At 35.1% G+C, this 72,089-nt stretch overlaps 4 protein-coding genes across 7 annotated transcripts; 1 reads left to right on the top strand and 3 right to left on the bottom strand.

The window, feature by feature from the left end:
- Nucleotides 1–19,328: 19,328 nt before the first annotated feature.
- LOC131602057 (eIF-2-alpha kinase GCN2) lies at nucleotides 19,329–36,230 on the bottom strand. 3 transcript variants are annotated; one of them, XM_058874047.1, is made up of 29 exons: nucleotides 35,860–36,229; nucleotides 35,661–35,729; nucleotides 35,457–35,516; nucleotides 34,976–35,081; nucleotides 34,734–34,838; nucleotides 34,111–34,491; nucleotides 33,698–33,826; nucleotides 33,525–33,611; nucleotides 33,332–33,418; nucleotides 33,143–33,251; nucleotides 30,945–31,056; nucleotides 29,456–29,510; nucleotides 29,010–29,179; nucleotides 28,466–28,650; nucleotides 27,485–27,633; nucleotides 27,146–27,395; nucleotides 25,851–26,130; nucleotides 25,656–25,749; nucleotides 23,364–23,444; nucleotides 23,031–23,087; nucleotides 22,558–22,689; nucleotides 22,395–22,478; nucleotides 22,137–22,245; nucleotides 21,916–22,052; nucleotides 21,219–21,326; nucleotides 20,891–20,967; nucleotides 20,422–20,524; nucleotides 20,218–20,340; nucleotides 19,329–19,723 (listed from the first exon to the last, which is right to left on the bottom strand). In XM_058874047.1, the coding sequence occupies exons 1-29, from the start codon at nucleotides 35,991–35,993 to the stop codon at nucleotides 19,613–19,615; spliced, it is 3,684 nt and encodes a 1,227-aa protein (XP_058730030.1). In that variant the 5' UTR covers nucleotides 35,994–36,229; the 3' UTR covers nucleotides 19,329–19,612. The 3 variants fall into 3 exon arrangements, 2 of the variants coding, with proteins under 2 accessions (XP_058730030.1, XP_058730031.1); XM_058874048.1 differs by lacking the exon at nucleotides 33,332–33,418; XR_009283919.1 differs by lacking the exons at nucleotides 19,329–19,723; nucleotides 20,218–20,340; nucleotides 20,422–20,524 and having other exon boundaries at nucleotides 21,219–21,315; nucleotides 35,860–36,230.
- A 7,509-nt stretch (nucleotides 36,231–43,739) lies between these two features.
- LOC131602056 (tetrapyrrole-binding protein, chloroplastic) lies at nucleotides 43,740–44,864 on the top strand. Its single transcript, XM_058874046.1, has one exon. The coding sequence runs from the start codon at nucleotides 43,904–43,906 to the stop codon at nucleotides 44,684–44,686; it is 783 nt and encodes a 260-aa protein (XP_058730029.1). The 5' UTR covers nucleotides 43,740–43,903; the 3' UTR covers nucleotides 44,687–44,864.
- A 791-nt stretch (nucleotides 44,865–45,655) lies between these two features.
- Nucleotides 45,656–50,534, bottom strand: LOC131602055 (uncharacterized). 2 transcript variants are annotated; one of them, XM_058874045.1, is made up of 11 exons: nucleotides 50,256–50,534; nucleotides 50,087–50,162; nucleotides 49,916–49,988; nucleotides 49,782–49,833; nucleotides 49,190–49,251; nucleotides 47,828–47,891; nucleotides 47,398–47,455; nucleotides 47,213–47,299; nucleotides 46,756–46,849; nucleotides 46,382–46,487; nucleotides 45,656–46,079 (listed from the first exon to the last, which is right to left on the bottom strand). In XM_058874045.1, exons 1-10 carry the CDS (start codon nucleotides 50,437–50,439, stop codon nucleotides 46,395–46,397), a joined length of 843 nt encoding a protein of 280 aa, XP_058730028.1. In that variant the 5' UTR covers nucleotides 50,440–50,534; the 3' UTR covers nucleotides 45,656–46,079; nucleotides 46,382–46,394. The 2 variants fall into 2 exon arrangements, with proteins under 2 accessions (XP_058730028.1, XP_058730027.1); XM_058874044.1 differs by having other exon boundaries at nucleotides 45,656–46,055; nucleotides 50,256–50,533.
- A 9,794-nt stretch (nucleotides 50,535–60,328) lies between these two features.
- Nucleotides 60,329–63,340, bottom strand: LOC131605192 (uncharacterized). Its single transcript, XM_058877580.1, has 4 exons — nucleotides 62,911–63,340; nucleotides 62,616–62,712; nucleotides 62,441–62,501; nucleotides 60,329–62,308 (listed from the first exon to the last, which is right to left on the bottom strand). Exons 1-4 carry the CDS (start codon nucleotides 63,338–63,340, stop codon nucleotides 60,329–60,331), a joined length of 2,568 nt encoding a protein of 855 aa, XP_058733563.1.
- Between the last annotated feature and the right edge of the window lie 8,749 nt (nucleotides 63,341–72,089).

Here is a 72,089-nt window from a genome sequence, read left to right as displayed (position 1 = left end):
TTCCCACACCGGTGTGTGGATTTCCTATTTGCAAATAGAAAAGACAAACTATTAAAAACAACGTAAAATTCGTAGACAAAAAAAGCTTTAAGTTGTCCAAGACTGCTACAGGAAGAAAACACCCGGAACAACTGAAGCACGTGCAAAAGAAACATGTTGATATCTTCCGTTACATTAACTGACACTATTATGTGTAGGGAAAAAGGTAATAAAAAGTATTCATAGCACGAGGGACAAACCATCGCATTCAATCAAGACTTAGTCAGACTAACACCAATGATTTTGAGCATGATTAGTTGAACACTGTTTGGGATCAAAGCAAGCATCAATCAAATTATATAATGGTTAAAATGTTGTTGGAAAAATAACAAAAAAACAAATTTCTATGCTTGCGGAAACATACCTTTAAAAGAAGAAGAGAAGCAAAAAATTCTAAACTAAAATTCAAAATTATAATTCAACTTCAAATTTTTCAATGAGAAAATTAAAAACCTTCTCACATAATTACAATTTTAATGGAGAAAATTGCAAACGCTGAACGGAAAAATTGCAATACTTCTCTCAATTGCAATTTTTGGACGGAGAAACTGCAAACCCTTTCAACAAACTACTTTCGAACGAAAAATAGAAAACCCTCTCAACAAACTATTTTTAAACGAAAAATAGAATACCCTCTCAACAAACTATTTTTAAATGAAAAATAGAAAACCCTCTCCACAAACTATTTTACTCTCTCCTCTAGAAACACAACTACCCAATATGCCCAAGAGACTACATTTTTTTGTGTATCAAAAACTCAAACAAACTATCTCTATTTATATAATTAGTTAAATTCTCTTATCTTCCTATTACCCGATGTAGAACATGGACGAATATACTATTTATCCCAACAAAAATTACATCTAAATACGTAATTTAGAAAAGTCAAGAAGAGAACTCTTGGGACAAAAACTAGTATAGAATATACAAACCATGTTAATGGCAATCAAAAGAAATTAAATTGGAATACATAACCTACATAGTCAATGCTCCTCAGCTAGCAAGACACCCTCAGAGAGTGATCTAGGACTGTTCTCCAACCTTTAGTATACCTTTTACTTTTTACATTTATTTGTTTTTGAATGATATATTAACAGATAACAAATTTGGCACAGCTGGTAAGGAAACTGAGGTGCTACTATGAGGACTTGGGTTCGATCCCCAGGTTTTGCACATAATTTCTTCTATTTTTCTTGTAATGGTAATTAGGGTTTATATTCCTACCTGGGTTTTTGGCTATGTAATCCCCCACCCGAAGCCTTGTAATAGCTTAGTATTTACTTTTTCGCATTTTTTAATTTATGTACAATATAACGCGTGGTTAGTAATTTAGGGAGTGAAAACCATGAATTGAATTTAGAATCACTAATTGTACAAGATAAAAATATCCGAACTGAATCACTTGATTGTGGCACACACACACACCTTTAATGGTAACCCTTCTTATGCTGCCTGTTGCCTTTCGATTTAAAAAATAGTCAAGTCCCTCGAATACGAGGATACCTTAGCAATGTTGCCCTCAGTTCATTATCATCATCAAAGATCATAAGTCCCTTCGATGTTGCCTTCGGTTTATATGATCTTGTCCCTCGAGGTTGCCTGCGATAAAATGATGATTGTCCCTTCAAATGCTAAGGTATCCTCACTGGTTTCCTAAAAATGATTATTATATCCTTCTCTGAGATTATCTGCCCTCTTTATGGTAGGGACAGTCTCGTGGCGAACAATAATACTCGATGACCCTTTTCACATCCAATGAAAATACTACCTACCCTCCTTATGGTATGGATAGCCCTTTCAAACGAAAAACTTAAAGAACAAGAAAGACACTCTTAGGGTAGGTGCTCCTAGTTGCTTGCTCATAATCAAATCAAACTTTCAAATGCTTTACACACCTATTGTTCAAAACAATTTCCAAAAGGCTAGGCTTATTTTACAAGCTAAAGTCCTTATTCAAATCCTTTTTCTATTCACACACTACACTTCAAACATTTTGAAAATAAAAAGTGAGCTAAGCAATTAAGAGCCCATGGATACAAAGGGTGCTTACACCTTTCCTTTGTATAACCTACCCCGCGAACTCAAAAATATTTCAAAGGTCTTTCCTGTTCTTTTTGCCTTTCCAATTGGATAAAATAAAAGTCGGTGGAGACTCTTGCTATCCGCAACATTTTAAAAAGTCAGTTATCCCACCGTATTACAGAACTGGCGACTATGCTGGGGATTACTTAAAAGAGGGGTTACCTTAGAGCTAGGATCACTTTAATTGTTTGATTTGTCTTCTTTATATTTCAAGGTTTGTTTGGGTATATTGTTGTTGTGTGAAAGATCCTGCACTCGGATCTAGTGTACCTTAGGTATATGGCATGAGACCAAGGAGACTGTATGGCATATACCGCTATGGTTGATATGGTAGCCATCGTTAGTGTGACGCTTTGGTTTGTCTTGATGTTCCTTGGGATCCGACTTGAGGAAACAATTGGCTGCCGCGTGGTGTCATTAAGCACTAATTTATCCCTAGAACCCTAGTTGAACTTGACTTTGGCCATTAGAAAGTAGTGAGATAGCCGACTTTGGTTCCGACAGAAGATTGGTTGATACTCGATGCTACACTCATTGAGGTCGGACTCCTGGACGTTTTGGTTGGCGAAGCGATTGCCAAACTGAAATAGAGCCTTCGAGAAAGATCGGTGATATTGAGATTCCCTAGAACCCGGTCTTTATCTAGGACAGGTTGAACCAACTAAACTTCAGTGGGGAGGGTACTTACATATGGACTTCACGCAAGCCTTTAAACCTAAGGACACTTGTGTGACTTGCTTGTGTGTGATACTAACCTTTCGATTTCCTTGCAGGATTTGTTTGTGTGACTCACCCGTCCTTATTACACTTACGCTTTGCCTAAGGCATTGCATTTGGATAACATCATGACATCATGACATCATAACATTGCATGTTAAATAACCCTTTCAAGGATCTTAAAGGATGTATGGCGCACAATTTCAGGTGCTCTTATCAAGGACTAAATTCCTAATCAAAGGGCAAGAGGATTTATTTTCCTCTGGCCATTTGTCTTCCAATCCAGAGACCCAGTACCTATCAAGGGGCAAGAGGATTTATTTTCCTCTAGCCATATACCTTCAAATTCAGAGGTGTCTCGAATCAGAGGCTATGACCCGCTGGATATGGTGATCTTGATTCCCAAAAGAAGAACATCCAAGAATCAGAGTTCTTCAAACAAAGATGCGACCAAATCACAATCTAATGTTGCTAACTAAATTCCTTAAAGATCCTTGAAAACATTGTATTTGCATTCATAACATCGCAGAACAGGTTTCCTACCACGAGTTTCTCATCTTTACTCGCTGTTTATTTCAGCACAGATGGATCTCGTACAATCAGTCAAAGACCTTCAAACCCAGAATGCCCAGTTCCAAGCTTTGATTCTGAACTTGTCCAAGGGGCAAGACGAGCTGAAAACTCTTCTGACCAAGAAAGAGAAAAAGCCTAGAAGATCTGTGGGTGTCCTTAACATAGGAAGAAGATTCCGAGGACCATTCAAGAAAGCTGAAGAAGTCAAGGTTTCCAAAGAGGATGACGATGAACAAGAGGACAGCGCTTGTGTCAAAACTGATGCAAAAAACAACCATGAGGAGGAACACCCTGATGACAAATACAAGTTGCTAGAAAAGCGCATGAAAGCTATGGAAATTCAGAAAGTACCCGGTTTAGATTTTCAAGAATTGGGTCTTATCTCAAGGGTTGTCATCCCTCCGAAATTCAAGACTCTGACCTTTTCTAAGTACGATGGAGTCTTTTGTCCTAAACTGCACCTAAAGTCCTACGTGAGGAATATTCAGCCTCACACTGCTGACAAGATGCTATGGATCCACTTTTTTCAAGAGAGCCTATCTGGAACTAAACTCGAGTGGTACTATCAACTGGAAGGTGCCAAAATTCATACATGGGAAGACTTGGTTGTTGCTTTCTACAAGCAGTACCAATACAATGCTGACCTCGTGCCAACTCGCATGCAACTACAAGGCATGTCTATGGGGCCGAAAGAAAGTTTCAAGGAATATGCTCAGAAATGGAGAGACATGGATGGCAGAGTTCAACCCCCTTTGACGGACAGAGAATTGGTGGATATGTTCATGAGTACACTAACTGGTCCTTTCTACAGCCATCTAATTGGAAGCTCTTCATTTGGTTTTACCGACCTCATACTGACTGGGGAACATGTTGAAAGTGGAATCCGAAGTGGAAAGATTCTAATGACTTCAACTTCTAGTGTCACAAAAAAGCCATACAATGGGAGGAAAGAATCCGACACTGTTGGGGCAATCCTGGTCTCTAATCAAGCATCGATACAACAACAAGGCAACCAACGTAAACAAGGCACATCCAAAAGACAATTCACAAAGATCAACATGTCTTTGACTCAAGCGATGCAAACTTGTTGAAAGCAGAGCTACTTACACAGATAGCTCCTCATCCAAATCCCAACACTTCCTCCCCTCACTATAATCCCAACGTGAGGTGTGCATATCACTCCAATAGTCCTGGACATGACACTCACAATTGCTGGACATTGAAGAATAAGATTCAAGACATGATCGATGCTGAGGATATCAAGTTCGACCCTTTTGCAACCCCTAACGTGATCACTGCTCCCATGCCCAATCACAACAAGATTGCTAATGTTGTGAATGGCTAGACGGACGAACTTTTAGATCATTAGATGTACTTTCATTTGCAATTTCTATTCTGTTTGTTTAAACATTCAACTTATGATAGACATTATCTGTTTTAATCATCATCATTAGTGCATTGCATATGTTTTTCTTAAATAAATTATTTCTCTATCACTCATTCAAGCTGTGTCTTTACTTTGGTTATGTTTTGTGATACTCAACTCCTGCTAAGCTGTAAGCCTTTTGAGGGAGGATGACGAAAATGATACCGCAACCTCATACAGTAATGCTTTTGAACGGATTATGCTGACGATGTACAGGCATTGTTTCAATTACTAAACAGTGGAGATATAAGGATGTTAATCCCCCGTCAACCCCTTTTAGTCTAAGAAGTAGAAGTTTTCTTTCTCGTACAGATTAAAACCCTTGATCATAACCTGGGGGAGGTTAGTTACTCAATTAACTCAATTATACTAGCCGTTGTTTACACAAATAATGATGGGTTCCTGCAACCATTAAGTCAGGCAGTCAATATCCACCAAAAAGAAAAAGTTGTTAAGTCAAAACCTATGAAGGAGACTTATCAAAAATAAAAACATCCCGCTGACTGTAATCTCAAAATAAACAGTTCAGGCAAAAGTTAGGGATAACAAAGTCAAAAAAGGAGGTCACTACAAATCCTCGACAAAAGAAAACATTACAAAAAGGATGACTGTCTGTCCAAATAAGCTTCCGGTGCTTTAACCATCATCAAATGTCAATGTTACGACTTCAAACTCTGCTAAGACCTAAACGCAAAGTTAACTGAGCATAGGATCGAAGAACATCATGAAGATTGGGATGGGTACAAATAAACTTTGAGCCATTATCCTTTGTTTCTTAAACTGTGAACCAAGCCACGTCACAACCCTTGAAAGTCCTAACTGAAGCATGGTTAGTTCGAAAGCATATTGTCACCAAAAAGGGTATCCTGACTCCTTAAGGTTTGCCATAAACGCTGAGTTGATATCACGTTTTTACAAATGTCACGCTTTTACACCTTTCTTTTAATGTTTTTCAAAAACTCAAGACAGACATATGCATTGCATCTCATGAATTCATTATTAAACATATTCTGCTACATAATTTCAAGTGTTAGCATCAAGAAGAATTTGCACAGGGTACAACTAATGACCAAAAGTTATCTCGACAGACAAAATTATTTTAGAAGCAACATCTCCTACAAGGGGTATGACATGTTTGTCCAATCAATCTGGGGCAATCAGGACAAGATTCCAAGAATCTATCAAGAATGCCAAACAATCAGGGGCATGCATCCAAGTGGGTTTGAAGCTACTTCCCAATCAACATGGGGCATTGTCCTAAGTCCATGATTACTAGGGGCATGTTACACATAGTACAAATCTCATAAGGTCCTCACGAGGCGAATCTCTTCAAATTCCCACTAGCAGGGGTAAAGCTATGCAAGCCAGTTTGACACTTCGATCAATACTCATCGGTGTGTTCCAATCAATACAAGTCCAGGAATGACAGTTACTATAACTACTGGGGGCAATGTTCAAGGTATCCATGTCTTCCCACAGAGCCAGTGTCACGGGATCATATCCCCACAAAGTAATCTTCAAGTAGCTATCTTCAATCCCTCCTCCAACAGGGTCTATTCATCTCTCTTATCCCCAGTCAGGGTGCATCAAGGATCAATCATTTAAATGGCTCTCATCCCCAAGCAGAAATCATAAATCCCCAGCTGAGCATCTTCAAAACAAGATCAGACATCAAAATCACAATGATATAGAGATTTATTTTCCTAATCAAGAAAAATCACTAATATACTCCAGATAGCATAAATCATGTGCATACATCATATATCACAAACATATTCATACATTGCATACAGTACCTCATAATAAATTCATACACAACATGCAAGTTTCTCATTTATTTTGAGAGACTCATCACATAATACATGCATCATGACATTGCATAAAAACTTACTTTGCCTTTCAGGTCGACCAACCGGTCAGACAAATACGATCAACAAATCAATCTCTATCAGATATATACTCTAGAAAGTATATCCCTCCGTACATTTTGAAGACACCTTATCAGATATACATTCCGGAAGCTCGAACCCCGGATATTCTGAAAGTTCCAATCAGATGAACATTCTGGAAGCTTGACCCCCAAACTTCTGAAACATTCCAATCAGATATACATTCCGGAAGCTCGAACCTCGGACATTCTGAAAATTCCAATCAGATGAACATTCTGGAAGCTTGACCCCCAGACTTCTGAAACATTCTTATCAGATATACATTCCGGAAGCTCGAATCCCGGACATTCTGAAAATTCCAATCAGATGCACATTCTGGAAGCTTGACCCCCAGACTTCTGAAACATTCCAATCAGATATACATTCTGGAAGCTCGAACCTCAGACATTCTGAAAATTCCAATCAGGTGAACATTCTGGAAGCTTGACCCGCAGACTTCTGAAACATTCTTATCAGATATACATTCCGGAAGCTCGAACCCCGGACATTCTGAAAATTCCAATCAGATGCACATTCTGGAAGCTTGACCCCCAGACTTCTGAAACATTCTTATCAGATATACATTCCAGAAGCTCGAACCCCGGACATTCTGAAAACTCCTATCAGGTGCATATTTTGAAAGCATCACCCTCTAGACTTCTGACAATTATCTCTTTTAGATGGCATCTTTAAGCCCATCTCCAACAAGCACTTCTCAATACTTCAAGCTTGGATACAATCTAATGTACGACTCATTCTGACTTTCATATTATCAAAACCAGATGGCATCTTTAATCCCATCTCCGGCAAAAGTCCTTATCTCAGCAAGGGCAAATTTTTTGGTATTCTAGTGTTCAATTTTCTTCCACCTTCAGATTCTGATTGGCACAGAAGCCAATCTACATCTTCAGGTTCAAGAAAATTGAACAGGGGCAGCTGTCATACACCAAAATTTGCCCATCATATTTTGGCTCACATAACTTTCAACTGCTCAAGACTATACAAGATTTGGGCACACTTACCTGTCTCCTAAGCAACAAGCCTCAACTAAGGTTTAGTTTCTCTCCAAGTAAAATCAACTTCTGATACTTCAAGTGAACTTCATGGCCTCTCATATGCTTCATAGTATCCCCATGCCAAATTTCAAGCTCTGATTCATAAGATTGCTCAGTCAACAGTTCAAATGGTCAACAGTCGACCAGTTTGACCTAATAGTCAACTATGGTCAAATCACAGTCAAAACTCCTGATTTTTGGTCAACATCAATATTTTGAAGTCAAACTCATCATTTGATCAAGTATTGATCATGATTCATCAAGGAAAGCTTCAAAATCAACAAAAGTACAAGTTGCTAAATTAGGGTTTTAGACTAAACGTCAACCCAACTTTGACTGACCATAAGTCTCTCATAATTTATCAGAAATTCCTCAACCAAATCTCTTTATTAAGGAAATTCAATTCTCTACAACTTTGAAGTTGGGTCCAAAGTCAAGAAATGCACCATTTAAGAAATATGAGCCAAAACATTACAGGTCCTTCTAGAAGCTCACAAAAAGCTATTTTTTGTCAGGAGCAATATCATCAAGATAAAAGCTCCAAATGGAAAATATGTTCCAAAGTGGCTTTTAGAGACATCTTGGGCTTTCCATAAAGTACAAGAACATATTTATAGGGTTAAAATTGAGAGAGTTATGGCTTGGTAAAGTTGAGTAATTTTGGAAAGGTGCACAAAAGCCAATGTGAACAAATTGGATTTGTTGAATCAATGGGCTTAAGATATAGATTCCCAACGTGACTATGGCCCATATAAGGACTCTTAAACCTTTTATTTTATTTTTAGGATATTTATTTTTATTTATTTGAATTTTTATTCATTTAAACATTAATAAATCATATAAAAATGTGAAATAAATGGTTTCAAATCAAAGATTACTTCTTCCAATCAGATTCAATCATTAATTAAGCCATATAATTGAGTGAATTTCGTGGTCTTCAAGTTTGCAAAGATTGAGATTATATTTGGCTAAAAAAGAAAGAATTACATGATTTTTCAATCAAAATTTTCTCTCTCCAAATACAAAGTTTCCAAGCCCATTTTTTAACCTAATACTCTCACACACACACACACACACACACACACACACACACACACACACACACACACACACACATATATATATATATATATATATATATATATATATATATATATTCAACATCATCATTATAGAGGAAAATGAAAATCTGAGTCTCCACAACCCTTATTCCAACTTCACAAAACCAACAAAACTAGGGCAAAAGAGATCTTCTCCTACAGCCATCCTCAAAGCAAACCAATTATCCTATGCTCTCCCTAAGGTGTCAAAGAAGAGGTATGAATGGTAAGGCAGGATTTAAACATCCTCAAACGCATACTTTTCATCATTCGTGTTCATATGCATGTGATTTTCGTTTTTCATATTCTCTTGTGTGTTGACTCTAACTAACGATTAATGTGAGTTACTAATGAGTATTAGAACAGGTTTGGTGCATAGTTTATGAGTTTTTGTACAGGTTGTGACTTCTGCCATTGTTAGGGCTTCACCATGCATAGTTTTGGTGTCCCTTCTATGAGCAGTTTCAGGTCACGAAACAAGGCTCATTGGATTTGAAAGGCTGAGATTAGTTGATCTGGGCAGGTTCCGTTCTTCGTTAATGTTGGTTTTGCAGGTTTCAAATCGTGGCAATGAAGAGGACGAATTTGCGGAAAATTCGCAGGAAAAGTTGTAGCGGATTTCGTAGGTAATTCCGCAGGTACGCAAGAGGAAGAAGATGAATAGTGCATGAGGAAGCTTTGACCGGTTACATGGCATCAGGCGCATTCGTTATTGGCTGGTCAACGATCTTGGTTTCTCTTTCTGTTTGTGATTGGTCGTGCGCAGATTGAAGGGGCCCCCACGTTTGACTTGTTCCATTAACCTTTTACTTTTTATATTTATTTGTTTTTGAACGATATATTAACAGATAACAAATTTGGCACAGCTGGCAAGGAAACCGAGGTGCTACTATGAGGACTTGGGTTCGATCCCCAGGTCTTGCACATAATTTCTTCTATTTTTTGATAACGTGCTACTATGTTTGTTTACAACAGATCCAGCGCACCTACTCTCTGGCTGGCCTACGGTGCAACTTCGCATCTCCACCACAAGATTTCTATCCATACAGATCCAAGGGCCTTGAACGTGCTTCTCCACCATAGACTCTCAGGGCATTCATGTACCGGATCCTATCCCTTCAGCGGGTTTCTTTTATTATTTATTTTCTTCCTATTGTTTTTTTTTCTTTCTCTTCTTCTACTATTATTCCTTAATTAATTTGAATTAACCTCTAGAACTAATCCATTGACTTAGTAATTAAGATTAGGTTTTTAAACTAATATTTTTTCACATTATTAATTTACTTAATTAATTTAGTTTAGATTAATTTGTTTATTAATTTAATTTAACTTCTTTAATTTTTAACCATTAGAATTAGGATTTCCTGATTAACTCGATTTCACTTAGGCTAATTAGATTTATTTGGTAAATTAGTTGTTCAGTTATTTTAATTTAATGCAGTTAGGCTTAGTAACTACCCTCAATTTCACAAACCATAGGTAAACCTTATCAATAAAGTAAGAGTTGTCTATTAACTGTAGGTTTTTTAACCCTTAGGTTTTAACCTTTTGGTTTGTCTAGGTTTTTTAGCCATGAGGTTTTTTAACATTGATTTTTCTTAAAATATATTTATTCGCGATTTCTCTTCTCATCCCATACTTTGTGTATGTCGCATGCCTTTAATTATTATTTTCCGCCATTTCAATTCTAGAAATTATGTATAGGTCGTAATAAGTTTTCTTGTAATAGTAATTAGGGTTTATATTCCTGCCTTTAATTTCTGAATTTTTATTTCCGCCCTTTATTTTTCTGTCCACGGGTTTTTGGCTATGTAATCCCCCACCCGAAGCCTTGTAATAGCTTAGTATTTACTTTTTTGCATTTTTTAATTTCTGTACAATATAAATGCGTGGTTAGTAATTTAGGGAGTGAAAACCATGAATTGAATTTAGAATCACTAATTGTACAAGATAAAAATATCCGAACTGAATCACTTGATTGTGGCATACACACACCTTTAATGGTATCCCTTCTTCTGCTGCTTGTTGCCTTTCAATTTAAAAAATAGTCAAGTCCCTCAAATACGAGGATACCTTAGCAATGTTGCCCTCAGTTCATTATCATTATCAAAGATCATAAGTCCCTTTGATGTTGCCTTCGGTTTATATGATCTTGTCCCTCAAGGTTTCCTGAGATAAAATGATGATTGTCCCTTCGAATGCTAAGGTATCCTCACTGGTTGCCTAAAAATGACTATTATATCCTTCCCTGAGATTACCTGCCCTCTTTATGGTAGGGACTGTCTCGTGGCGAACAATAATCCTCGATGACCCTTTTCACATCCAATGAAAAGACTATCTACCCTCCTTATGGTATGGATAGCCCTTTCAAACGAAAAACTTAAAGAACAAGAAAGACACTCTTAGGGTAGGTGCTCCTAGTTGCTTGCTCATAATCAAATCAAACTTTCAAATGCTTTTCACACCTCTTGTTCAAAATAATTTCCAAAAGGTTACGCTTATTTTATAAGCTAAAGTCCTTATTCAAATCCTTTTTCTATTCACACACTACACTTCAAACATTTTGAAATTAAAAAGTGAGCTAAGGAATTAAGAGCCCATGGATAACCATCGATACAAATGGTGCTTACACCTTCCCTTTGTATAACCTACCCCCCGAACTCAAAAATCTTTCAAAGGTCTTTCCTGTTCTTTTTGCCTTTCCAATTGGATAAAATAAAAGTCGGTGGCGACTCTTGCTATCCGCAACATTTTAAAAAGTCAGTTCTCCCACCGTATTACATAAGGGTGGGATTCTTTCATGATAAAGGGTTGTATGATGATGTTTAGGGTGGGTTAGATGATGCATGTAGTAACCTTGAATTGTATGTTGAAGAAACTTAGGGTTTATGATGTATTTCCATGAATTTGTGATTGAAATCATGTTTTTATTGATGATTGATGATGAATGATGTTAGATGTTGTGACTATATGTGTTTAATTGCTGATTGGGACGCGTTTTGGGAGATGGATAAGTGATTGCGCAGATCTGTCACAGAGATAATGTTTCTACATAATCGCGCGTCTACTAAGCGGCCCCTGGCTCGCTAAGCGGATGCTGAGTGGAAATTCATAAATGTGCGAGCCCGCTAAGTGGAGAACTGAAAGTTTCTGGATTTAGTTGGGGGGGGAAGCGCGCTTCAAGATGGCTTGTGGAAAATTGAACTTCGTTAAGCGCGCTGGAGGGTCGTAAGCGGACCCTGCTATGTAAAACTTTTTGTAACTTTGAATTGATGTATCTTTTGATCCGTAACTCCTTTTTAAGTGTCGTTTGAACCTCCGTGAAGCTATAATTGATGTATTTCTAATGAGAATGACTTGAAAACCTTTAGATATCTTTTTGAAACCTTTCCTTGACTTCTATGTTGCCGATTAATGATGTTTGGTGAAGTAGTATGTGATGTATGCTTGTATGCCGTAATGACGTGATTGAGTTGTGGTAAACTGCTATGATGGTAATGATACGGTTATTTCCATACAAACTTGGCATTGAGTTGGTGTTGTTTTAGACGATATATGACGTGTTGTTTATGTTGTGTTTTTGGATGTGCATCATGTGAGTCGTATCCATTGCATTGTTTGAGACGGCCTTAATGGCAAATGTTTGAGACAGCCTTAATGGAAAATGTTTGAGACGGACTTAATGGCAAATGTTTGAGACGGGCCAATGGCAACTGTTTGAGACGGGAGTTTTACTCCAATGGTACCACATGCATATGCATAAAGTCAAGTCACATATTGAGTTGCATTTTGAATGTTTGTGATTATGACGTGAATGTTGTGATATGTTGATGACTTAGTTGTGCTATTGAATATTTTATATGTTATTGCAATTAAATAATAACATTGTTGTTTGTGATGCAAGTTGTTGTGAGATGTTATGTGCTGAGAAGTGGTGAACTATGTATGATCTTTCTTTGCTTTGAATATTATCATATTTTTCTTTACACTGTTTGATATCTCACCCCTTCTGTTTGAATGTTACCCTTTGTTGGTAACATGCAGGTAACAACATGGAGTAGCCGTTTACCTTATAGCTCAAGTTGGTGTGTCTATGCTCTGATACGTAGCACTCGGGGGACATTTATTTGTTTTGATTGTGTCGTTATGCCTTGCTGGATTTTGTTGTTGTTCTCTTTGTTTTGAGACAGGTTGGATATTATTGCCATGTTGGAAAAGAGGATATAAGATTTGAATTTATGTTGTTTTCGAATTCCAATGCGATATTATGAAGTTGTTTAAAGTTGATGAGATTGAATGATTATTGAGTTATGAATTCCTCCATTATTAAGTGTTATGTATCAATATAGATATGAGCTTGTATGTTGCTTTGCTTAAGTTGAAAATGTGATGCCTCAAATGTGTTGCTTGTTTTGAGATTTTGTACTCTGATTTACCTTGATAATTATAGGGTAGATCTGGGGTGTTACATTAGTGGTACCAGAGCAGGTCGGTCTGTCCGACCATGTGTCGTGTCGTAGTGTAGTCTAACAATACTCATATTTTTATTTTGTGCTGATTGCTTTTGTGTTGTGGGGAAGAGTTGAGATGGATGGAAGGAATGATACTGCGATTCATCATCTCTACCCCCTCTCTAGTAGCTCAATTGGTAGTGGGAATGGAATGAACATGTACTCGAACCCCAGGGTACAGGGTTCGATTCCCACGAAAGGAAAAAACTCTACTAGAGAGGGGGTAGAGAAGATCATGAGGTGACAGTGCCGGGAGCGTAGAAGGCCCGGGCTGTTACATAAAAAATGTAACACCCCAAATCTACCTGATAAATTATACGGAAAATCAGAGTATAAATTCCAAACACGTTCATTTGAGGTATCACATATTCGTCATTTCAAAAACATTTACGGCTTACTTGCCTTCATATAGATACATATCACAGGAATTTAAAACGATAATCAAATCATTACTAAAAATCACTTTGTTCAAATTCAATAATTAACTCGCAGCGGAATCAACGAACTTCAAGAATATTCAAATAATGTCGTAGCATCTTTGCACGGTAACTTCAAGTTACAAATTAAACCAAAACCAAATAAAATTCAGCAATAAAAACAATTGTTTTATCCCCCCGAGTGCTACGTATCAGAGCGACAACCGATTCAACTCACGGCGGCTAAATCTCCATTCACTAGTGTCACCTTCATGTTACCAATATAAAGGCAACAGCGAAAACAAGCAAAGGGTGAGATATCAAACAATATAAATAAAGTCATGATAAAAAGTATATTACGGTTCAAGTCATAATATATATCTCAAATTTCAATTCCAATCAACCAATTCAAAATCAAAATCACATAATCACGCACAACGTCGCAATAAAACAAATGGATGAGACACGACTAATGCATCATGCATGTGGTACCCAGGGCTTTAGCCCCCATCGCCAATTGCCAATAAATAAATGCATCAAAACAGGCATAAGCCTTCGTCGCTGTTTTGCCATTCCAGGCCGTCGCTACAACATGCAATTCATGAGACACTATGAAATGCAACGAATCACAATCAATCACAACAATATCATAAAATGCATTCGCCTACGTCGCCAAAATATATCAATCATCATTGATAGTTACTCATCACTTTAATTTCCTGCAACACCACAAAATTCACAATATCTCAAAATATGCAACAAGTCAAAACATCGTCAATTTACGTATACCAAATCAATTCCAGACTCGCCTAAATTATACTACTCGGTTGATTAATTTTCGAGTCGGTTATTAATTTTAACTCGGTTGAATTATACCCGAAGTTGGTTCTGCTACTGCTACAAAGAATTACTATTGTTACTATCAATATTATTATGTATATTAATACTAACTATCATTATCAAGAAAGATACTATACTAATAATATTTACTAATATTATCAGTATCAAGAAAATATATATTAGTAATTGAAAATGTAGATGTTTTCATATTGGCTACATTTTATGGTAAAACATTCTTGTGTGTTATGATGCATTGACTAATGTCATGACATGCTATGTGTAGTGTTATGCATGTTTTGTATGTTGAGCTAACACAGGATTTAGTTGGATGTCATGCTCGATGTCATGACATCAGTAATTGACAGCAGTGGCTGTTATGTTTTGTTGTTATGTTTTCTTATTTATCTCAGGCTATAATTTAGGAAACTATATATTTAGTGTTGTATGGTTTACGCTAAAAGATCTCGTCTATAGCATATGAGTTAACACCCTGATGATGTGGAAATTAGGTTAACTTGGTTAACCCTAATTTATGGTTTGAAGGCCCAAGGCCCAAGTAATGCCTATAAGAAGATTGCTAATCCTACTTGCATTGCAGAGATTTTTGATTGTGAAGAACATGCTTGCTGCGCCCTGTGTGTTTGTTCTTAGTGTTTCTTGTGAGCCAAACAATTGTCACTTTGATAATTGTATTGGAGTAGGGTGTTTTTGAGTTGTAATTTGTTGTGCCACTCTAAGCTTTTAAGCACGAGTGTTGTGTATCTTGATTGAAGCTTTTAAGCAAGATCAAGATTTGTTTGAAGTGTGTCTTCACTCTGAATTTTCTTTTGTCTGTTTGTTATCACTGTTGTGATTGAGGGGGAGTGAGTAAGAACTCAGATCTAGTGTTAGATTGAAATTGCATTGGGTAGGTCTTAAGTGAGGGGTGTAAACTGGTAGTTTAGCTCTAAATTAATACTGCTTATAGTGGATTTCCTCGCTGGCTTGGTAGCCCCCAGAATAGGTGTTGTTGTACACCGAACTGGGTAAACAATCTTTGTGTTCTTTACTGTTATTGTTTACCTATGCAAAGGTTTTAATATTTATGTCTCAGTGGATGTCATAACATTCGATAAGACATTTACTGACTAGTACTAGGATTTTCAGAAAACATGGTTTGTATGGTGACCCCGTCTCCAATATGTTAATTAAAAAAATGCTATTGTCACTAACCAATTAATTCTAAGTTGCTATATATATTATCATTGAGACCCTCATATCCAAATGTTATTCATTTAGACCCCCATCTCCAAATGTATTTTCATTGAGACCCTCATCTCCAAATGTATAGCTCACGTCTCAAAATGGTGTGCCTAGTATTATATTTTCATTGTTCCTCGAAGATGATGTCACAATTATACTACTATTCAACTAAAACCTTATTAATCTACTAGTTATAAGTAAGTGGTTGGCCTTAGATTCCTAAATTAATTCAATCTATCATTGATTTAAAGTTGTGAGGAGATGGTTACTAGCAATTGAACTAAAATAAATAAATATATTTGGGAGGTTAGAGATGCCCGTCCCACCATCATCACAACCGTCCCACTATGGGATTGCTAAAGCAAAGGGACGCCCGTCCCCGTGTTAGAGACCCCCGCCTCCTACGATTTCTTCCCGCTCAATTTTCCAGTTTCAGTGTTAATTTTCAAGCACAATTTCCACCGCTTCATCCAGACAAATTTCATCCCTGTCACATAATTAATTCCAGCATCATCATCGATCACAATTTTAATCCAACTAAACAGTCACAGAGATGCAAATCAAATAATAGCATTAACCAACAGGTTCACAAACAAGTTTCAACAACAAGTTTCAACACAGTAGTTGCACAATCGTTCATATATGACAGAAAAATTTGATCGACACAACAGAGACAATAAAATTTCCCCAAACCCACACACAATCTATCATGTCCCTATTTATAAAGCAAGAACCTCACCCTTACCTTTGGATCGAAGGTTGCTCTAAACCATCCTGATCGAAAATCCCCAAAATCTCTTTCTCACGTGTGCACTGCTACTCTCCTATTTTCTTCCTCTTCTGCTACTTGTTCTTCTAATTGGTGTTGTGACTCAATGTTTTTAAACCTAGTATAATATCTCTCTAATATTCAATTCGGGCCACCTCTCTCATAACACACTTGCATAACACCCAGCCCAACTACTTATTTTATTAAAACTCCCAATTTACTTGTTAACTCTTATTTTACGGTCTAATTTTATTTGCTTCAAAAATTCCCAAAATTTCAAATATTATTCCAATAATATTTTTAATACTAAAAATATTAAAAATCTCGATTAATTATCGATCCTTTATCCCGAACTAATATCGACTCCAAAATACGAAAATTTCACTAAACACTCCAAACGTCTAAATTAAGCGAATAATTGAATTTTCGGGCGTTACATGCATTGAGGTGTTTCCTCCTATTCTTGGTTGGCACGTCCATGTTTGTGGACCAAATTGAAACCTACATAAATGTGGCATACCTTAAGTATTTCACCGATTTGAGGCCATTCACGAATGGAACTAGGGGGCCACATGCTTGGTATAACTGCACTCCAAGTTGAGCAAAGGTTCTCTTTTGACGACAAAGCAAATGATAGGATCCTAAACCCTACTGCAGATAATTTCCATAGTCACTATTAATTTAAAAACAACTTTTTATACATTTGTTACTATTATTTTTTTCTTATTCATTTTCAAGGATGGATCCTTTCACCACATACACAGGTTTGATCGTGTACTAGGGTATATTGAGGATTACCCACATGTTTGCATGTATTGCCCACATAGAGTGAATGATGTTGTGCAACCATTTTGTGTGTATATTGATATGACTCAGCATGATGACACCGATTGGACACGATACGCCACTCACTAGGACACTATTATCTTCGACCCCATTTCATATTACTTCTGATGGCTGACATGTGGGAGTAGGGGTGTACATGGGCCGGTATGGATTGGGTTTGGCCAAACCCAAGACCCAATCCATATTAGACACTCAGGTTGGGGTGATGTAAATTAACCACCCATTACATCAATGGGTCGGTTTGAATAAACTCACTAATTTTCTGGTTGGATAGTGGGTTGTCCAAATAATTTATTTGTTTATTAACATTAAAGGACTAAATGATGAGTCATCATATTTTTTTCATAAAAGTTACTAAAAATATGTATCTTCTTAGAAAGAAGTAATCTATTTTTACTATCTTTTAGCATTATATAATAATAAATGATAATATCAACTAATAAAAATTATCATAAAATACTAGCAACAAACTAAAGTTGCATGACATAAAATTGTATTAGCATTAAAATAACCAAAAAGTGAAACATTCAAAATTAATTAATGTCATGGTTCATTAAAATAGTAAATGTTCATAGACTAAAATTACAACTTCTAAGTTAATATTCATCAAAATTATGAAAATTGTAATAATAAATATTTGATTAATGGGTCAATGGGTCTTTTGAGTTTGGGTTGGGTTTTACCCGAAACCCAATTTTTTTATGAGTTTTTTGTTTTGAAACTCATATCCACCCAATTACCCAATCCAATCCTCTTTTGTGAATTTTTTGGTGGATTTGGCCGATTTTTTTGGGTTGACCCAACCCATGTACACCCCTATGTGAGAGTCATTTGACGTACAGGTTTCTGCCAGAGTGATGCATTCATCAGTTTGGATTTGTGCAGATCAGTATGAGATCCCCCTTCGTGGCTGCTCCTATCAGCATTGTCTGCAAAGATCTTGATGGCATTTTGGCGAATTACGAGAGTCATCTAGTACTAATGGAGTATCGGAGTATGCTAGCCACAACTCAATGGCATTATTTTGAAGGTTACATGACTTGGTTTCATTATGTGTCACACTCTGTCATGACAACGGACGCTCCTGGACATTTACCCAGGTCTGCTCGTGAGGAGATTTTGGAGAATGAGCAAGCTAGGATGACCATATTGTTGATGTGTTATCAATCTGTTAGAATATTAAGCAAATTATGAGAGAGAGAGAGAGAGAGAGAGAGAGAGAGAGAGAGAGAGAGAGAGAGAGAGAGAGAGAGAGAGAGAGAGAGAGAGAGAGAGAGAGAGCATAGAGTCTGGATTGTTTGAGCAAAGCAGCGATGATGCGGTTTCTCTAACATGTTCCATTCTTATTGAGGCACTGAATGCCTTGGGTTACCAGCGAGGGTTAATTAAGCATATGTAGTAGGTTCTGCTTTTTTTCTGTATTTTTGAATGTTTTACTAATATTTTCAAATTATGAATTATGACACTGTTAGTCAAATTAAAATGACTTCGGATTCAAAAAAGTACAAACTTAGACAGTATTTTTGCCCACAATACATGCAGGTTTTCTGATAAGCTTTTCCAAAATAAGAGTTTCCGAAGATACATCTCTGAATTCACCTCAGAAATTTTTGCAGATGCGTCTCCAAACTAAATGTGTTAGGAGATGCATCTCCAAAAAAAATCTTAAGGCATTTTTGACAGAGGTGTGATTCACACTAAAAAATGAAAAAGAAATGGCCAAAATGTAAATACTCAAATTCAACATACAAAATCGACGTATAAAAGTGAGCGAAGGAAAAATCTCGTCTAAGAGCCACTTTGTTCGACTAAATGAATCAAAATAATTCATAAGCAATATATACATATTTACAGCATGGCATTAATGTACAAAAAAATCATTAAAAATAAGAGGCGGGGAATCAAATAACGTTGCAACTAAAGCTGCAACATTGATGTACATAATTTTGTTTCTGTTCTATCTCTTTGAAGGGATTGGAGACCATCCTGTTGATATAATTCTTTTTTGCCAAAATCATGTAGACAAATCGGTCTAGCCATCTATTCATGTTTGAAGGAAAAACAACGATCAAACCCATATGGAGGGGTTTCTAAATTGTGTTGCCATTGCATCTGATAGAAACTTGACTAGGTTCTCTCTCTCAACATTTTTCTCCTTCTTAAGTTCAAGATGTCGAACCTGGAGGCAATTTAAACCAGTTGATGTAATATTATCTTAGAATCAGACTGCATCGTGCTGCCATGAAGGCCGTGTGTACCACTTTTAATAAGAATCAATGCGTGACATTTATACAAGTTTAAGATACAAAAAAAAGGACTATAATTTCTACAAAAATAGCACAACTCTAATAACTAGATCGGCATTGATAAAGTTATGTATATAGAGCATAATAGAATAATCAGGACACTTTTAGTATTAATATGGAATTGATTACAACCTAACCCAAACATGATTTTAGTGAAATACATGTTTAAGATAGAGTTGATTTTCCCTAGAAACCTCGGCTCAGTAAAAGTAATAAAAAAGTAGTTTTAGCTTTAGGTTGAAAGGTTTAATTAGGTTTAATATCAAACTTGTGTTTAGAGTACAAGAATCCAAACATAAACCTCTCCACTTTAAACTCAATCTTATGTCTTAACCAGACAATAAAATTATAGAAAATATAGTATTACCTTAACTGAATCAGTCAGGGAGAAACCTGCATCCGTAATAATAACGAGGCATTTGATATCATGTTCATTAGCGTACTCATATTGCTCTGTAAGACTTGGATCAGGGACAGGGACATATTCGGCCTGATGACAAGAAAAATGAATCGAAGAACTTTAGATTATAATTCTAAATTATACAAATCAAAATTGTTTAGAAATCTCAACCTTAAACTTCTCCCGCCATAATTCAGAAACTAGTTCCATGCGCTCCACCAACAGACCACCTCCTCCTCTTGAGCACACAAGAATCTTGATGCTTGCTTCATTTCTGAAACAATTGAGAAAGTCATGTGTATATGTACCCATCAGAAACCAAGTCTGCTCCTATTAAGTATTTCTGCTATTTGGTCGCATGTGAGCACGCAAACATTCATAGGCACTATTGTATAATTTTATTTTATTTTGAAATCTTGGTATCCGGCCTTGCGACCAATTAAACCATGGGAACCAATCTCGCCGTTCACATGTGGGGCCCCGTTTAAAGCCAGAGAAGACTCTGTATGGACTGGCCCAAATTGTTTGCACCTAGCGGGCACTATTGTATAATTGAAAAAGCCAATAACCTTAATACTAAGGAGTTTAAAGTGTAAAAATAACAAAACCAAAAAAAATGTACGAGATTACGGATACTAACCGATTAGGTACCGAACAATTCTGAATTATCGTCTCTAAGGCAAGGCTAGTCCCTACACCAGTGGGAAGATTTCCTTTCTGCATAACAGAAAACGCTATTAAAAACAAAATAAAATTCCTAGACAAAAGAAGCTTTAAGTTAGAAACAACATAAAATTTCTAGACAAAAGAAGCTTTAAGTTGTCTTAGACAAAGCAAGCAACAATTTTACATAGAAATACGTAATTTTGAATTGTCTGGAAGAGAACTGCAGAGAGAAAAACTAGTATAGAAGATACAAGCCATGTAAATGGTAATATGAAAAAATTAAATTTAAATGCATAACCTACATAGTCACTGCTCCTAAACTGATGAAGCAAATAGTCATATCGACCACCAACAGCTAGCAAGACACCCTCAGAGGGTGATCCAGGACTATTCTCCTTCCTTGAATATACCTTCCAAGAAAAGTTCAACTTCATTAGAATCATCAAAAAAATTCAAAACATAAATATTTCTAGTCCTTCTGTTTCCTTGACACAATTCAAAGAGCCATTAGTTGTGTGAGTTTCTGGTGGTTATTACTTTGTCTATTGACCCAAAAAAAAAGTGTCTACAAGCATATTGACCATGCCAAGATTGATATAATTCAATATCAATCTTTTTCAGCCACCTTTTTTATATCCCATTGAAAAACATCCGCAAAAAAGAGCTTGGAATAATAACAGATGAACAAATACAGACAACAGAAGATGTTTTAGTATTTGAACAAACCATGTGCAAGAGATTCGTGTGTATTGTATGATTCAATCTTTCATCATTGTGAAATGTCAACGAAAACACAACATATAAATGGTTGCTAGTGAGTGATTCATATAATAATAATAATAATATATAGCACTCCTACTCCAAGTTTCAAATAGTTAAATTTACAAAAAGACAAATCATAAATAAGGAGTGAGCAGTGTTTTTTACAAAGTAAAGGTATGGAAGCCATACCACAACAGTATGATAATTTTTAGAATACAAATCACATATTTATGGTACCTGAAAAAACAAATCTCTATGATAACTTTCATTTGGCGGCATTAATGCATCTATATATACATTTTTGTCAATCCTCCAAATTCTCAAGAGACGGACAAGCTCAGACAATTCATCAAGTGCCTTTAAGGTTCGCTTATCTGCATTGGTTTACTATTTTCCAATAAGTGCAAATTTCCTTCTAACATTTACATGTATATATGAATCTAACCACAAAAATGTACCAGATGGTAGAGCTCCCCTTAGTCTAGGAAGAGCCTGGTCTGCAGATCCACAAAATCTCAAACCTACCGTTTGTAACCTATTCACCATAGCTTCAACTAAACCCAGTTCCTAGAAAAGCATTAAAATTGCAAATAAATTAATGTTGATTGAGAATCGATTTCTTTGAACATGGTAATTACAAAAAAACCAAGACATATTCCACAATAACAATAGTTATTGTAGCCAAACACACTAGGTTCCTCAATAATTTTTCTCACCTGCAAAAGTTGTCGCCTTATCACTACCCATTTTGATTTCCTTTCTGGGGATTGAGGACGCAAAGAATTCATCATTGAAAGAAGCTTACAAAAATCAAAGATTAGTCATACATACTCTAACAAACTTAATAGTGTGCGCTTCTAGATTACCCAACTAATATACCTCTGCTACTTTAAATCTGTGTTCTACCCTGATTCCAGTCCATGACCAAATTGCATCCAGTAGGTCAGCATGGTTTAGATGAATGTCACATGAATTTTCATGGAAAAAACAAATGACTATGTCCTTCGTGACCTATTATGCAATTGGTAAATATGATATGTTTAGTATTACCAAGTGATCAACATTATTATTTTTAATATTATATATGAAATCTAAAAGATTTTAGAGACACAATGAACAAAATCCAGGTTGAATAGTAAATACTCAGTCAGCTATAATTTATTTTGAAAAAAATATAAATAAGAAAAGTACAGATTTATTGACCATGTTCCTTTTATGGCAGTGGTTTTACAACTGTCAAGCCACATAATACTATCACAGATAACTATCTATATTATTAAGAACTTAATAAAAAGATAAAATAAAGCGAAAAGAAACTATAAAATCTATCAGAATACAGTTGAAAATTTCACCTTTATGACCTCTGCCTCTGTCAATACTGAAGTGCCACCAATAATGTCAAAATCTCCCTGTGAAAAAATGGTTTTGTATCAAAGAGTTTGAATAACCAATAAGTTTTGCTTGAAAGTTTTACGTAAAGCATCACAAACCATTACAGAAACCTTAAAGGCCAAACACATCATTCATGGAATGCAAGAGAAAATGCCAGAAATATTTATATTTTTCTTTAACCAAAATCAACTAACAAAAACCAAAAAACAAAGAAATGTCGATTATCTATGCAGTTCCTCAAATTGAGTCAAAAAAAAACACGGGAAAATTTGAAAGAAATAATAGAATGGTACCTGAAGGTAGCAGTTTGGTGATGAATGCCCAATTGCTCTTCTGTAAACGTATGATATCTCATATCGTTTGAATGAAGATTTCTGCACATAATTTGTTTTAGATTTTTCAAGCCTTTCGGAAAGCCAACTAAAATAATAGAGAAGCAGTACAAAAATTGCCAAGGACATTTTCTTTCCTATCGGATACAGTTCAAAATTCAAATATAAACATCTGTCCCCCTTCTACATTTTATATTTTTTGTTAGACAGGCTAAAGATCTTATTGTGAGTTTTGAGTTCTTGGTTTTGGAAGTCAATATCAAAACCAAAACCTATTTGGATAAAACGGGGATGAGTTGGTTTTTAACATTCTAAACATCCTAATGATAATTGTTGCCTAAGTTATTACAATGACAGATAAAAAAGATGAACGGGAAGGAGAGGAGGCGGCACTTGATTTTTTATCCCAAAAGCATTTTCTTTGCTCATTTTTTTATTTTGCAAATTGGCACACATTTAAAAATCCAAAATTAATTATACAAAGGGAATAGAAAATGAAGGGTAAAATTGAAATGGAGTTTTTTTATTACTTTTGTAAGAAATGTCATTTAAAAATATAATATTTGGTAAATATATACTTTTTGGTAAATAGATATTTAAAATTATTTTTGATTAATATACATATATGTTATAAAAAATACTTTTTAGGTAAATACACTTTTGTTAATATTTTTTATATTGGATATTCAAGTGCGGTAAATAGAGTGACTTGATTCAAAAATAAAATTTGAAAACTAACATCGAAACTGAAACTCGAAACAGAGATTTAAAACTCAGCCAAAAAACTAGTTATAGTTTTTGAGATTTTCAAAACAAAAAAATCCACACCGAGTGGGACCTTAGGTCTTAATTTAGATCTTTCCTTTATCATTAGTTTAGATATTGTAAAAACTTACAGGCTAAACCATTAATAAATATTGAGAGTTAAATCATCTATCATTGGTCCTAAATTCTAATATGTGAGCAAGACAATATGTCATGGTTTGATCCTTGTAGTTGATTCCACTTCGTGGAAAAAAGCTTTGATGGTTTTTATTCAAACACAATTTGATTTGTAACTCAAATCACATTTTTTTACATTCCAAACACCATATGAACAATGAGTTTGTTTTGTTAACCGAGTCTTAAATGATCTCCATTTAAGCAAGAAATCACTTAACTTTTGGAGGACCACCAACCCCAACATAGTCATTGTCACTATGAAACAATGTTATCGATAGCGGATGGCGGACCATGGCAGAAAGCCTAAAGTCCGACATATGACACTGCCATCCTTCACAAATTGGCAATGACGGCTTTCAAAAAATCCATCACCACAATCTGCCATGACACATTGCTATGCAAGAACAAAGGTACATTATATAAATAAGACCAAGCATGATTCTTTAGGTATTATGTGTTCTATAATTCCACTGATCAAGCAAGACCCTCTAATCTACTATGAATTTTCAACAAACGATATTATGATGCAAACTTACTTAGTAGATTTTGAAGCATTTTGTAATACTATCGGTTTTCCAAACAAAATGTATGTTGTTACTTGTTACCCAGACACAAGATTTGATTTATAAATCAACTGAAAACACGTGTTTTTATCCAAACACCCTTGTAAGAACAACAAGATTGTTTTGTTAACTCTGTGTCTTAACTTATTTCCATTTATGTAAAAAACACATAGTAATTCCCATCGGAGGATCAACACCAACATAGTCATTGTTACTATACAAGAACAACGGCACATCAACCAAGCATGATTTTATAGGCATTATGTTTTTTAATAACCTTGCGGACTAAGTAATGCTGGCTAAATCTCATCTACTATGAGTAGTTCTGTTAGAGAGTCATGCATTAGATGAGAGATGGCTTGATGATGAAGTGTTAATTAACCAAAACCCAAATTTTAAGATGGTATTAGAATGTTATTTTGCTAGCCATATTCTAAATGTTCAAAAAATAATTTTATAATGAATCTTAACGAATGTTATAATACTAATTTTGTTTGAAGAGCGTTATTTATATCCATAAATCCAATATTACAAAGCACGCCTTTTTGTTCTCTACGTATTAAGAACGTTATTATAAAACTTATAATACAAACAATACAACTAAAGAGAGCTAATAACCAATGTATCTCTTAGATCAATAATATATCAATTATTGCAATACTTATCATATTATATTCAAATTTTAAAGTAATTAAATAAATTTAAAGAAAAACTGGAAAAAAGATAAATCAGTCTAGTATGTTTGTACCTGGTTAGATATAATCCAATTCACAAAAGGCAAACGCAGCTCATGGGAAAGTTCAAGCATGTCTCCTCCAAGGGTTAGAAGTTTAACTGCATTTCTACTCCATGAAAATCAAACTCATCAATCTTTTATCTAGGATGTCAAGTCAATAAAGAACTAAATTACAAACTAGTAGAAAACTTAAATGAAGATATTGACCTATTAAACTGCGGACAATCATCCAATAAACGAATCGGTAATAATTTTAGATGTTCAGCACAATGTTGTCTGAAAATATCCTTGCTGACATCTACAACGTAATCTCGAACTTGGGTTACAAAATCCGTGTGTTGAATGGACGAATTGTTATCTCCAACTGACCCTAATCTACCAACTTGCTGAATGTGCTTTGAGCTTAACATTTCTTCATCAAAGATAGCATTTAAAACTTTATCGTAAATGCTTCTATCTTCTGATTTCAGCATTGTTCGCAACATATCTGAACATAGAGAACTGATATCACTAAGGGTCATGGAAAAAAGTTTACAAAAACGTTTTTAAAAAATTAAATAAGGACTTAAGATTCTTAATGTCAAAAGTATGTACTACAATGCATATTTCACAATGAAATATCAGTTTGCATTATTAAGTAAATGTACTTATAAAGATCATCTGATTGTTTCTATTTTAATTACTCCTTAGGAGTGGCCACTCATTAAAAAAGTTTCATATTCATAGAAATTAAACATTCAAGAGAGCAAAATATGCACTATTGATATATTACTTAAATATTAAAAACATATAATTCAGTAGCTACAACAAATTATAGAGGTATTTAGCACGAAAAGAAAAAACTATCAATATCATGAGCCAATTACAAAAAAACTTAATGTGTTTGACGATCAGGAATGTTTTTATATATCTAGTATACACTCCCACACCCAAGATTTGTCCTTATCAAATGTTGACCACTTGGTCAAAGACTTCATTATAATGTCATGAACTAATTCTCCTAACATGTTGACCACTTGGTGAAGATTTATGTATGATTTTTATATCTAACATAGCATGCACATACATTGAATTCAGCCGAGCACGTTAACACTCACACACATCAAGTATATACTTAGAAACACATGCAATTCTCAACATATCAGAAACCAAAACCTCTAAAGTAAATTTAATCGTACTCTAGTATGTGCATAATGACATTAAATTTCATAAACGACCAAACCACCTTTCAACACAAATTGATGGGGATGCATTGTATTCAAACATTGCAAAACGTGCGGAAAACAATTTATGGTTTTTGCCCAAGACTCAGGCGTGATTGATCTACTATTTTCCATTTATTTTCTTTTGATTGATAGTCCAACGGCATTGATATTATTTGGCTCATGTAACTGACCCATAAGATGGTGAATTCTTTTGGTGGATAACTTTTACTATGTAGGTTCATTGCAATAAAAAGTAGCAGAATGAAAAGAAAGAAAAAAAAAGTCATAATCACTTGCCATCGAAAATTTCAGACTCCATTCGTGGAGGAAATGCGTTCTTCAGAAGTTCATTGGCAGATGGGCGATCAGAGGGACCTAGAGACATTAGCTTCCGTAGCAAGGATTCCTGTTCTGGAAACTCAGCAACCCAAGCAGGTGGAAGCCCAGCTTTTTGTTTCAGATCGGATAAAATCACGTGTCTCTCCATTGCTGTCCCAAATGGATGCCAAAGCTCAAAAAATATCACTCCTAAGCTGTACATGTCAGCCTGCAAATTAAGTAAATCCAAGAATTACATAATTTTGCTTGAAGCAAAGATTAGATAGCTAAAAAAGGATAATGTTGAATGCTTTACACCTTTTCATCAATCTTAGGCCATCCTTGCTCAATTTCAGGAGCTGTATAGAAATATGTCCCTACTTGTCCAGTGCCATCAATGGAAACTCCAATTGTATCAGCAAGATGGGCTGAATCTTGATCCACCTGCTCCAACTTCAAGAACTTGGCTGAAAGAAAAGAAAAAGAACTAAAGAAAATTTGATATTTCATTCACAGCCACTACTCACTCCAGTGTAGAAAGCTCACACATTAACATGACATTGTTTAATATGAATTTTTAGACCAAATCAAAAACAGGGAAACATTGCACCACGGGGTAATAATGTTACTGCTCACATAGGAAAATGTGTATATGTGCAGGCATTTGTCACTAACCTTGGTTGTATTATAAAGATACATCATATTGATAAATGAAAATTGCACATGCAAATCAGAATGCAATATGAAACATTGTGTTAGATCTTAAGAATTACTAGGAATCAAAACGGAATGTGGTTGTTCTATTCTGTCAAGTATCAGTTACATTTACAGGCATAGGAGCAGCCTTATTAAATGTTACTTATAGCGGTCACAAAGTCTAAGAGCAACTACTGGTATTATTAGAGTAACAATTATTATTATTAGAAACTGTTACAATACTTAGACAGAATAAGGGAAACAGAACCATGTTCAGGGCATGCTGAAAATTAGAAAGAGGTGATATTTGAGAGGGAGAGACCAAGCTCTCGAATTCTTGGAAGGGAGAGAACCAAGACTCTCGAATTTCTTGGAAACTCCTTGTAATTACTATTAAATTTTATTGTTTGATATCAGTTTCTATCACCTTGCCAGCCTATATAGATTACTAGGCCTATCATACATTTTAATAATTTCATGATCACTATTCACACATAATGAAGTATTGAAGTTGTTCGTTGTAGCAATAAGCTAGATAAAGAAAATATTGGAAACAAATATGAAGAAAACGAAAATAAACAACTAAAGGATTCAAGATCTTACCAAGACCAAAGTCACCGATTTTAATATCATTGCGAGCATCAAAGAATATGTTACTTGGTGTTAAATCCCGATGAATTATTCCTTGCCCATGTATGTGTGCCAAACCTTCTACTATTTGGCGAAACAAATGCCATGCCAGTTCTTTGTCTAAATGACTATATGATTCAAACATCTGGCGAAGAGTCCTTTGAACCCAATAATGACAATTAGCGAGTACAGCATAATGAACAATAATGAGTGAACTTGTAAAATTTTGTTTAGATGAGACGAGAACAAAAAGAAACAAAAGACGTAAGGAATCAATAGACATATGATGTCAGAATTTCACACGAATTAAAAATTGTAATTAATTTTATGTGGAAAAGAGAAATTATGTGTGAGATAGAGAGAGATGTCAAAGGAAAAAAGCTAAAGCTAGACTTTCTAAATGATCTGTGTTGAAAAATATAGTAATCCTAAATATAAAATCGTTTAGTTCATGGTAGTATTCATGATCCCACAAATAACTTTGCACATAAAAAACTTAGCTCACTGAAAATCTTACATGGGACAGTACTCCATTTGTATATAAAGATACGTTGATTCAAGTTGATTCTCACGCCCAATAGTATCAGCGGAGCTTGTACCTTTGTAACTGAAAGTAGAACTCGCTGGAGTTCTTGAATCTCCAGTTAGATCACCATAAGAATCAGTTACGCCAGTTTCAAACCATGCCTGAAAGTTTTACAGCTATTAAGAATTTAAAAAGCATCATATAAACATATTATGGTCAAAACATTTTATTTGCTTTTCGAAAAGTGACTCCCTCACTCCCGCAATGAATATAATCAAATTAGTTTTCAGAGTTACAAATACAAAAGACCATACGGGATGGTCAACGCAATAGAGAGGACAAAGTTAATGAGAAACATAAGGAAATAAAAATCTAATACAAGACACATGAATTACGATAGTACAAAAATTTGTGCAAAAAATAATAGACATTTGTACCTGATAATATCGAACAACATGTTGATGTTGTAAACGAGAAAGTGTAGCTACTTCCCTGATTTTTTTACCATAGATAGATAATAAACAAGTAAGTTATTGCAATTCAAAAAAGAGTATACAATTACATGTAAACAGTAAGAAAAGATAAAAGAATGGGCACAGCAGTTAGTAATCTAATAACCACATTACTTTCTCTAATAATTTCCAAAACATGAAAAATAAAATTGATATGGAGAGGACAACATAAAGGAAAAGAATTATATCAAAACATGAGATGAGACAATAAGTAGGATATACCATGCTTATACCCTAACATCTAATCGACCAAGAAAAAAGTTCCTATAACATGCAAAGAGAAGGTATACTCATACTTATTTACAATCCATACTTGCTTTTTCAAATTCCAATTCTCTTCCGTATGTCATTGCATCAGAACCTTAGCATCGATTTAGTAAATTTGACCATCATATCTATTCACAACTTTTTCTTTTTCATATCTCATTTAAATTTGTAATCATCTTCCATCACAAATCCTATTTCTTATCTATATGATCAACATTAGATATCAGATTTATTTTTTTGTCATCAATATATAACAATTCTACTTTGTATCTTGATTCCCTTGATATAATTTAAGATACAGCTACAAGGCATACTAGTTGATGCATGATTTCAATAAGTTTTAGAACAGAGAGATACAAGATTTTTTAAGAAATTTAGGTTTAGCACTAACAAAAGTGGAGGAAGAAATATTTTGTATTAATCAACAACAGATAACTAGTGTAACTATTCTCAATATCTTAGACCTATAAAGTCACAATGAGATTGAAGATCGGCCTGAGAATCTAATGCAAGTAGATGAAATGCAAAATTATGCCTAACTGTCAAGTTGAAATCCGACAATAAATTATGGTGACCAAAAATGGTGGGCGCTAAAGAAGTAAATGAATGAAACAACAACCAACCAGGCCTAATCCCATTAAGTGGGGTCGGTAAATTAATGGAAGAAAATGTTGACAAATGGACATGATTACTAAGAGATACATCTTCAAACACCACAACAATTAAGACTTTTATCAAAATAGCAAGCCATGTCATACTTCCCGTAGGATGAATAAAACTTATGTGAAAGAAAAAAATCAACTCTTGGATTCTAAAGAAGGGTAGTTTCCACACCAGTTATGATTACTGCTTTAAAGTGTTTCATTGTCCCAAAATTAATCATAAATTACTGCATGCAGGAGTTGGATTAGAAAGTGAAGATGAACAATACAACCCACTCTGTCAAAAGGAATTGAAGATTTGTAAAAAAATGGGTCAGGTAAACGGTATAATACTAATCATTATGGCTGTAAATGTAATGCATTGGCTATAATTACAGAATCATGCACTGAACTATATACATTAGTGAAAAAAGCTACATATTCAAAAGTAACAGTTAATTTTGCCAATGCTATAGCCAGATCCTTCCTGAATAATTCAAATTCACCTTAATATTCGGTCACGCATGGTTTTGTCCTTAAGGCGAATTTTCTTCATTGCATACTGCCTTCCATCGAGTTTATTTTTGCACAGCACAACATGACCAAAACCACCATGACCTATTTACATTGCCAGGTAAAAATTATCAGAAAATGATTAGAAATATGAAGGAAAAAAATCAGTTGATTAATCATCATATAATTAAAAACAAAAACAAAAAACTCAATGAAATATTCATTCAATAGCTAATAAAAATACAGCATAAGCAGGAGCTAAACTATAACAAAGTGAAACTTTTTCTTGTACCAATGGGCGTGAAGAAAAAGAGTGTTATTTGCTATCAAAAACAAACAGCAAATTGCAACCCAAAATTCCTTCAACAAATTTATAGCTAATTTGGATGACAATATAATTCCTAGCTAACCTAAGTCTACCAGACCTTTACTATATAATTGAAGGAACAATTTCTAAACCCAATGAAGAAAGAAGCTAATTCTCCACTTTTTATTTACAAAAACATAACAAATTACTAGAAAACCTTCTTATTTTACTCACCAACAATAGCTAGACAGCAAGATGAAAATCAAAGACAAATATAATTTTTATTTCCCGCTTATCCTAGGTCTGTTATTGAGCCACTCGTATCTTCCCACTCTCTAGATCAATCCTAAGTGTGAAGGGTGTTGTTGTTGAGTAACCCATATTTGTCTATGCTCCAAATATCTAGTTCTCTGAGTGAGGGGTGCGTTGACAAACATAAATTGGATAGTAACATGGCCATAATAATGATTATAAGTAGGGGAAAACCCTCACAACATGAACACACTTTTGACACAAATCCAAACTCGGTATTGGAGCATATCCTAGATATGTGGGGCCACCAACAGATATCTAGTCTGCTAACTCGGTATTGAGAGCCATATTGGATAGTGATATGGTCTAAACATAAACAATTGTTATAAGTGGGTGTGCAACCTTACCCTCATGAGCAAGCTTTTTAGGTTGCGTTAGGCCAGACCCCAAATTCAAGACAATGCATACATACACATGCATAGTGCTTTTATAAAAAATTGGATTAGAAGCTATGTAAAGAGCACTTCGTTATCGCAACACATGTTTATTTGTTGAATTTCTCAAATTTATTTGTTGAAGGTGGTGTGAGTTTCATGCACTGCTGATGAAGAAAAATGTGTTTAATGGTGTGTCGGGTGTCCCCACATACCACGACAGAGATTATTTGATTTTGTAGGAATAGATGAGATGGAGACTTGACAACAAATTCATTACTTATTATTAAGAGTCTCATATCGAACAATATATGGCTAAAACATGTTCTTATAAATGGGGGCAATCCTCACCCAACAAGACGGTTTTGTAGGGTTGAGTTAGGCCTAAACCACATTTCTTAACATGGTATTAGAGTCTGGTTTAAGATCTGGTGGGCCACCTACTATCAGGTTTCCGCTTCTCGGGCCACCCACCATTTATTTCCATGCTCAAAATGTCCAGTCTTAGGTTTGAGAGGGTGTGTTAAGAGTCCCACGTCGAACAATATATGGCTTGAACATGTCCCTATAAGTGGGGGCAATCCTCACCCTACAAGCCGGTTTGGTAGGGTTGAGCTAGACCTAAATCACATTTATTGCATACTCTGAATTATTTGAGAATTCCTATCTTCTTCCCTAGTACTAATTGAAACTTTCACGGGTCACCCGCCATTTATATCCACACAATATGTCCAATAATGTTGAACGTGTGGGGGATGTTAATAGTCTCATATCAGATAATATATGGCCTGAACATTTGCTTATAAGTGGTTGATTTAGGCTCGATCACAATTTTAAGAATCCCTATAAAGGATTTAGTTGTAGATTTAATTGTAACCACTTGGTTATCAATAAATAACAAGGTTGAGAGTAATTTCTCTGGAGCTATTCAAATCATTCATTCAACATCACTTGGTTCAAATGCATTGACAAAAAATAAAAATAATTGAACAGTTTTCTAAGATCCTAAAGTTCAAATGTTTCGTAAACTATTATTATTTCCAAAGCTATGATAATAATTCATGTTATCTTTTCGAACAAACACAAACGCCGGGCAATTAAGATCATTGACAAAAAGAAATTTTAGAACTCTATCATCATCATGGTATACATCTAAGATTATATGGCATCAAGGCATAAGTTCATGAAATTCCTTTACCAAGGGGGCGTAGCTCCTCAAAATCACTTAAATATCGAGAACTATTGTGAGCAGTATTAGAGCTTCCAAGATCAGAAGATGTCCACAATTGAGATATTTTGGATAATGCCTAGAAAAAATAAATAAATAAATAAATAAATAACTATGGTCAGAAAGAGAATATATTTCCCCATATATTTATTTGCCAACCGGTTGTTTCTTGATGATATGATCAAAGGTTTTGTTGAAAAGAGAAGACGGTTTTGATGCCATAACCCGTGTTGAGTCAGAAACGAACTGGAAAAACAACTCAAAGGATTAGGATCATTGTAAAACTAGAAATTATTTGAAAATGAAAGTGAAGATATTTTAGTTTTGGCAAAAATATAAATCTTTTTTATACCCCTAAATGGTCCAGCTCCGTTGCTATTTGGGGCAAAGAGTCGGGCAATGTGCCTTCAGAGGCCAAAGCAATGCGAAGTAAGTGAACCTAATGCAAAAGAGAAAAAACCAAACTAATGTCGAGCATAACTCTATTGTGAAAAGCTGATAGAAGTAAATTTTGAGTTTTTTTACCATTAGTAGATCCTTTTCTATTTGAGATGCCTGGTGATGAGGCAAGGACACAGAAGACAGAGACTCTGTAGATTCGCTGTCAGATATACCTTTGCTATCCTCAGTTGTATACTCGTCAAACATAGAATACTGCATGTGAAATGATAGAAAATAAAGGTATTGGCATAAACTGGTGTCTCCGATAAAGGTACCTAGACCTCTCAGATAAACAGTATGAGCCTATTAATCCAGGTAGGTTTGGGTTTAAAAAGAGTAATCATGTGCACCAACCACTCAAAAACAAAGGTTACTAACTTCTAAATTACATGATCTGCGCTATTCATGTTCCTGGGCTTAATTAAAATTCAACAAACTAATGTTAGGGACGTCAAACAAACAGTACACAGACCCTTACAACAAGCAAATTACATTACCTCTTTCTCACCTTCTGTGTCGTTCTCCGCAAAATCACCCACCAAAGATCTACTTGAACAAGTCAAAGATAAGCTGTCTTCACTAACTTCTCCTACAGTATCTAATTTGACAGGAAGTTCTTGCAATATGAACGGGTCTTCCTTGCCATCAGATTTCTTTTCCCGGGTTTCTATTCGTAATGCGGAGGCATCCAACTTAGAAGAAGGAATAGAAGAACTTTTTACAGCAGTTTCATCAATTCCAAAACCCCAATTCCAGAACTCTCCATAGCCACTGAAAAGGTCGACGAAACCATAAACAAAAGATCTATTCTTATTTGAAGATGCCATATCTTTGGGACACAGTTCTTCAATGCCTTCTGCAGTTGAGTGTAAAAACTTCTACAAGGATAGAAACATATCATCATCAGTTTAAGTACCAAATTAACTTTATACATAAATGATGGATCAAATATCAATAACTATATAAGAAATTAAAGAACATCAATACTGATTTCCATAATCTTCTTTTCTATAACACTAATATTATGATTAGAGGTTTCAGGGAATAATAATAAATCGAATGAATGAGAATAGTTACAATAGCTTGACAGAAAATAGTATGCAAGTAATAGTACGCTCACAGATTCAGTTGGTTTGGCAATAGGCTCAATTCTAGACAGAAATTCTTGAGCAGCCTCAACTAAATTAAAGATCATTACTCGTCCCTCCCTCGCATTTAAATTGGCCTGAAAAATGGCAACAAAAAAATATCACTACATTTAACTCACAGCAGAGAATATATCAACCTTGCCACACTCAAACAAAGAATAAATTACCAATCAACAACGAAACAATAGTTAATTCTGAAAGAACAGACAAGCACCTGATCAACAAGGAGAGACAAAAGTTTATCAGCATCAGTTTGTGATAAACCCATTTCAGGAGTAACTTGCAACTTGGGACATTTGAAGGGATACCCAGGCAAGCACCTAGCCAAAAAAAATAGAGCAAAAAACAATGATTGACTTCATAGCAACAAAGATCCCCTTCTTCACAAAAAAAAAAAAAGGAAAGGAACCTATGCAGCTGACCTAACATATGTGGAACACCGACACCTCTAGACAAAGACATGTCCAGAACACCGACACCTCCAAACAAACGTGTCTGGTGTCCGACACCGACACAATACTGACACGTGTCATTAAATTCTAATTTCTTTTTTAAATTATAACCAATGTCAATGTGTCAGTGTCGTTGCAGGTGTCCGAGTGAGTCAGTACTATATTCAACCATTTTCATTTTCTTAAAACTCATTATCCTCCTAACATACCTAACAACAAGAACAGAAGAAACAGATAACATACCTAACAACGAGAACAGCAGAAACATCCACATCCTCATAGCCCATGTCATTCGAGTAAGGCCTGCTCAATCAAACTCAAACACAAGTAAGACATTGATGATGATCATGATGGTGATAACCACAACAATAATCGTTATAACGACAAACATATCACTATTAATTAACTAATGAATTAATTGATCATGATTACAAAAGAGAAACAAACCTGAGTTTAATAACTATTTGAGCAGGCGATCCAGGAATAATTTCACAATCCTCTTGAAAAATCGCACATCTAATAAAAAGTAATGAAACAGCAGAAGAATCTGGTAAATTTCAAAACGAAAGGAACTGAATGCATTGCATATGATTGAATCAATATGTTTTCAAGTTAAGTAAAGAAGAAAAGTCAGTGAGTTAGTTACAGTGCAGTAATCTCTTCGGAGAGTTGTTCGTTATCATCACCGTTTCCGAATTGCGAATTGTTATCTTTGGAAGGTGTTCTTGACTTGTTTCTTCTTCCACCTCCTCGCTTCTTCTTATTCGAACTATGCCCCATTGATTTCGAAACTTCAATCAAAACGATAACGGTTTCGAAGAACAGCACGAAGGAGTTACTGACGGAATGAGCAATGGAGATCACGAGATTTTGACGATAAATTGGAGAATGAAAAAATGCGAGCGTGAGAGAGGGAAAAGAGTCAGAGAAGGTGGCGCCTCCCTACATCTGCACCATGTTACTGGTGGAGGAAGGGTGTGTAAGTTTTGATAGCTTCACTCACGTTACTTTTTAATTATTTTAAAAAAGATACTTGGTCAAATATTTCATTCTCATTTAATGAAATAACCTAATATGAGACTGTAAAAGTACAGTTACTCCCTCCATCTTAAATTATAAATTATTTTTAAAAAATTAATATCTAAATATTAAATAATTTTTAAATATAAAATATATTCATGTTTCTTTTTTATCAAACTATTTATTATTTATTATTTTACTTTAATTTAAATTCTAATAATCTTTTATTTTTTATTTTAATAATAAATATTCTTTCTATATCAACTAGTAACAAACTCGTGCATACGCACGGGTTCTGGTTTGATACGCACATTTGCTTATATAATATATTTATTTTAAATCAAAAAATTTAATTCATAAATACTATTTTTTCATATAAAAATATTTAGATTAATAATAAATTTTTTCCCGTATACAAGTAATATTTATGTTTAGGTATCATTTTGAAAAATATTTGGATCAATATTAAATTTTCGTATATAAAATATTTAAATTAATAATAGATTTTTTCCCGTATACTATTTTGAATCAAAATTTTTTAGATCACAAATATTATTTTTCATATATAAGAATATTTGGATCAATAATGGATTTTTCTCATATACAAATATTATTTATGTTTAGGTTAATAATAGATTTTTTCCCGTATACTATTTTGAATAAATATTTTTTGGATCATAAATATCATTTTTCATATATAAAAATATTTAGATCATTAATAGATTTTTCTCATATACAAATATTATTTATATTTAGGTATCGTTAAATAAAAATATTTAGATCAATAATAATTTTTTCCCATATAACTTTTTTGAATAAAAAAATTTTGGATCATAAATACTACCATTTTTCGTATATAAATATATTTAGAACAATAATAGATTTTTTTCCAGTATACAAATATTATTTTTGTTTAGATATCATTTACCAAATTTGATACTAATAGAATTTGACTATAAATAATAGTAATATGTTACAATTGAATAAGTGGTACATTTTCTCTCGTGGATATATATATATATATATATATATATATATATATATATATATATATATATATATATATATATATATATATATATATATTCTATTTACAGTGATAACATATATTTGTGAAATGACATCAATAACAAATAATTTTTCTAATATTTAATTGTGCAAACATTATTTTAATTGTATAAACTTCATTAATGAAATAGATTAATATAATAATATTCTGAATCATATAAATTAAAGTTAATGATAAGTGACACACATTTTTGTATTTTATCCAGTAAAACGCATTTTCAAGTATGTTTTTAAGTTCATTTTAATTGAACTGATTTTTTTTTAAATTAAATACTATTTTAAATGTAAATTAACAATTATTTAAAATGATCATAATAATCGTTTTATCAAAAAATAATTTATTGGAATATTTTGATTAATAATTTATTAGAAATAATAATAATAAAGTAATAAAAAGTGAAAAGTGAAAAGTGAAAATGTGAAAAGTGAAAAGTGAAAAAGTGAAAAGTTAAAGTGAAAAAGTGAGTTGGAAAAAATCAGCAAAAAATATTTTTTGCCCTCAAATTATTAATTTATACTAAGATAACACAAGGGTATTTTTATGATTTCCAAAACATCAACTTTTCTTCTATGATAGATTTGTCAATTTTACACAAAAAGGCTTGTGAGAGATGAACTTTGATTAAAAAATGGAGAATACCTGACATAAAAAGACAATGATTTGCGATATATTTGATGAAGCACATAAAACTTAATGATAGGAGAACAATGGCGGTGATGAATGAGATATTAAACAAAGGTTCCTCTTCTGTGTTAAGAAGGAGAAGCTAGTAGATATCATCAAGTACCTCATCCCTCTCCACTCGTCTTATCAAAGATTAGCAACATCGGTTCAAGATCAACGTCTCTGATTCATGAAGCATCATGACCGCAACCTTCAATCAAAAGTATTATCATAAAACGATACATAATTCAAAATAAATATATAGACTGGCTCATATTAAGTTCATATTAATGATTTTAAAATGAAATTATTCTAGACTGGCTCAACACTAAGAAACGACCCAATTCATGTCCACCTTTGAGACGACCCAAATGACCTAGGCCCAATCATTCGCAGACGGAGAAAGCGCTCTTCCCCATACCTGACACCGAGCACGTCGCAACCTAGCCGAACAGATCGGCTCCCGCGTCCCTAGGCATTCATTTGGCTCCCCAAATCTCACCTCGTGTCGACCAGGATCGCCCTTTGCTCGCCTAATGGCTAGTGTCGAGCAGTCTCTCAGGATTCCTAGGTTTACTCCTATAATATTGGCAGTCACAAGTTTTTGGCCTAAGTCCACGGTGTAGCCCAAAACTCATACCGTGAGTCACGCGATGGGGGTATTATATAAACTCTCTCACTTTAGAGGGTCATGTAACACATTTTTCATAATCCTAAACACTTACTCGTATCTGTGACTGTACAGACTTGATTGTCGGAGTACCTTGGAGGTACACCCCCTCTCCTCTTTCTCAACATCGTGCAAGACGTTCGTGGCCTTTTTTGATTCTGATCTTAAGGCAAATACAGAAATCAAACAGACTTTCTCTTTGCACAAGTTTGTTTTAAATATTTTCATTATATTAAGTTTTTTTAAAATTTAAAATATTAAATATATTTGATTAATTAAATAGTTATAATATAGAATATATTTGATGTAAATGAAATTAAAAGTATAAATAATAATAAAATATATGTTTGTCATATGACTATATATTTTTGTTAAAGTGGAATCGAATAATTATGCTAGTCATGATTTCATTTTGGAAGTTTTTATAAAGATTTATCTTGAATATATATATATATATATATATATATATATATATATATATATATATATATATATATATATATATATATAATATATATATATATATAAAGAGACTAACGTGTAGTTTATCATAAGTTTATTTTTATGTATGAGTTTAATTTTTGTAAGATCTAGTTAGTTTGTTAGCATATTTAAAAGTCTATTTCATTTAAAAATATATAAATAAGGGGACAACTTCTCTATCCATCAAAAAAAATTGGGTAGTGTACATTCCACCAATCACATTGCATCATTTAATTTTATCTTATTTAATTAATTATTAAATAGTACATTTTTTTGTTGTTTCCAAAATATTTTACACTAAAGGTAACACTACCCAATTTTTTGTGTTAGGTAGATAAAAATTCACCTATAAATAAACAATTCAGCTAATAATTAGATAGACTAATAAATTAAAAGATCAACGAGACTAAAAATTTATTTGCCAAGATTTATAAGAGTTTACCTAATAACATAAGTTTTATAACATTATATATTTAGGATAACTTATGAAAAACAACTTATTTAAGTTCTTGATGGTAACTAAGTTTCATTTTTGCATTGATTCAAAGTATAAAATATAATAATAATAATAATAATAATAATAATAATAATAATTATTATTATTATTATTATTATTATAATAATAATAATAATAAAATTATTCATATTTATTTAAATAGGTAAACCTAATTAGCATAAAATATTTTTACGAGGAGTGCTCATATCACCCTTGGTATTTCTCTCAAACCCTATGAATACCCAAAAATACTCTTTCGTACCGTCTAAGTTTTAATTTGTACGCAGAATACAATACAACAAACCAAGTCCACATAAAACACCCAATAAAAAAGTACACGTTTTGAGATTGATCTCCGAAAACACCCTTCGGGCATTGAAATCAAGATACACCATTTAATATGACACAGTTCTTCTTCCCTTATGTACTAGTCAAAAAGTGCATGTGTGCATCCTGCAAGGCTGGGGGACTCATAAGCCGTAGTTAATTTATAACAATTATAACTTGTTAGAGCTTGCACGAGACGATGAGAAGCCATGTATGATGGTGTTTTACGATAATTTAGACGTCTTACTCACATGAGGTGAGATGCCCTGTTGAGAAACAATGTGCTTATGTATAAGCTTTGGAGGGGTGTGATCATATGACAGAATATATTTTATAAATGTTATACTTTATGGTGTAATTATTTGTATGGCTTAAGATTTGTCCTTTCTCCTATATAGTAGATGTATTTATAAAGGTCTCTAGCGCATAGATTAAACTTTTTCTTTTAATCTTATCTTTATCAACATCAGTAAATTAAAAATGAAAACAAAAATTAAATATATTATAACAATTTCATTTCAAATAAAATAATAGTATTTATAAATAAATAATATTTTGTTTTTTTGTTGATATATAAATTAAAATAAATATCATACAAGGATGTCGTGGCGCGAAAAATACTCAAGTGTTCGCACGCTCAAAATACAACAAAGTTGGCACCAAATTTTATTTATTCCAAAACGAAGGAAAAATATTGAAAAAACTCAAGAAAATGATAAGATGGCCATCACAACCAAGATAGAGTTCGATAGTCGGTTATGTAAGGAAGGGTATTAGCACCCCTCATATCCATTGTACTCGATGGAACCCATTTAGTTAATTTTGTGATCGAATGTTAACGTGATGTTTACTTTCTATCTTATTATTACGCGAAGAGAAAGAAAAGAAAGGATTTTTAGGTTTTTTTTATTATTATGCTCGCCAAGACATCGCATCTCGTGTCTACTTATTCCCTCGTGTAATGGAAATGTCAGAGCATTGTAGTTCGGGATAGAAAGGACTTTTTGTAGGTTGATTGATTGTATTTATGAAAAATGATTCTAATCGCACTTGAACGAAAAAGAGTAGTTTTAAAGTGGGTGCTTGCACATGGGCGAGATTTGCGCTTGGGCAAAGAAAAGTTTGGCGCTTGGGCGGAAATAAAAAGAAGTGGTAGTTTGAATTGATTTTAGGATTTTTATATAAAAAAAAGTGAGACGAATCAAGTTTTAAGGAGATCTTTAATGAAATCCAAGCATTCAACCAAAAGCTTAACGACCATCACTTAAATGCTTTAAAACAACTTGCACAAGTACGTACAAACCTTTCTTAATTCATCCATTATAAACTAAACTTGATTCGATTATTTAAGGTATTTTTTGAGTTTTTGATTATGAAAAAAAGAAATTGAAAAAAGGCACTTGGTGTTGACCAAAATTTATTATGAAATTATTTAAGTGAAAAGCTTGAGTAGAAAGGTAATGGAACAACTTGATGTTGATCAAGTATTTGAAGTTATCTTGGAAAGGATTGATTTTATCGCGTATTCACTTTATCTTGATTTACCAAGTGATATGACCTAAATACGAATGGCAAGAAAAAGAATTCAGCACAAGATCAAACATACAAACATACAAGTATATGGCAAACAATTCGTGCAACAATTCTAGCAAGATTATTTCTAAAGGGTGAACAATTAAATGAGAAATCTTTTGTTATTTTTTACATATTTTGACAAAGTCTAAACATAGATCTAAAAGGAAACTTGGTCTTTTGAAAATATTTCAAAGAAAAATATTAAAACCTAAGTAAAACATATTTTTGGTTTTTTTTAGTTTTTTTTTACAAAGAAAAATAAAATGGGAATCAAATAAATATATTTTTTTCATTTTTTAATAGAAGTTCTAATTTCTTTTTATTTTATTTATGAAAATAGTTATTATTATTTTTTATAATCAAACTATACATAAAATAGCACAAAGAGAAATCCAAAATAAACACAATTCAACAAATGGGCCAAGAAGGGGGGGTGTATTCCTAAATGGAAGTACAGCCCAAGAAAAACAAGTAAAAAAGGAAATTTCTTAACCCACCCTATAGTTTTCTTACATACCACGTGAGATTTCAAAAATGCTCCTAAAAATCGAAAATACATTTCTGAGACGCACCAATAATAGATAAGAAATCAATTTTCTCATAAATGCATTTTTTAGACGCACCCGGAGTTGCATTTTCGGTATGTTGATACACAGATAGCAAAAAAAAACTGACTAAAAATACACAAAATTCACAAACTCAAAATATCATGATTCAAACATTAATAACATAACATAACATAACCAATACATTAAGGATTTTTAACATAATTCAAACATTATACTCCAACATCCAGGTGGACGTTGCACCATGTTGATAATATCATCGACCAATCTTGCAATAGTCGTATCTAGCTTAATCCGAACTTTTACTTTTAAGCGGAAAAAAGGTTCTCCACATAGCCTATAAATCAACGCTCGTCTTTAGCTCATGATTGGTAAACTCAAACTTCCCTTCGTTGTCAATGGATGACAAGTGATACTCGATCTTCACAACTTTCGAATTGTCGCCATGTGGTAGAAGCTCCTGCAGTGTGTATCGCAGATCTTCAAGAAAGGTGTACTCGGTAATCTTAAATTCTCGTGGTGTATTATCGGTAAAGTGAACATTTCCAACATGCCAAATGATGCTCATTCTAGTTTTTGTGTTTTGGTATGAAACAATATGAAGAATGAGGTTATATATAATAGTTGGAAGATATCATAAACCACATAAACCATATCTACGTATATGGTGTGATGGACTTCTCGTTGTTGAATTGTCACCCGGTGTTGGTTTCACCTTATTAGATGATCCTTTGATTTTCACCGATTGAGAGGATGGTTTCAAGTTTGTGGTATCCGGGAATGCAATTTTTTTCAATTGCTCTTTGATGTGGAGTTTTATGTTGTCACCGGCTTTCAAAAATCTCTCTTGTATTTCTTCCCATTCAATCAGGATAGAGATATTCGATTTACCATCTTTCATACATCTTCAAATCTAAGCCTCTTTAAAGCACATAGAGAAAATTTTAACATTTTTTTTAAAAAATGATTTATTTAAAATAATAAAAAAAATGTTTACCAGTTATATATTTTTTATTTTAAAACACTATAACAGCACAAATTAAATTTAAATCCTCCAAACCTCTTTTTCAATACAATTTATTAATTCCTCAAACTTACAAAAAAAAAAAAACTTTATTTTTGAATAAAACAAAATTTCTAAAACCCTCCTCACCTAAATCACCTAAATCCTTCGGTTCGTATGGCTTAATTTTTTTTTTTAACTCTCCTCTCCTTTCTCCTCCAAATTTCCAAACAAAATCTAAAAATCAATTTTATTTAAAATAACTAAAACATATCAAAATCAATTTTAGACTTCAATAACAAACTAGGTGCTCCAAAAGTGGAATAAATTTGTTAATTCGAAAGAAACAAAACTCATTTTTAAAGTTATTTCTATATTCTATACATTCATTTACCCATGTGATTGGCTTAGCTTCATTTGGCTTATTCACTAATTGTATATATACTAGGGTATTTCTTTCTGCCATATTGGTTTCTCAAAAAAGAAAAAAGAAAAAAAAAGTCTATTTCATGAAGTAAAGAAATTAATTGTGTATAGAGAGAGAAAGTGATGTAGGGGCAGATTGGGTGTGATCCAACCTCACCCTATTTCAACCAATCACAAACTCTTATTATATTACTTTTGATGAGCCCTTCACTGCCCCTCCCCACATATTCCTTATCTCCTTACTCCTACAAACCACACCAGCAACACTACACACAACACTGCCCCAATATCAAAGCCTTGAACTCCTCTTATCACATTCATTCATCTTCTCCTACACTTTCTATAACCCTTATCCTTTCTTGTATCCTTAACTGATTATAGAATATTGCATTATGGCAACTAATTCTCTTCATTCAATTCAACACCATTCTCTCATCAAACGCCAATACTACTGCTACCCTTCTGAAACTGCTCCTCCATCCACACTTTCATCCTCACTTTTCCTCAAACCAACCAGCACCAACATAACCCTCTCTCACTCTTCAACTTCCAACTCTTTTACCACATTCTCACTCTCTCAAACAACATCCTCCACGCCATCATCAACCTCTCAATCCTCCTCCTTTGAACTCCTCCAGCAGCTTCTCTCAGCCAAAAACTTCCGAGAAGCCGACGACGAGACGAGACGCCTTCTCATCGTGTTAGCAGGCGAAGCGGCGCAGAAGCGCGGATATGTTTTCTTCTCAGAGGTCCAGTTCATCTCAGAAACAGACCTCCAAACAATTGACAAGCTGTGGAGGGAGCATAGTGACAACAAGTTTGGATACAGTGTTCAGAAGAAACTGTTTGGTAAGGCTAAGAAAGACTTTACCAACTTCTTCATTAAGGTTGGTTGGATGAAGAAACTTGACACTGAGATGGAGCAGTATAACTATAGGTCTTTTCCTACAGAGTTTATATGGGAGCTCAATGATGATACACCAGAAGGTCATTTACCTTTGACAAATGCACTCAGAGGAACACAGTTGCTGAGTAATATTTTTAGTCATCCAGCTTTTGATGCAGTTCAAGATGAAGTTGAAGTTTCATTTGGGGGAAATGGAGCATTCAAAGGGTTGAAAGATTCATCAAAGACATCAGCTCAGAATATGCTCAAAACAGACTATAGTTTCTGATAGAGTTCAGGACAAAGTTTACAATAATAAAGCCTGCTGAATGCATAGAGAAGAATGTAACTGTGTTTTCATTTTTAAGTATATACATAGTAATTATTGATTCATCATCATCAAGAGATGAAGGTAGTTGCTTGAATTGTATTTTTTTACTTTATTAAGGATAACTGCATTCTAGAAACTCTTTAAACTAAAGGTTCATATGTTGGCTGTCATAATTTTGGGTGAATCCTTGTGCACATAATGGACAAAATTACATAGCCTGCCATATTGTTTTATAACGTCTATTTCCAAAGTGAGAGCTGTTAATTTTCAATTGCAACTGGCAATGGAGTTTTACCAAAAATACAAAAATTGACTTCAGCAACTAGTGCATTTTCTATAGATTGTTTACTAAAAGAGAGTCTCTCACTTTAGTTTTCCCTCTATAGTTCTATTTCTTTATTTCATTCCCTCCCAGCCCACCAAACAAAACCTAATATAAACACCTTCATTCCAATTTTTAAGCAATTAAGAACGTTGCTAGAGTTACTTTAGAGTGTTTATAATCAAGAATAGTGCTAGCGCAGCACTTATATTGTACACATAAAGTAGGTAACTAATGAGCGAAAAATGAAGTAAAACCAAATGTTGCTACTGGCAAAATACATGCACACTTAAGTGATGAAAAGTGAAAAAATGCAGGTTAGAACCTGAACCACTTAATCTCAAATGTCTTTGCAGCTTTTATCCTCTAAATTGTACTTACAGGGCGAAGTATATATGCAAGTTTATAAGTTATGTTATTGTTTTACAAATAATGGGGTATTGTGTTACTAATGTAAATCCAATCAAATGCTGAATAGAAACAGTTATGAGGACAAATTTGCTTGGATATTGCAAGATTAAATAAAGAAAAGAGAGCACAAATTTTCCCCATTTCTCGTCGTTCTCCCTTTCAACTTTCATGCCTCACCAAACTAAAGCAATCACTAAAGGATAATACAGCTGTTTCTATTGAACTCTTACAATTATTATTTTGTTCCATAAATTTAGTTTCTTGTAAAAAACAAAAAAATTCATTAACAGCAAGCGTTAAAATTTACTTACAACATTTTATCACTACATTTCTTCTCTCTTTAATTCACTAAAACATGAGTAACCCTTTTTCCATCTAGCCTATTCTCTTTCCCTTGTATCTATTCATTCTCTCTAATGTAGTCTTCTTTCCAAATTGTGAAAGAAATAGCTAATAAGCTAAATTTTTACAACATAAAGGAGACTGGGCGGTATATTAAATTTCTCAAAGTTGATGCTTTTCACGAGTTTCCTCCTTTCATACCATCAAAACAAGAGTTGCGACTTCGATACCAAGCCTTCCAGTGCTACAAATCTAGTATACCAGAAATTTTGAGATTTAAACAAAAAGGAAGTAAAGTTTGTAAGGAAACACATTAAATATATAATTTCCACCTTAAGAAAATTAGTCACCCAACTTAGCATTACAAGATGAAAATGACTAATATGGAACATTTTCAAGAGTTACGGGACCAATATGGACTTTTTTTAAGTTAAGGGACCAAAATGACCCCCACATTAAGATACAGGGCCAAAAAGGATATTAAGCCTTTTCTTTTCTATTGCAAACAAATAAAGAAGGATATTTTAATTTCTGACATCACAGACAATTTGAAAATGTTAAAAAGGACCACAACTTACCCGGCAAAAAACACTAAGCACATGGACACAGTCTCTTTGTGTGCTGATGTGAACCATCACAAGAAAGTATAGATTGTGTTTCAGTGTATAAACATGATCCTGGATTCTGAAAACAACCCAAAGCAAATATCAATTTAAATATTCTGAAATTGTTTTCCTTGGCATAGGTTTCACCACTCACCAGTATTACAGAAGTTCAAACCGAATATTTCACCAATACATATCGAATAATCATTTAATTGTATGAATCCTATGACACTGTATCATCTTATTCCAATTTATATAGGAAAAAATTATGCCCTTAACATCTATTCGTAAATTTCTGGAATCAAACATTTTGTTTTTTATTCTTAAATCATAAAATAAATTATTACCAGATATTTGGGGGCATCATAAACTACTTCAGCCGGTTGATCTGTCCCAACACTTGCCAAGCAAGCTCCTTTGCAGCTCATGTATTTCTGTATACTGCTCACATAACAAAGTTCAATTGATACGATCAGTAGATAAAGTGAAAATAAACAAAGCATTCACACACTGGAATAATATTTCTTCCTCGCTTCATATTGTTTTCCTTGCCGATACATTATCCATGACAAGCATGCTAGTGCCAAATATTAATAAAATGGATTCTAGGTTATTTGTCTAGAGGATAAACAAAAAAAGAAAAACAAAACCAGAAAGATTTTATATATGCCTTGTATGTAAGATAAAAACCATAAAAGTTAACAAAATTATAGATTTAATGGACAGTGTGGATGCATTACTCAATAATATCATTGAAATATATCAGCAACAGAATTTAGAACACAGATTCAAAGCATCGCTTACATGTCACAATGATTAAGCACCACAAGTTTATTTGGGACACATGATTGTCCTCTTGATTTGCAAACTGAATTACATGATTCACCTTGCCTGTCAAACAAGTGATAAGAAGTTCAACTGCTAAGCCACAGCAAGAAACTGCAAACTTTAACCTCGACTAAAAAGAACCAGTATCAATAATAAGATACCTCCCAACAACAACATTGATGCCATTCAGTCTTGCTTCTGTGAGAGTACTATTTGCCCCTGTGCTTTCCATACATGAAAAATACCAGATTCCATCAAAATAGCTATAAATAGGCCAAAAGCAGAAATATACTCACCAAATGACCTAAATCTACAACCCACCCATAACAAGAACATGGCTGCAATATATGTATCCATATGAACACGAAGTACAATCATTACAATGTCATTTGAATGAAATGTAGCAGTCTACTTAAGTACTCAATATTATTTCACACCGTTCTCCTTCAGTATGAGCAAAAACAGTATGCTAAATTATTGCTACGCTATATGTATCGCTAACTGCTGAAATTTTAGAATTGGCATCTGGCTAGGTCTAAACAGGATTAGGAACTTAACACAATTACACGGCAGTCACTTCTGCAGACTTACCAGAAGAATTTGATGGCAGAGAAAAACAGTGGTGGAGGTCACTAAGATAAGCATTTTCATGAACCTGAAACATTAAATACCAAGATAGAAACATTAGCAACTTTACTTATCATAAACATGGTTTTCAAACTAACTCGCAGGCTAACTCTTAGACTCTAACGAATTTACAATCATAGGTTGCTTAGATAAGTTATTTTGCATGCGAACAAGTTTTGACAAACTAATATGTGTTTAATTAAACTCTTGACAAAATCAATAAATTCTCAATTCTACTAACAAGCTAATGAGTCTGAATTTAGACATAGTTTTGGCTTCAATATGCAGGGTTTGTTCGATTTTCTAGAATACTTGGGTTGAGTTATCTCTAGTGTGCAGCATGTATAGGTTTGTGAACCTAATAAAAAAAATTTCATTTGTGTCAAACACGGCAAAATAATGTATTGATGGAGCCAAATATGGCATTATAGAAAGAATTTTATTGAGTTATGTTATCAGTTCATCTTTTTTATTTGCATTGTTTGAAGCTGGAATTTTCAATATAAATTATGAATTTACTATTTAACATATTTAGTAACTGATATTTTTAGAAAACAATTTTTTTTTAAATGAAATATGTAAAACTTAGTTTACAATTCAAGTTTAGAAGGGCTCCATCAGTTATCTAAACTCTCAAACTTGACAACCATGATTGTAAATTTAAACAGTATGAAAATATAGATATTGCACACCAAGATAACTACAGCTCTACTCATTAGACCTACAAGATAAGCAAAAGCCTGTTCAAGGTGGTATGTTGTTTTTCATTCACCTAAAAAGTAAAACCGAACAAGATAAAATTACTCTTGCATCTAGCTACTGTCTGACTCGAATTTAGCATGTCTAATATAAAAAGTTATGAAGGTTAACTCATGCTAACGGACTAGAAGGGAACAGCTTTATATATCATGGAACTTTGAGATAAAAAGCCAGCCAACAACAACCGACAACCAAGCCTTATCCCACTCACTAATTGGGGTCGGCTACATGAATCAAATTCCGTCATAATGTTCTATACAGAACCATACTTCTATCCAAATTGTTAATCTCGAGTTGAGATAATAAGCAAAGAACAAAAAACATGTTCCGAATAAATTGTTATGCTGATTGTGAGATAAAAGCGCATAAGATACAGTCAACTACTCCCCCACAGATGTGTAGAACTAGACAACTATACAAAGCTTCCTCTGACAAGATAAGTTTTTTAAACACAAAAAGCAACCTTATGTTATTCAACTTCAAGGTATTAACCTCATAAGAAAATTTCTAGAGCAAAGATACAGTTTCAAGAACTAAAGAATACCAGGAATACAGGAGTTTACTCACCACACTTTCAGAACTATGACGACATCTCCCAGTGCAGTAGTCAAAAATACTTTCATAACTCCCTGCAACAAAACAAAAAAAGTCAAATGGTGTTTTTTTGGAAAAAAAAAGAAAAGAAACACCGACTTATACATATTACTCAAACATGTTTATAAAGGCTGTGTTTGGCTTATGAATAGCTTATCTGAACTAATCTACTGACATAGGCACATGACAAGTGTTTGAGAGAACTTATGGAAACAACTTATAATATGCTTATTAGGCATTAGCTGCTTTGAGCTTATTTTTATAAGCTCTGCAAGATAGGTAACGGAAACGACTTATAACTTAAATGAAATCAGCTTGAACATATTTTCTCTGACTATATAAATAGCTTATACATAATCGCATACATGAAGAGTGCTTATCCAATAAAATCTCAACTAAGTCATTCATCCAAACAAACAAACCCAAGTCCTTACTTTTTCGTAGCAAGTTGCAACAGTATTGATTCGAAATACACATCTACCTACAATCTACACTAGTCAATTCAAGGCGCTAAATACATGTTCAAAACTAAACAAAATTCAAATCATTAAAACAGAAACATTACTTGCAGTAGCCGGTTTAGCAATCTTCATCTTCAACACTTGTTCCTTGCGTGTCTGTTCAATTAAACACCAATTAAACACTTATCCCCCTTCCGGGAACTTGAATTACGTGAAAAACATGAAGAAAAAAATTTACCAGTGCAGGATTGAGACAGCAAGAAACACAATATTCATAAGAATTGCAACACTGTGAAAGAAGATTGCATCCACTGTAAATCGTTAACACAATAACCAATTTTCGTTATTAATTTAATAATTTTCATTTTTGAAATTCAAAGTAAAGAAAAGAGTTAGGAAACAAACTCACTGACAAGAGAATTTCTTCCCGGTTTGAGGACAACAGCGAGACTTTGAATCAATCGAAAGAGCATTGCATACATAACCTACAAATAAATATTCATGTAAATATAAATAAACAAATAAATAAATAAATAAAACAATTTTTGAATATAAATTGAGAAAAGAAAAATGGATACCATTGTTATCGGAGAGAAGGTATCTGCCTTGAACGGTATTTTTGCAGGAAGGGGTGAATTTGAAGCCGATATCCTTTCTGATAGCGATGGTGAATGAAAAGTGAGAGAGGAGGAAGAAGAGTAATATTACGGTGGTTCTAGCTGCGGAGAGTCCCATCGTACAACCGTGTGCCGTGAGTTCCATCGATCATTGATTGAGCTTAGCCATCGTTCCCGGATAGATTCCAATCGAATACAGTGTTGCCTGATTCATTCGTTGTTGTTTTTAGTGGGCCTAGCGTAAAATATAATGGGCCGTGAGTGACTATCAACACCCCCCATTTTTAAGCGGCATTTTCATTAGGAAATTTCTTTATGTACCCGTATAGGGTGGAAAACACGCCTAATATTTCCAAGTTATCCTCCAGATATGCATATCCGAATGCATCCTAATCATATTTTCACTGATTTCGAATATGCATATCCAAAAACACCATGAATCAGTTTCGGATATGCATATCTGAAACATGCTCTGAGTGATTAGTTTTTTCAAAACAATGATATCATTTTTTTAAAAGCTCCTAGTATTTGACAAAATGTAACGGAAAATAAAAATTACGCAAACTAAAATAAAATACCGATATCAAAATATGGAAATACATGTTTGGATGAGTGCATAATGTCATAATATTACAACACAGAAAAAAAGTCATGAATAAAACATAAATAGACAACTGTTACTGAGTATGCCTAATACAAACACCCTGCGACCTCCTCTGCCTCCTATACGCTGCCGCACCAGGCGCCTCACTGACCATCCTTTGTACTATGGCAACCGCCTCTGAACCGCTCTACTCAATGATCCCTCTCTCCAATGTCTCCTGCCCTATCAAGTGTATCCGCTGGCAGATCGACAGTGGCATGGTCATACTCAGTCAGCTGGTTCTCCAAGAGCTCCTCATGTGTTGGTCTAGGTGGACGCCCAGGAGCATCGGGTGTCATGATAGGATGTGACACCTGATAGAACCATGTCATGTACCCATCCACACATTGCCGGCTTTGGGTGGCCCGCATACGCCGATACTCCTCTGGGACTAAATGATGCGCCTAATCCTCAAAGATAGTTGTAAGCTCTCGGCGGGTAACGGTGTTAGGAGAAACCTCAAATGGAGATCTCGGTATCATCTGCACACATTTAAATTGTCTCATGCACCGCTCCGGCAGATAGCATACCATGGTGTTGGCCCCACATGCCAACCATCCAGAATATAATGCGATGCGGTTGAATGGGACATCATAACCGTAATCACTAAAAGGCGTCCACTAGATGTCATCGTGAGCAGTACGATCGAGGTATACACGATATGGCCCCACTTTCTAATTCCCCCTCTGGAGGACATATCATGCAGCCCTGAGCACGGCGTCAATGTAAGCGGGATTAGGATCGTAGCCATGGATGCGGTGGAAGTAAGAGATGATCCAGCTCTGAAACACAAATATGATAATATGTTAAAAATAAATGTGATATAATTAAAAAATGTACCGTAAGGAGTGTGCAAGAGCCAGTCAACTGTCTGGTCCTCCAGTTGCAGGCTTCGTTCAGCTTCTGATATAGGTATACTAGAATGGCGGCGCCCCAGTTCCACTCGTGAACTGTAGTCAAATCAATAAAGTACCGGAGATAAGTCATGTACACGTAAGTTGCACTTTTGTCCACAAAGAGGGCAATGCCTGGTGGTACTCAACAAAAAGCCCATCATCCTCTGCCTCAGAATCCGCTTCCGCCATACATAAAGCCCAACATAAAGCTCTTTCAGGCTGGAGAACCAGATATGCGCTCCACTCGTCGCTCTGCACTCAAAATCGGCCATATTTGGGTCCATACCCAGATAATCCACCATCCACTCTATGGCCTCAATCCTCTGTATCCGGGAATGGTCCAATAACCTCTCTCTGATCGGCAGGTGGAGCAGATAGGCCACGTCGTGTAAGGTGATCGTCAACTCCTCGACAGGAAAGTGGAAAGAAGACGTCTCCTTGTGCCACCGTTCGGCAAAAGCCCCTTGCAAGTCGTGGCTTATGGTGCTATATCAGGTGATGCATAACCCGCCAAGTCCTGAACCAACTACAACATCATTAAATCACTGAGCCTACGGTTTAAACAGATCAAATATTTTCCGCGAATCGTTTCACAGATTTTATGGTAGGTCGTTCCTGTGACAACAAAAAGACAACAATGTTAGTTAAACCATATAAATTCATTTGAACTATTTGTAATTAAAAGGTTAAATTAGGTAGTGCAAATAAAAAAAACTCGTTGTCCCAAATGGGTCGAGCAACATGGTCATGGTAGTAAATCAAGAGGGATGTGTCAAAAGGCCCTCCCGGGAAGCTGCCCTCCTCTGCGTCCTGAGCATCATCCTCTTCGTGCTCAGGGTGAACAGGTACCTCCTCCTCCCCGACAACCTCCTCCTCCCGACTAACCTCACAAGAGAAAGATGTCCGAGACAACCGACTCCTCGGTGCAGATGATGATCCTTTAGCCGGCTCATCCATTTGGACTTGCACTCGAACTCGACTCCGTCCCCGTCCCGTAGTCACTTCTTACTGCGCGGCTCTCTCGCGCCGAGCCGATGCTGTATGTGTATGTCTCCCCTATCTAAGTCGTGCGGTCGGTACCTGATTATCTGTCATTTTCCTAAAAACAAAATTTCATAAAAGTATGAAGAAAAAAAGTTAAAAATTAAAAATTAAAAAAAAAAAACAACTCAGACCAAATTTTGAAAGTGCATATCCGAAACTGGTATGAGGTGATTTCGGAAATATAGTAGATTTAATAGATTGTTTGTTATGAGAGAAGTATAAAAAAAAATAGAGGAGAGAAATGTAATCATTTTGAAAAGTACAAAAATACCTTTAATTTAAAAATTAATACAAACATTGTTATTATTTAAAATACATTTTCTATTAACTCTTTTAGATATATAAAGATTATTTCTATCAATGTAAATATTATTTTTAATTTTATTAAACATTAATAAGTATTTTTAAAAAGTAATTTTTGAAGTTAGTTATAAAATAAACCATTAATATAAACTTTTTTTTGGAACAAATACATACAAATATTAAATCATTAATATCCTTTAATCATGTTTAATTTATAAATTAATATAATTTATAATTTAATTTTTATCATTATTAGCGATACAGACTCAAAAGAAGAATAAGTATTAGTAATATATATGATTTGATGATATCCATGAGCTAAAGGATATAAGTGGAAAAAGAATTCAAATAATAACTACAATTCCCTTTCTTCTCATATGTGTGGAGACAGCAAAAGTGGATGAGACCTACCATAATTGATCTGCCGCCTCTATTTCCTTGAAAAACCAAGCAGGAGAAAAAGTGCATTTCTTACCTTACTCTCTAGCTTACACTTCTCTCGTCCTTAAATCACCCCAAACAAACAAACAGTTAAAATTTAACAGTGATATTTTTGGATGACGCTACTCCCTCCCAACTCCACTCCAATAGCTAGGTGCGTAAAAGGTGTTTTGAGTTAACAGAAAATTATTGGAAAATGCTTTGTTCAGCAGTCATGTTTATCTATTTCTACACCCTCAAGTTAAATGGTAAAGTTAGTATGCGATCCCTGAGTTGTCAGTGATTTTAGGTTTCTTTTTTCTTTTTTTATTTATCTCATAAATCCTTTAAGAATAACTTCTTTAAGGTGATTTATGTAACACTCCAAATTTAAATTTAATATTTTTAATTAAATTTAAAGAACTTAATTTAGTTAATTAGAATTTTTGAGATTATTGGGTTTTATTAGAATTATTTATGATTTTATTTAATTAAATTAATAAAGAATAAGAATAAATTGAACTTTGGGGAGGAAATTAGAATGTAATTTAGAATTAAGGTGGAGAGGTGGAATTAGTAAGAGTTTATGGGAGTTGGTGAATTAATAAAAATAGTAGTGTTTTATTTAAATAGAGAAGAAATTAGAGTTAGGATTTGTTCGGGAAGAAAAAGATGTCAGCAGAGTTAGAGAGAACCCACACAGAGCAAGAAGTGAGAGAAACCCGTTATTACCTCACAACTTTTCTTTTCACGCAACTTCATCCTCAACCTTCTCTCTTCTTCACGATTTTTTCACTTCTTTTCCAGAAACCTTTTTTAGAACACAAATCCTAAAAAATCACAATGCCTTCTGATAAACAAGCCAAGAAATCAAAGCAACTTGCATATATAGGTTCCTCAAAAAGCTTCGATCTTCAACCTACTCCAACAAGTAGGATCGTGACTACTGGAAATCGGGAGAACATTTCACCCCCAAAACTTACAAAAGAACAAAGGATTATCATGGCTTCTCAGGTAATGATTCCATCTCTTCTTTCTGAAAGCACACTAGGGTTTTTAGGACCGTTAGCCCCAGAATGTCACTTGGAAAAATGCGTAAAGTTTTTCCCTTGTCACTTTGACATAAAACCTATAGTGAACAAAACCAATTCATCTAAGAAAAAGGATTCAACTCAGCAATCTGTTGATTCTAACAAAGGGATGAGAGAGGCTTTCCGACTAGACTATATAACAGACAATTTTAGGCCATTCCGCTCTTGCCCAACTTTGGATAAATCATACTTATCTTGGTTAGATAGAGTTGAAACCCAGAAAGCTTCGCTATGGAAAGAACTAGGTATTTTTGACCTAATTCAAATGTCAAGGCTAGGGTTTAGTTATTGTCAACCCTCGTTGTTGTCTAGCTTGTACTTTTGGGACAATACATATAACACTTTCCAGCTTCCATGTGGAATGATAACTCCCACACTTTTCGACATAGCTGCTATCTTTGGACTCCCTCCAACAGGAGAAACCTTTGATCCTTATCAGAATAGTGAAGACTTAATTGGATTTACTGTTAAGAATGCTGCTTTCAGTTCTTATATCAGTTTATACCATACCCAGGAAGAAACTGTCTCAGATGTAGAACATATAGCATTCTTAGGTCTATGGTTGTCCAAATTCGTCTTTTGTTGTAAATCCTTGCAAGTTGCACGTAGGTTCCTAACACTTGCCAACCAATTAAATGCTGGTCGAAAAATATGCTTAAGTGAACTCCTCTTAGCAGGTTTATATGAGAGTCTAGGATCTGCTAGTGAAAAATTAAAAAACTATAAACCTGGCACTAACTTGCTCTTATCCGGCCCTTATTGGCTCCTTCAAGTCTTGCTTAATGCTACCTTCGAACCTTCTTTGTCAACGCATGGATCCGTTGATGAAAATTGTCCAAATATCAAAGATAGGAAGATTGAAGGTACCAGACTCCTTAAGTTGACTCCTGCTGATGAGGACACAAATTTGCAAGCTTCTCTTACCCACTTCACTCTAATGTTCTCATTATGTCACAATTTCACCCCTTCGATGGCTCCCTTCGCTAGTCGAACTCACGGTCCAACTTGGTTTACTGCCTCCCTAGAAGACGCTGTGAAAGAAAAGAACACCACCGTTTAAGACACATGGCACGCATTTTTGCTTCCTCGATTGCTGGTTTTCAGACTTCTTCCAGTAAAAAGCCAAGTCTGCTTGTTGGCTTACCAACCTAATTTTGTTTCCAAATAATTTGGATTATGCCAACTCATCCCTATTTCATTCTTTCAACGGAAGCAAGAGTTATGTGTTGCGAATATCACTTGGACAGCTCGAGATATTGAAACACACCAAAAACGCTATGCAAACTTTGCTGATTTTCAATTGATAGCGTACCAACCAGCATTCTATTCTACGATAGGGTTCGACCAATGGTGGAAGGAGTTCTATTCTCTGAATATGTACACCACTAAGGAAATCGATGCTAATCTGACAAAAGCTTTTTCGTCTTTGCAGGATCAGTCTTACAAAGGTAAAGTCACACATTGCGAAGAAATCCAAGCATTCCAAAAGTACTTTGAAACTGTCTACAAGCCTACCGATATTCTTCGAACAGTTTGTGATGCAGCTCCTATTCTTAAAGAAAAGTTCAAACAACAAATTTCTAAAAAAAAAACTCTCAAAGTTGTAAAACCTGAGTTTAGATATGACTTAGCTTTTGAGTTCGAACCACCTCGATTCCCACGGTTACCAAGTGCAGATTTTGCTTTATCATTTTTCCCCCTTACCCAAATTGGTTTGTATGTGGGGATCTCTTTAAAGAACTAACAAATGGCCGACAAAAACCTGCTAAAAGAGTAGTAACAACCAAACATACCTTAGACAGTTTCAAAGGCTTTCTCCACTTCGACTTAGATGCAGTGAGGATTACCTCACCAATGGGTCAAGGTGTGGAATGTTTGGATTTCTAGGTTTTATAACCTTTTACCCTACTAATCTTTAATAAAGTGCATATTTCAACCAACTATTTTCTTTTCAGCCATCGAAAGGAAGGCATCACGAAAAGACAAACCTGCAGCTAAAACTGCCTCTGGCATGACCACTTCCTCAAGTCAAGGAATTCCAGCTGACGAGGTTTCTCCCAATATAACGAAACAAGCAAAGGTATTTAATGATACGCTCTTTTATTCCTTTCCTTTTTCTAAAAGCCTTTATCTTTTCCTTTTTCAGGGTAGTGGGAAACCTCCCGTGACGCCAAACAAAAGGAAGAAATCCAGTGGTGATGTCGCCGTCGAAGAACAAGAAGAGATTGCTTCTCCCAAACAAAGGGAAGAAACAAAAGAAGCACAAGGCAACGGTCTCCTCTTATCAAGCCACGAACATTGCTAATGTTCAACTGAAAATTGTTCCTCCATCTCCCAAAGAAACCCAACCTCAGCCTTCTGGAAACTTGGTTCTAGAGTACATTGGAAGCAATGCTTCCGAACCTGATACCCAACCGGTAGTCATTTCTTATTATTTTCTTTTCATCATCAAATAAAACAATTCTTTCTTTCATTTTAATATTTTGTCGTTCAGGAAACAACTGTGATCCCTAATGCCATTAATCAAGGTGACCCCTCACATGAAGGCAATCAGTATTCACCCCAAAGTAATTTTGCCCAGAACAAAGGATCTTCGATTGGAGCGTCACTACTTGAACGAACTGACGCTCAACAAGAACCAGAGATATCCTCTCCTGTCAAAGACATGGAAACAGATATGGCACACAGTCAAGAGGCCAACTTAGGAGATGAGGAATCTGAAGAGACTCCTAACAATCTTCCTCTTCATGCCAATTTTCTCAGAGATTACGATGATGATCAATCCACTGGGGATGCTGAACATACTTCCAACCAAAATGAAAGAATGATTGAGGAAGAAATGGCTCCTGGAGTGAATAAGGATTCTCTTGTTGAAAACGTTGCTGCCAACATTACACAAACCAATCCTACGCGAACCGTTGCAACTCAGAGTTCAACTTTGCCACTTACTGAAGATGATTTGACTATTCTGAAGCATAAAGATCCTCTTGAATACGTGAGACTGATGATAGCTCAGAGGGAATCTTCTTCTGACAAGAGTATGTCTGGGGCTTCGACTCCTTCTGGCACTAACGCATCTGAAACGTCCTATGATGATCTCCTGAAGCAAGTGAAAGAGTATGTTTTTGAAGTTGACTTCTTTGAGAAACTGAAGACGGAAGCGAATGCTGGTTCGAACATTAAAAAACTGATAAGCAAGATCAACATCACTGCTTGCCCCACTGATGTAGGTGAAACCCTTATTGACATTCAAAATCTGATTAATCATGTCCAAGCAGAACGAAACAGAGAAGTGGACGCTATTACGCAAATCAAGTCAATCGAATGCGCCAAATCTACTGAATTCGATGAAGCGTGTGTGGCATATGAAGCTTCCAAGAAATTGCTTGTTGACCAGCAATTAGCACAAACCAACTTTAACAATTATGCCTCTTCGATTAAACTTTGGGAGTCTCAAACCGATAACCTGAAGGAGAAAATTTCCAAAGCAAAGACAGAACAAGCTGCTATTCAAGGCTTGGATAGCACAAAAGCGGATAAGTTGGCAAAACAAAACGTCGAACATATCGAAAAAGCTACTACCATGGACGCACAGGTTGCTCAACTGAAGGAAATCCTAGAGGCTGTTGAATACAAAATAGATTTGGCGAAGATCAAATATCAACGCATGAAGGCCTCAATTCCCTTTTAGTCTCCTCAGCTTTTATTATTATTATTATTATTTCTGCTTGTAATATTTTCTTAAGACAAAACTTGTAATTTTGGCAACTTTGAATATCTCAATCTAATTATTACTTTAGCTGTAATAATTGCCTATATATTATGACTATTCGTACCATTAGGTTCCCTATGGCCATTTAAGCTTCGATTAGACCTTTGGGTGCCCCAAGCAAGTAACCGCCAATCAATCATGACGCAGTTTCCCAAACGTCTATTCAGTTCTCGAGTGTGCTGAACGTGTGATGATTTAGTTTCAACTTCCAAGGCACAAACGCGGCGGACTATACAACTTCCCTCTAGGGATTTAACACGTGGCCCACCACTACTGCTTTTGTGTAAGTGTTCGTAACGTGGGTTACTTCTATAAAAACCTCCCAACTTTTCGTTATTGTTTCACATTCTCCCAATAACTCTTGCACCTATTCTTTCATCTTATTCATTTTCTTGTACATCAACAATGTCTCTTAGTTTCAACAACAACATTTCTGCCATCCACAAAGAGTTTAACCCTTCACCTGAAGAGTTTCATAAGTATGGCGTTGACCTTGATGAAATGTTTGCCACTCAACACTTGGGACATTATCTTACCACTTTAGATGGCCCAGTGTATCCTAACATGCTTGCAGACTTCTGGATGCATGCGTCCATTCAAATGGACCAAGAAGGAAAGATTACCATCTGCTCTGAAGTCTCAGGTTCCCATATTATCATCTCTGCGAAACTCATTTCCAGAGTCCTGAAGTGTGAGAATGTTGGGGCCCTTTGTGACGATCCTTTTAGCCAAACTCTTTATGATGTTTTAAGGAGTATCTTCACTGGCCCGAACCATTCTTTTTCTGCCTTTGTGGGCAGGATCTGGCACCAACTCCTTGTAGGGAATTTTCTCCCACGAAAGGAAAACCAGGAAGATATAATGATGTGGGATGTCCGATTTATGTGTTATGCCTTGCAAAAACGGAAGATCAACATCCCTCTCATGATCTTCAAGCATCTCACAGAAGCTGTTATGACCTCTCGCCATGGCAAACCCTTCTGTCTTCCCTATGGACGTCTCTTGTCCCATATGTTTGTTAAACTAGGGATAGCTAGAAGGCTACGCGTAACAGGGTCTTTCGATGCTTTCGAGGCTGAGAGTTGCCCCTCGCTAAGCCTGGAGGACTTGGATCTTAGGGTCAATTAAAGAGACCTTGAAGACTTTGTAGGCTTCTTATTTTGTTATCTTTCAGGGTTATTTTATTAATGTTGATGCATTTTAGGTGTTATGCATCACTTTTTTTGTATTTCTCTGTAGTATGTAGCCTATTTTGGCAAAATCAATATTTTGGAATGAAATATGTATTCGCCATCTTAGCTTGCAATGTTGATTTCTGATATCTACGTTGCTGCAATCTTCACCTCATGCATAAATGGCTTATATCTCTTTAAATATTTCCCCTTTACTTTTAGGATCCTTCGATCCTCTACTAGTTCTTCTATCTCATACGCATTATTTGAAAATGCTTTCAAAATTCGAAAAGGTCCTTCCCAATGTGGAGACCATTTCCCTAGAGCTTTATTCTTTTTATCCATAGGTAATATAACTTTCCAAACTAAATCATTTGAAGTAAAAGTTTTACCTTTGACCTTTTTGTTGTATGCCCTTGTTACTCTTTCCTTCTGCCTCCTTAAGACTTCTAACGTGCGTAACCTTTCTTCGTCTAGCTCTGTCAACTCATTCATCATCATTTCCCAATATAAGTTATATGGGATTTCTCCTTGCTTTTGGATCCGTATTGATTGTAAGTAAATTTCGACAGGCAACACTGCATCATGCCCAAACGTTAACTGGGAAGGTGTACTATTCGTTGCTTCTTTAGGAGAGGTACGGCAAGCCCAAAGTATTTGATCTAATGTCTTATGCCAATTCTTTGGTTTTTTTCATACATGTTTCTTTATTAAACCAATGATTACTTTGTTCGCTGCTTCGACTTGTCCGTTAGCTTGGGCATAGTAAGGCGTAGATGTAAGCAACTTAAATCCTATTTCTTTTGAGAATTCTTGCATCTTTCGACCAGTAAATACTGATCCTTGATCTGTTGTTATAGTTTTCGGGATTCCAAATCTATATAATATTTGTCTTTGAATAAATTCTATGACCGTTTCTTGATCTACATTTATCAAAGGCACTGCTTCGATCCATTTAGTAAAATAGTCGTTTCCAACAAGAATGTACTTCTGTCCTTTAGATGAAGCAGGTCGAATCTCGCCAATTAAATCTAAAGCCCAACCTCTAAATGGCCATGGCTTGATAATTGCGTGGAGTTCGCTTGCAGGAGCATGTTGGATTCCTGCATGTATTTGACATTCTTGACAACCTTTAGCAAATTCTATACAATCCTTCAGCATGGTGGGCCAATACATTTCATATCTGAAAAGAAACCATTTCATTTTATGACCTGCTTGATGTGCCCCACATGTTCCACTATGAACATTAGATAATGCTAAGTACGCTTCGTTCTCACCCAAACATTTTAATAAAATGCCTTCTGGCGTTTTCTTGAATAGCTCATTTCCCATCAAAACGTACGACAAAGCTCTATACTTGGTTTTCCTGTCCGTGTTCAATGAAGGATCTTTAAAATATTCTATAATTGGAACTCTCCAATCTGTGTTTGTTAGAGCATCAATGGCCAATACTTCGAATTCTTCTTCATTAGCATAACCCAAACAATTTCTGTCCAAGTCACTTGGAGATAGCTTAGTTGCCCTTGCTTTCCCTCTTATTTCAACCAATTCCTCTAGCTTCTCCTTTGAGATCTTATATCCTGAAGCTATTTGTGCTAGATCATTAGCCTCTTGATTTTTGATTCTAGGGACGTGTTTTATATCTATGTATTCGAATTTTTTAAGCAAACTATTTGCAATAACGAAATACATGATCACGTTTTCCTTGATGCATTTATACTCCTTCGTTAATTGCTTGATTACTAATTCTGAGTCACCCTTGATTTCGACCCTGGTTTCCCCCAATTCCAATAAGGCTTCAAGTCCTACTATCAAGGCTTCATATTTTGCCTCATTGTTAGAGCATGAAGGCCCTTCGATTCTATACTTAAGTTTTATTGGAATTCCATCAGGCGAAATCAATAGAATCCCAACTACAATGCCTTCTTTATGGGTGGAACCGTCGAAAAATAGTCTCCAAGGCTTCAACTCAACAAGGAGTTGAGGAGTCTCAACCACTGCGTGATCTACTATAAAATCTGACACTATTTGCCCCTTCATAGCTTTCAAAGGCATGAAGGCTAAAGAGTACTCAGTTAGGGCAAGAGCCCATTTTCCAATTCGACTGTGCATTATTGGCTTAGATAACATGTACTTGATAACATCAAAATGAGAGGAGACATATAAATCTATTGGCTTTATATAATATTTAAGTTTAGTACATGAAAAATGCAAACATAGGCACAACTTCTCTATCGAAGTGTATCTAGTTTCTACATCATTTAATACCCTACTTAGGTAATATATGGCCCTCTCGATGCCATTTTCATCTTCTTGCGCTAACATACTACCTATAGAAGTGTCTGAAGCTGATATATACAGTCTCACAGGCTTCTTTCCATTTGGTGGTGACAAGATAGGTGGATTCATCATATACTGCTTTATCTTTTCGAATGCCTCTTGATGTTCACTTGTCCACTCAAAATTTCTATGCTTCAGACGCAAAAGAGGAGAAAAGGCTTGGATTCGACCACTTAAATTTGAAATGAATCTCCTCAAGAAATTTATCTTCCCTAATAAAGATTGCAACTCTTTCTTATTTGACGGTGCTTTGGTCTCCATAATAGCCTTTGTTTTATTCTGATTAATCTCTATCACCTTTTTGTGGATCACGAAGCCCAGAAAATCTCCAGCCTGCACACAAAATGCACATTTAAGAGGGTTCATCTTTAAGCTATGCTTTCTCATTCTTTCGAATGATTGGCTCAGATGGATTAGATGATATTCGTCTGAAACAGACTTTATGACTATGTCATCTATATAAACCTGCATGAAGGTTTCGATATAATCATGAAAAATAGAATTCATTGCTTGTTGGTATGTTGCCCTAGCATTTTTAAGACCAAAAGGCATAACGATCCATTCGTAAGTGCCTATTGCTCCTGGGCAACGAAAGGCTGTTTTGGAAACATCCTCTTCCGCAATGAAAATTTGGTTATACCCGGAATAACCATCAAGCATGCTAAGATACTCATATCCTGCATCTGAGTCAACTAGCATTTCTGCCACGAGCATTGGGTATTCATCTTTAGGAGTTGCTGCATTTAGATCACGAAAATCTATGCAAACTCTTAAAGAACCATTTTTCTTAATAACCGGAACTATATTTGCAATCCATTCAACATACCTGGTGGTTCGAATGAAATTGCAGCGAAGGAGTCTTTCGACCTCCTTCTTAATCTTCGAAAGGATCTTTGGAGCGAATCTCCTCGGTGTCTGCTTGATGGGCTTCTTGCCATCCTTAATAGGCAGTTTTAATTCGACCAGATCTCTCTTCAAACCAGGAATCTCATCATATTCCCAAGCAAAACAATCTTTATTTTGTTTTAACAATTCTACTAACCTGTTTTTCATCTTGGGGTCCAGTTTAACGCTGATGTATGTGGCTCTCTTTGTGGTTCCATCTCCGAGATCAATCTCTTCTAGTGGGTCCTGTGCTAACATCTTTGCGCTTGATGATCTTGGATCTTTCTCGAATCCCAAAGGCTCATCGTCATAGATAGCATCTAGCCTTTGGTCTATTGTTTCTTCATGTACTTGTTCCTCAGGGGGCTTACGTACAGTGTTCGCCTCCTGTCCTGTATCAATAAATTCCACGCTTTTGGCCCTAACAGCCATATCAATAATTTTGGCTTCGAGAGACGTTATTCTTTTGTTCTCAACCATGTAGGCCGAAATCTTTTCAAAGAATGAGGATTCAAACATAATCAACATCTTCGTTCCAACCCGAGGGTCGTATCTTTGCTGATTCTTCTTCTTCCGGGTCCCCCATGATCTCACGATTCCATTGGAAACCATTTGGTTGGAAAGTCAGAAAGTACAAAGCATTCTTATTTGGAGAATAAGCATCTTCTGCTGGAGCACATGGGTTTATATTCCCCAAATTCCTGTCGAAATTCGCCTTATCTACCTGGTTTACTTCATTCATGAAGTAACTCTGATCAGCTTCTATATTTTCCACTATGCCATCTTTTCTCCAAATAGATACCCGCTGATGCATCGTCGAAGGTACTGCCCCAACACCATGAATCCATTCTCTTCCAAGGAGTAGATTGTAGTTAGCTTTCGCCGGTACCACCATGAACATGGTAGGCCTCATGATTGATCCTACAGTTAAATCTACTTGAATTACTCCTAGAGTATGTCCTATTTTTCCTTCATAGTTTGACAGAACCATGTTATGAGGTTTTACGTCTATATCAAACATTCCCAACTTTTTCAGCATAAACTGAGGCCTGAGATTCACCAGTGCTCCTCCCTCTACCAGAACTTTGTTCACAACCACCTGTTCAACTTTGACCCTAATATAGAGGGGCTTAAGGTGATTTTGCATACCTTGACGAGGTCGCTCGAACTGGGCATTTTGCTCTTCGACAGTGCCACTATTGAGAACATAGTAGCACCCAGGTTTGTGTTTTGCCATTTCTGCTGCATCGACCTCGGTTTCCTGGTTGTACTCGTGGGGTAATACTGAGACCATATTGCAAGAATTCATGTGTAGAGACGCAACTCCATCAAAATCGAAATCATATGTAGGTATATTATCCTCTCTCCTCTGTTCTTCTTCAGCTTTATTATAATCCATCTTGCCCCCAGCAGGGAAAAGCCTTCTTCCCACAGGAGGTTTAGTTGAATGAATTTCGTTTGGGGAAGACCCTTGCGTTGTTGGATTCTCCCATTTCAATCGAAGCTGTCTCCTTTTCCGCCTTCTTCATCCTCTGATGCCTTCTTCATTGGGACCTTGACATAGGGTTCTTACCCTTATAGTTCCCAAATCTAACGACTTCTCTTTTTGAGGCTTGAAACTTCTTTCTATAAGCCCATGACGTTCTCCCTCCATTATCAAAGTTCCCCCACTTGTCTTTATTTGGTCCCACTTGAACCCATTTATGCTTTGAGACCTCTAATGGTACCTTGAAGGTAACTCTTCTTACTTTTGGATGTGGGCTATCCTGTCTTCTTGGGATCTCTCTTTTGTGAAAAATTTAAAGGTATGGATTGCCCCTGCGGGCATCCCAATTCTGATTGGAAGGAATTCTTTCGAAAAATTCAGACAACCTTCGATGGTAAACCGCCCCGCATCTGGGGTATATCAAGCATTCAGTTTCGTCTTTGTGGCAGCGAATAAGAAAACCTAGCAGGCTTTCTCCAGGATTGGGATATACTCCCAATAATTCGCTGTAACACGGTGAACTGACTTTTAAAGAAAATGTTGCGGATAGCAAGAGTCGCCACCAACTTTTATTTTATCCAATTGGAAAGGCAAAAAGAACAGGAAAGACTTTTGAAAGATTTTGAGTTCGGGGGGTAGGTTATACAAAGGGAAGGTTTAAAGCACCCTTTGTATCCATGGGCTCTTAATTGCTTAGCTCACTTTTGAATTGTTTGAAATGTTTGAAATGTTTGAAGTGTAGTATGTGATTAGAAAATATTTTTGAATAAGGACTTTAGCTTGTAAATAAGCGTAGCCTTTTAGAATTGATTTGAAAAAGGGTGTGAAAAGTAATTTTAAATTTAAATTAGAGCAAGCAATTAGTAGCAACTACCCTAATTTTAAGATTTTGTTCTTTCAGCTTTTCAGTTTGAAAGGGCTATCCATACCATAAAGAGGGTAGGGAGTCCTTTCATTGGATGTTAAGGGTCATTGAGGAAATATCGTTCACCATAAAACTGTCCCTACCATGTAGAGGTAGGTAGTCTTTAGGGAAGGATATAATAGTCATTTAGGCAACATGCGAGGATACCTTAGCAATTGGGACAATCATCATTTAAACCGAGGCAACATCGAAGGACAAGATCATTTTCGTTAAGGCAACTTCGAAGGGACATATGATCTTATGATGATTATGAACTGAGGGCAACATTTGCTTTAGGTATCCTCGGAATCGAGGGACTTAACTATTTTAGAATCATAATAATAAAAAGGCAACAGGCAACAAGGCAACAAAAAGAGGTTACCCTAAAGGTGTGTGTGTGTCACAATCAGGTGAGTCAATTCAGTTATATTTATCTTATAATTTAGGCAAACTAAATTTATTAGCAGGCTTGTCACTCCCTAGATTACTAACCACGCAGTATAAAAGCAGAATTAAAAGGTCCTATGCTATTACAATAAACACCTGTGGGCAGAAAAATAAAGGCAGAAAAACAAAATCCTAAATCTATTACAATAAACACCTGCAGAGGCAAAATAATAGAAACCCTAAACTATTACAAGGCTTTGGGGCAGATACAGAAATGAGGCAAATGAGTAAAATAAACATAATAAAAGGCAAACCCCAAATGGGGAACAAGTTAACCATAGTTAATAGAATAAATAAGGCAAGGCAAAAAGGCGAATGAAAATAAAAAGGCAAAAAATAAAGGTAAATTAAAAGGTTTTTGAAAACAACAGGACGAACCCTGATTTTTAAAATTTATAATAAAAAGGGTTAGTAAAAACAGTGATTAATAGCCATGATGAAAATAGTTAGCCAAAACTAAAATCAGGGTTTGAAAACCTAAAAATAATTAATTAACCTAAAATTAAATTAATTAGCCTAAAAATAATTATTAGCCTAAAAATAAATTAATTAGCCTAAAATAATTATTAGCCTAAAAATAAATAAATTAGCCTAAAAATAAATAAATTAGCCTAAAAATAATTATTAGCCTAAAAATAAAGAATGTGATAAAATTCTAACCCTAATTCATAAAAATGGACAACATCTACCTATTATATATTTTAGGGTTAATGGTTAAAAAAGAGATTTTACCAAGGTTTTCAAGGGCAATGAAGCAAACAAATAAGTGTAAGGAAGAATTGACACCTGATCCCTTTGGCCAAAAGAGGTACCTGCAATAATAATAATAAGAATATTAGTAATAGTAATAATAATAACACAAGAAAAGAATTGGGGTTTAGAATATTAAATTATGGACAAAATTACGAATAACCTTGATTTGGCCAAATACCAAAAGGTTTTTGGCCAACTATGAATAACCTTGATTTGGCCAAATACCAAAAGGTTTTTGGCCAAATATGAATAACCTTGATTTGGCCAAATACCAAAAGGTTTTTGGCCAAAATAGAAATTGGGGTACCATCCACTTGGTCAATCCATAGAAAACCTGTTCATAAACCAACGCAATGTTACGGTTAAGAAAACAAATGAAAAAAATAGAAAAGTGATTAAAATAAAATAAAAAAATATAAAAACCTGATTATAAATCAAATAAAATAAGAACACGAAACTACAATTTTTTTAGATTTTTTTGAAAATATGAAAATAGAAATTAAATCAAATAAAATAGAAAAAAGAGGAATTTGCGATTTTGAGGATCGAAATCCTTAAGAATTCTATTATAAAGTAGTATTGTTCTACGATTTTTTTCTGAACTTCTGGAAAAAATTCGGAGCAAATCGAAACAGTAGTTTCAGAATTCGACTGATAGGCTGGAAAACTCATTACTGTGCTGCAATCGAAATTACAACCCTGAAGAAGGAGAAGTAGGAGAAAATATTTTTTATGTTTGTGAGAAGAGAGAGTCGGAGTAAGGGTTAGAATTGTTAGTCCCTAATGTATACAAAATATTAGTATTTATAAGGAAAATATTAGGTTAAAAAACAATGGGCTTGGACTCTAAAAAAGATTTAATTAGTAATAAAAATAAAATTCTAATAACTATTAATTATAATACTAAATAATAATAATAGCTAACTAACTATAATATAATTAGAAATAAAAATATAAAATTAATAATAACTGAATTAAAATTATAATAATAATAATAATAATAATAATAAAACATCTATCTGATTTAATGCTTAAAATAAAAAAAGTAACTTCTAAAAACGATATATATTGTTTGTAATTTTTGAATATATTTTACTAAAAGGAGTATAAAAATTAAGATTTAAAGAAAAAAGATGTTTTAAACTTTCTGATAAAAAGGAAGAAAATTATAACTAAAGAAGTTAAAAAAATGATAAAAAATGGAAAAAAAGTTAGAAAATAAAATAAAGGTTAGAAGTGAGATTCGAACCCGGGACCTTTCGGTCGTGCGTCTTTTGCCCTCAAATTCTTACCGATTGCGCTACGTCAATTATTTGAAATAAAATGACATAGACAATTATAAGAGGGCAAATTTTGGGGTATGACAGCTGCCCCTGTTCAATCTTCTTACACTTGGAGAGGTAGATTGGCTTGTGTGCCTGTCGGAATCTGAAGGTGGAAGAGGATTGAACACTAGAATACCAAGAAATTTGCCCTTGCTGATGGTGAAGGGACTTTCTCGGAGATGGGCTTAGAGATGCCATCCGGAAATTTGATGAATGTTGTCAGGGATGGGCTTAAAGATGCCACCAGGATATTGAAATTTGATTGAGAGGGGCTTAAAGATGCCATCCAGCTTGATAGACTTGAGAGTCAGAATACGTCGTACGTTAGACTGTAATCTGAGGGATATACTTGTAATGAGTCGTACGTTAGACTGAATCCACTGTATTGATAAATGTCGAAGTAAGCCGTACGTTAGGCTATACTTTTAGGGTGAGTCGTACGCTAGACTGGATCCAGTTTGCATTGTTAGATGTCTGGAAAACCGTGCGTTAGGCTGAAGGATGGGTCGTAGGTTAGATCGGATCCAATTTGCATTTGATAAATGTCTGGAAAGCCGTGCGTTAGGCTGAAGGATGGGTCATACGTTAGACCGGATCCAATTTGCATTTGATAAATGTCTGGAAAGCCGTGCGTTAGGCTGAAGGATGAGTCGTGCATTAGACCAGATCCAATTTGCATCGGTAGATGTCTGGAAAGCCGTGCGTTAGGCTGAAGGATGGGTCGTGCGTTAGACCGGATCCAATTGCATCGGTAGATGTCTGGAAAGCCGTGCGTTAGGCTGGAGGATGGGTCGTGCGTTAGACCAGGTCCCCTGTGTTGATAGTTATCCGAATACACCGTACGTCAAGTTGTATCCTAGGATGAGTCGTACGTTAGACTGGATCCTTTGTATTGAGAAGTACCAGAATGAGCAATACGTTAAGCTGTATCTGAACTCATATGTATTGAGAAGTGTTTGTTGGAGGTTGATCGTGTCAGTACCGTTCGTAGTAACTGAATTAGATCTTGGAAGGATGATCGTGTCCACACCGTTCGTGATGATAGAATTAGATCTTTGAAGGTTAATCGTGTCAGCACCGTTCGTAGTAACTGAATTAGATATTGGAGAGATGATCGTGTCTCCACCGTTCGTGATGATAGAATTAGATCTTTGAATGTTGATTGTGTCAGCACCATTCGTAGTAACAGAATTAGACCTTGAAAGGATGATCGTGTCTACACCGTTCGTGATGATAGAATTAGATCTTTTAATGTTGATCGTGTCAGCACCGTTCGTAGTAACTGAATTATATCTTGGAAAGATGATCGTGTCTACACCGTTCGTGATGATAGAATTAGATCTTTGAAAGTTGGCCGTGTCAGTACCGTTCGTAGTAACTGAATTAAATTTTGGAAGGATGATCGTGTCTACACCGTTCGTGATGATAGAATTAGATCTTTGAATGTTGATCGTGTCAGCACCGTTCGTAGTAACTGAATTAGATCTTGTAATGTCGATCATCTCAGCACCTTATGGGGTAACCAATTTAGATCTTGTAATGATCGTCTCCATAATTTGTATTGATGAATTTAGATCTTGGATTGTTGATCGTCTCGGCACCTTGTGGGGTAACCGATTTAGATCTTGGAATGATCGTCTCCACCGTTTGTATTGATGAATTTATATCTTTGACGATTGGAGATTTTGTTTATCTGCTTGTACCTGTATTCTAAAAAAGGTAAAGTTAGTCTTTATGCAATGTCATGATGCATGTATATTGCGTCGAGTCTCTCAAAATAAATTAGAAACTTGTATGTTTATTATGAAGTAATGTATGCAATGTATGAATATGTTTATGCTATCTGGATTATATTAGTGATTTTTCTTGATTGAGAAAATAAATCTCTATATCATTATGATTTTGATGTCTGATCTTGTTTTGAAGATGCTCAGTTGGGGATTTATGATTTCTGCTTGGGGACGAGAGCCGTGTGAATGATTGATCTTGATGTACCCTGACCGGGGATAAGAGAGATGAATAACCCTGTTTGGAGAAGAGAAAAGTGTCGGGGAACCGGCGGTGTCGAATTTGTAAACTCTGTTGGGGAACTAAGTCTTTGTTGGGACGAGAACATTTGCAGATATCTTCTTTAATGATTACTCTGTGGGGATATGATCCTGTGAAACCGGCTTTGTGGGAAGGCATGGATGATTTGAACATTTCCCCTAGTGGTTATAGTAACTGCCATTCCTGGACTTGTATTGATTGGAACACACCAATGAGTATTGACCAAAGTGTTGAACCTGCCTTGCATGGCTTTGCCTCAACTATTAGGGGATTTACAGAGATTTGCCTTGCGAGGACCTTATGAGAGGTGTACCATGGGTGTCATGCCCCTAATAGCCATGAACGCAGTATGATGCCGCTTCCTGACCGGGAGGTAGCTTCAGATCTACTTGGATGCATGCCCCTGATTGTTTGGCATTCTTGAGAGATTCTCGGAATCTTGACTTGGTTGCTCCCAAATCAATTGGCATTTTTGAGAGATTCTCGAAATCTTGACCTGATTGCCCAAAATTTATTGGCATTCTTGAGAGATTCTCGGAATCTTGACCTGATTGCCCCAGATTGATTGGACAAAACACATCGTGCCCCTTGTATACGTAGGAGACATTGCTTCTGGAGTGATCTTGTCTGTCGGGATAACTGTTAGTCATTTTTCGTACCCTGTGCAGATTCTTCCTGTTGCTAACATTTGAAATCATGTAGCAGAATATGTTTTAATAATGAATTCATGAGATGCAATGCATATGTCTGTCTTGAGTTTTTGAAAAACATTAAAACAAGAGATGTAAAAGCGTGATATTTGTAAAAATGTGATGTTTGTAAAAACGTGATGTTTGTAAAAATGAAACATCAACTCAGCATTTGTGGTAAACCTTAAGGAGTTAGGATACCCTTTTGGTGACAGTATGCTTTCGAACTAACCATGCTTCAGTTAGGACTTTCAAAGTTTATTTGTACCCATCCCAATCTTCGTGATGTTCTTCGATCCTATGCTTAGTTAACTTTGCATTTAAATTCTAGCAGAGCTTGAAGTCATAACTTTGACATTTGATGATGGTTGAAGCACCAGAAGTTTATTTGGATAGGTAGTCATCCTTTTTTGTAATGTTTTCTTTTGTCGAGGATTTGTAGTGACCTCTTTTTTGACTTTGTTGTCCCTAACTTTTGCCTGAACTGTTTATTTTGAGATTACAGTCAGCGGGATATTTCGATTTTCGATAAGTCTCCTTCATAGGTTTTGACTTAACAATTCTTTTTTCCTTTTGATAGATGTTGACTGTCTGTCTAACGGTTACGGGAACCCATCAATATTTGTGTAAAAGCATACTGGCATGACTGAGTTAACTGAGTAACTACCCTGCCCCGGGTTATGATTAAGGGTTTAATCTGTAACATCCCTAGTTGCTAATTACCAGTAATTGTACTAATATTGGTAATTAGGCATGATTATGGTAATTAGTACTTAAGGAATGTAGTTAGAATGAAGTTAGTGTGAGTCAAAGTGTGATTAGGCTTTTGAAAGATTAAGTGGAGAACTAGTAATGAGGTGGCATGGTTGCATTTTAGCATTAGTAGTAAGGGCAATAAAGACTTTTCCCATGGAGTTATATTTAAGCCTAAACAAGACTAAGTCTCACCATATTCTCATTCTCATACTCACCACAATTCAGAATTTGGAGGAAGGGTTGGAGAAGAAGAGATATAATCATAATAGAGCAAGAGAAAGAGGGAGAGAGCTCGTGGAAGGGGGCAAAGAAGAAAGGAGTGCAGCATCTTCATCAAACTTGTCTTGCATGCAAGAGAATGGTAGTTTGGTAGGAGAATGATAAGAAAGTGTGAGAGTCACCATCATCATTATCTCCATCAACTCAGCTCTAATCAACATCCATTGTCATCACCAAACTCAGAATATCCTCTTAATCAAGGTGAGTTCCATTAGTTAGGAACTTGGGGTGGAATTTGGGAACCTAGCATGATTAAGGGTTTAGATTTTGATAAATACTATGCATGTTGTTTGATTGATGAAATATGTGTTCTTTTGATGCAATTATATGCTATGGAATGTTAATATAGGATGGGTTTCGAATTTGGATTGTTAGGGAACCTAAGGATGAGTTAGAACACTATTGGAACTGGTTTTATGCAAGAAAAATGTGATTTTTGCTTCTGGTTCAGTAAGCAATCGATTGCAGGGGTCAAGCAATCGATTGCACTGTGAAAAATTGGCATTCTGCGCTTCTGGTTCAGCAACCAATCGATTGCACA

This window comes from Vicia villosa, linkage group LG5 (genome assembly GCF_029867415.1).
Source record: "Vicia villosa cultivar HV-30 ecotype Madison, WI linkage group LG5, Vvil1.0, whole genome shotgun sequence".
Lineage (NCBI taxonomy): Eukaryota > Viridiplantae > Streptophyta > Magnoliopsida > Fabales > Fabaceae > Vicia > Vicia villosa.
Note: the sequence above shows the minus strand (reverse complement) of the source record. Positions and strands in the feature narration are given on the sequence as shown.

What these genes read in the sequence shown, in the direction of transcription:
- LOC131602057 (XM_058874047.1), bottom strand. Translation starts at nt 35,993, where the DNA reads ATGGGGCATAGTTCGAATAAGAAGAAGCGAGGAGGTGGAAGAAGAAAC. An exon ending in CAGAGGCAGAGGTCATAAAG is followed by an intron (nt 22,690 to 23,030) that starts GTGAAATTTTCA and finishes ATTGCATAATAG; the next exon opens with GTCACGAAGGACATAGTCAT. An exon ending in AGTTTAGGAGCAGTGACTAT is followed by an intron (nt 20,968 to 21,218) that starts GTAGGTTATGCA and finishes TCTGTTATGCAG; the next exon opens with AAAGGAAATCTTCCCACTGG.
- LOC131602056 (XM_058874046.1), top strand. Translation starts at nt 43,904, where the DNA reads ATGGCAACTAATTCTCTTCATTCAATTCAACACCATTCTCTCATCAAA.
- LOC131602055 (XM_058874045.1), bottom strand. Translation starts at nt 50,439, where the DNA reads ATGGAACTCACGGCACACGGTTGTACGATGGGACTCTCCGCAGCTAGA. An exon ending in TGCTAAACCGGCTACTGCAA is followed by an intron (nt 49,252 to 49,781) that starts GTAATGTTTCTG and finishes GTTTTGTTGCAG; the next exon opens with GGAGTTATGAAAGTATTTTT. An exon ending in GTGCTTAATCATTGTGACAT is followed by an intron (nt 46,850 to 47,212) that starts GTAAGCGATGCT and finishes TTATGTGAGCAG; the next exon opens with TATACAGAAATACATGAGCT.
- LOC131605192 (XM_058877580.1), bottom strand. Translation starts at nt 63,340, where the DNA reads ATGGTTGAGAACAAAAGAATAACGTCTCTCGAAGCCAAAATTATTGAT. An exon ending in ATGCTTGATGGTTATTCCGG is followed by an intron (nt 62,502 to 62,615) that starts GTATAACCAAAT and finishes TAAAAATGCTAG; the next exon opens with GGCAACATACCAACAAGCAA. An exon ending in ATATCGAAACCTTCATGCAG is followed by an intron (nt 62,309 to 62,440) that starts GTTTATATAGAT and finishes TTTTGTGTGCAG; the next exon opens with GCTGGAGATTTTCTGGGCTT.